Genomic DNA, 69646 nt, shown 5'->3' with positions numbered 1-69646 from the left:
CTGTTCTAGCTAGATCGGGTCTGATTAAAAGCTAAATACATTAAACCGAGTCTGACCTAGTAAAATAAAGAAAATATTTTTAATTTTTAATTGTGTTTTATTTGAAAAACTAGTATTTCAAGATTATTTAATGGAACAATAAAAAAATATTTTATATTAAGTATTATTTATTTTATGATGTAATAACAGTAGTTAAATCTACAATATTTAAATTAAAAACCATCAATATTAATATATATTTTTTAAAATTATTTTATAACTCCAATTTGAAAAGCATTTTTAATCAAACATATTAAACTACTTTTTATTCAACCTCAATTTCAACCACAATTTTAACCAAACATATATAAATACCAAATCAACCTCAACAAAAAATATTTTTTATAAAATAAATTTTTTATGAGTTTCTTGAAAAACATTTATCTTTAATAGTTTTCCTTACTTTTAGCTTTTCTTCTTCTATTTTTAAGAATTTTTCATATTGTATTGTTTCTTCTTTGATTAAGTTATTGATCACCAGAATTTCAGTTTCATCTCTCTTAAAGCAGAATGATTTAAATTATAAATGTTGGCATAGAGAGAACATTCAGGATTCCAACCAGAAAAAGCCTTGCGTCGATGATAATTTTTTGACCAGAAATGAACTCGCCATGGTTAGGGAAAGTGAGGGAGAGGCTATAAGTGATGTTCAACCATGGTGGGTGGAGGTGCAATAACACCAGATCCCATCAATAACCCACTTGGCATGTGGCAACCACACACTGCCACTTTACTCACCACCAGCGCGCGACTGCTCCGATGACTCCTTCGATGCGTGTCTAGCAAATCATGTAGCTCATGATCTCAATAACCCACTTCATTAGGCCATGCATTACATGATCAACTGATGATGAGGGAGATCTAGGCTTAGGATCTTTGAGATTAATTCTTCTCCCTTAACGAGCTAAAACACTGTTATAGGGGACTTCAAGGCTGCTGCAGGTCACCGGTGGCTAGAGAATGAGCTAGCGTAATCATGGGTGAGATCGAAGAGGAGGAGGAGCCAACGCCAATGTTGAAAAATCCAGTGAGAAAAAGCATTGAGTCAAGTTTTTCTAACAATTTTTCGATGAGAAACCAGCCCTTCGTGGCTAGGGAAGGTTAAAGAGAGGTTGGTGATGGATGTTCAACTACGATGGGTGGTGGTGTGGGGAGAAAGAAATTAAAGAGCGTTTTTCTTTTCTTTTTAAATATGATCCCCTGTCCTTTTGGATCTTGTTATATATATATATATAAACAACTAGATAACAATTTATTATATTTTTACCTAATGAAAAGCTTAACATATATATTTTTTGTACAATATATCTCAAGTCCAAAAATGCTATTATTTGGCTAAATTTTTTATTTAATTGTTGGATCGAAACCTAATAAAAAGCTTAACATATATATTTTTGGACAAGCTATCTTCAAGTTCAAAAAATACTATTATTTGACTAAATTTTTTATTTAATTATTAGATAGAGTTTAAAATTTTGGAGAATTAAATCTATTTATGTTCTTTGATTCCTAATCTAGGTATTTCAAAGCTTTATCAAATCTATACCTAGTTGGGTTCATACCTAGTTTTATCCTTATCCTATATGAAGCTTTTCAATAAAATAATTTTTTTTTTTTTTTTTTTAATATAAATGTCCGAATTAATAAGCTTTCAATGACCATGAGATTTATAGGACTCGAACTAGTAACCTCTAGGAAGTAAATCTAGAGTTTAACTAATTAAACTACACCTCTCAAGATTAGATTCTTTAACATGTTTTATTTTATGTGTATATGATTGTATTTTTTAGCTATGTTCTTGGTTATCTAAAATGGAGTTTTTATGTGTAGTTTAAGTATTTGGAATATACTTTAAGCATGATTAAGTTATCCAATAAAGCTAATTGGGTAATGAAAAATAAATGGAGGATAACCCACTCACATTTATTTATTTATTTTATTTTTTATTTTATTTTATTTACTCACATTTTCTTTTTTGAATTTTTTTACATCAATTTTCTCTACGCTCATGATGTTTTCAATTCTCACTTTATTATTGTTTCATTCATTTTTTTCATTGAAAAGAAAAAAAACTAGAAAATCAAAGAAATCATATAAATATTAAAAAATTATTGAAATAAAAAAGATTAAAGATAGGTTACAAAAAGTGCATCAAAATCAGCACCCAAAATTGCAACGGATAATAGGGTTATCTTCTTTTATGCTAAATACCCGTTTGTTTGGTGGTAATGATACACACACGGTTTGAACTCATTTTCTTAAACATGAAAAAAAAAAAGTTTAAATGATAATATTTTTATAAAAATAAAATAAAATATGAGAGTAAAGTGAAACCTTAATTAATTTGATGATATAATATAATAATAAAAATAATAACAATAATAAAAAACACCCCTTAATCTAAGACAAAAACAATTCTAATTCAAGGACATTATAATTATTTTATTGTAAAACTAAAATGAAGAAACCAAAAGTTCACCTGTCCTAAATGTTTTATGTAAGTTTGTTTGGGAGTAGAGTTATATTTGTTTTTTAAAATATTTTTTATGCTGAAATGTATTAAAATTATATATATTTTTTATTTTTAAAAAATTATTTTTAAGATCAATATATTAAAATAATCCAAAATATATAAAAATTAAAATTTTAAAAAAACATGGTTTACATCATATTCTTAAACCGTGTCCAAATATTTTATTTTTTTTGTCTCCAAGGACAAACTAGTTGTTTTACTTTGCAAGTAACAACAAAAGGATTATTATACCCTTGCATTCAATGCCAATTGTTTTATGTTTATAGAGGTAAAATTATAATTTAATTTTACTGTTTAAATCTATAGTGACACAGTAATAAATTTGAATTCCTTTTAGTTTCTTTTGTACTGTAGCAACTTGATTGTCAACCTATTGTTTTTGGAAATACAATAACGACCCTTAGCCAAATATTTTTTTGGGAATTAAATTAAACAATTTAATGTAAAACAAATGAGCTATCTTTTTTTTTTTTTTTTTGAATTCAAGACTCTGGTGCTTTATATAAAAAAAAAACAAAAAAAAAAGTCTTTGGTAAGTTGTTGCTTGGCTCATCCGCTGATGTGGCACAGGTAAATTTCTTACAAGATTCTTGCGCTGAAAAAACCTGCACCAAGTTGAGAAGCCAAGAACACATGTACAGCTAGCTAAAGACTTTATAACTAATTACAGCCTTTGCATATTTCAACTTGTGTAATGTAAATTCAAGACTCATTCATGGCTTCCACATTAAAGCAATCTCCCTACACTATTTCTCAACGAGGAGACGAAACTGAGTTCAATTTGAGAGAGTGGGCATTCAAGGCTCAAACCAGCCGTGAAAACACGAGATCAAGAAGGTTTTCAGGATCATATATCAGAAGTCTTAGAGAAGATGCGAGGTGTTTTAGATCAAACATTACCATTTCCAGCACTGCTTCATCTCCTGGCTACTCCTTTAGAGGTTGCTAGTACTCTTACCCCCCCCCCCCTTTTCTTTTTTATTAATTAGTGCTATCAATTGACTAATCCATCCTATCTTAATATTTTCAGAAGAGATTGACCCTTCAACATACTCATTTACCACTGCTCTTAAAGGTAATTAGTATGCAGTGACAATGCAAATAGTCACGAAGCTTTTTATGGGAGTAATTATTTGCATTATGCGTCACGATTAGTGATTTTGATTGTTGTTTTCTGTTCTTTTTTTATGCAGCATTGCAGGCAAGGTCAGGGGATTATAACAAATGGGAATGCTTGTTACCAGGTGGATTTGCTTTAAATCCCAAATGGAACGAAGCAGAGAAGTATATATGTAATCCACTTTCAGGAGAGGTTCCAATGGAGTGTTTATCAGCTAAAACACTAAGTGGAAGATCGTTATGGAGCTTAACAAACAGAATTACAATGTCTGCACCTCTTGTTTACTCTAATCATTCGCAGCAAATCCATAAAAAGACTACTACTATTGCTACACATGATGATATTGTTAATCATTTTCCAATTAAAGGTTATAATTTGAATACTTGCTGCTGTTTTTTTCTAAAGAAATTGAAGAAAAAAGGTTGTTTTTGAGTTGGTTCAGGATTTTTTGTTTGTAGAAAATACAATGGAGGGCTTGTTGAGTACTAGAGATGTTGGGACTCAAAGTACTCCTCCTGACCTTAGTTCTTCATCAAGCAGTCCTAGTCCAGCTTCAACGCCTTCGATTACAGAGAGAAAGAGATGCGAAATACATGGTGGAGATTCGCCTAATTGTAATTCAAAGTTGAAAGCTGAAGAACAGGTGTGTTTTTCAAGTAATTTCAGTTCACGATACTCATTTATATTCACTATTTCAAGGTTGAAAGCTGAAGAACAGGCAAGTTTTTCTTGCTGAACAGTTTTGTCTCCTTCGCATTTCTGAACATAAGTTTTGACTGCTGCTTTTGTTTTTAGCTGCTATTTCCCCTTCCAGAATCATGATCTTTTTTTTTTATAACTCTGGCTATAAATTTTGATCTTCAGAATTTTAACATTAGTTGTTTCATCTATGATTTTCAGAAACATTTTTCTGGCAGGAAAAGCTCTTTTCCTGCTTTCTTGTTTTTCCATTTAGAGCCTCTTTTGGATGTTCAACACAAGTGAAAAGCAATTCTCAAAGGAGATTATCTACACTACCTTTTCTCCCTCCTTTTGTTCTCTAATCACACTTGCATGAATTCCTCCAGTGTTCTTTAGCGCTCTCTTCTCTTTGTTGTATATGGTGCCACTGAAGATGCTTTTTGAATTCCTTTTTCTTTTTTTTTGTTTCTTTACTTTTGATTCTTTGGGGTTCTCAATGAAAGCAGCATTTCACTGCCTCTTTTCCTTCTTTTTGGACATAATAGCCTGTGTTTCAGGGCTGGATCACAAAATAGTGGTATCATGGGATACAAAAATTCTACATGATTGCTATCATCATTTACAATGAAGACACGCCACTATTGGATCTTGACATTACACTGTTGTGGTAAACTTGTACAAGCAAGTTTGGATAATGTGACACTGACACCTCTTTAGTCTTTGCAATCTTTAGGTATTGTGGTGTGTGAATTGAATGGTACTGGTAAAATAATGACTAATACAGTAATGCTCTTCAGGTGCTCATAGACATGAATTCCATGGTAAATCTCATGTTAATTTTGACAAGTCTATACACATTAGTGGCTAGTTGTTAGAGTTAGAGGGGAGATGCTTAGTATTCAGCCATGGTAGAGGGTTTCTAAGACATTAAGCTTTTGTTATTACACCTGAAGTGAGGTGGGGTGGGGGAGGGGAGGGGGAGCTAGGTTATACAATAGGCAAGAGTTGAGCTCAGACTTGGTGAGTCAAGACTGGAGTGTAACTTTTTTTTTTTTGCCTGGTCTCAGTTAGAGTTAATCAAATCTCAGAGCATTAGATCTCTCCAGGATAATCACATTTGTTATCCTTGTAGGACAATAATTATGGAGAAGTCTTTCTTATTTTAATCCATTATTATACTTGGGCTGCATAACTATCCTTGTTTTGATCCTAGCCGCTAGCCCGCAACACTGTGTATAATACTATAGCATTATTGACGAGTCAAAATACTCAAGTAGGCTGAAGTACTAGATTCTTGTTACTTTTAGAAATAAATTTTTTGATGAAGTAGCTTAATATTTCCAAATTTGGCAAAACCAGATACAAAATCATAATTGAAAAAGGAAAGGCTACCATATAGATGATGACACAATGGTGCATAATATGATGAATGCTCGGGAAGATGCAGGTCCAGGTGAGAGGAACAAGAGGGAAAGAAGAAACGACGAAAAGAGAGAGTAATAAAGAGGAAAAGCAGGAAAAAAATGTTGAGCAAGTGTGGAGGTGCAGCATCAGCAAGCAAGGTGGATGCTTGTCATGGATGAGAAAAAGGCACAGGGAGAAGAGCAAACCAAGAAAGAAGAATATTTTCTTTTTAAACTTTAAGGGCGCTAAAAAGGAGAGCTAGAGATGGTAAAATAGTATATTGGATTGAAGGGGCTTCAAGATTCTCTCTTTGAAGAGATTTTGTACGTGGGAGGTGGGATTAATTGAAGGAAACCATGAATGGACAGAGATGAAAGACTGTCCTACGTTGTTTGTGTTTTTTTCCATGAGTCTTTTGTTGTAGTTAGTGATGTAATGTTTTGTTCCTTGTCTCTGAAAATGGCTGACAGCTTTTGGGTTCACGTGAACTCCTCTGTTTACGGCTTTAGAATGGAAAGATTCTTCTTTCTCCTCCACACACATAGAACTCACCAATTAATAATTCATGGGAAGAATTTTACCCTACACCTGTTTGAAGATGAATAGATATATGATTGATGAAGGAACATCGAGAAAAAATGAAAATGAGATGTCATTCATTTCGTGTCTGCTCTTGTTTTTATTACAATTATGCAGCTATACACCATATACAACTCAAAAAGTCCTCTGATGGGATATTTTTAAGATTTTTTTTTGTCTCGGAACATAAGAGACATAAAAGAGGCATATTTATCAATATTTTCTATTTTTGAAGTGCAAAACCAAACACGTTTCTATGTATAGGTTTAAAAACCCTAGTGTTTAACATCCTACATCTTATATTAGTAGTTAAAATCAATGAATAAATCCTTTAACACAAGAAAAGAGAGTTCTAACACTCTCTATCGTCCTAAATCTGTGTCTGAGATTCTCTAAACTAGTGGAAGACTTGCTGTGATTTGTTTATGTTACAGCTGCCTTGTTCTTTCTTAGTAGTTTAATATTGCTTTAAAAATGACTTAATTGCTAGAATATGCATCAGGCCAATTCATAATCATTGCCAATACATAGATAATCTTGTTTGCTCAATGCAACTTGATTTTCTTCAGAAAAATTGTCATGCAAGTCATACATTGCAATCTCATTTGACTCTTTCTGAAAACACTTGCGCAAAAGCTTCAGTATACATTGCATTTATTTCTGCTTTTTTCGCAGAAAGAAAAGGAGTTAGCAAGCAAGAGGTACACTAAAGAACATTGTTTTTCTTGTGTTCTCTTCAAGTAGGTGAAACCATAACTAACAATACATCGGTAGAGGTGGGTGACGAGTTCGCACTGAATGTAGGGGGGTACCATATGGTGAAAACCCTGTTAGGTTTGCACATTGCTTACAGAACAGATTTGTGTAAAACGAAATACTTCTGGCTTTCATTTGAGGTTATATGTAGCATGTATATATTTCTCCAAGATGTTATGGTTTACAAAAAAAAGAAAAAAAAAAAAATAGTGACAAGCTAAATCTAAACATCGTTACACAAAATTTTCACAAGGGAGTATATGAAAATGAAGAAAAGACCAAGCAGATAGCAGAGCGAGATGATACCACGAAGCACTTCATGAAGGTGATGCGTTGGCGTTTAAGTTGGAAATAAGTCGAACTTCGTATAGATTGTTTTCTCCTTTCCCTGCAAATCATTATTGATTAGCATCACTCCGCAATTCACTACATAAAGAATTCCAAGCTGTTCCTTGCCTTTGAAAGCTTTCCAAAAGCATATGTTTACACCAAAGCATTTAAATGTAGCTCTTACCAATTTCAGCTGTGATATCTGGTCCAAAGAATGAAGTGAATTTTCCCTGAAAACATTATTTGAGATTAAAGAATCAGCATGCCATTATTCATTAATCTCTTCTGAAATTAACGATATAAATGCAATTGCAAGGTGGAATTCAAAACAACCAAGAACTCTTACACAAGCTTTATAATAATTTTTTTATATATATAAATTTTACCAAACACTAAAATGCTTAACTTCCAATGAACCTCGTGCAATTTTTACCTGTCTTTTTTCAAAGTCTGACAACTGCAAAGCCTTCGCCTCGAAGACCAGGACTAGACAGTATTTACCATCCTCTGTGACCTGCGACAAAGTCAACAAAGAGTCTCATTCACATATCCGAACAGTATTTAGGAAGCAAGGTTTGGTTCAATTGGTTTCAAGGTATAGTTCTCCATAATCATTTTAGTTACAGAATCAGTCAGAGAGAAGGGGAACAAAAGGGCTATTTTTATTTTTTAAAAAGGAAGTCATGTGTCCACCTATCAGAAAAAACCTAGCAGCATGGTGAAACAGACATCAAAATTTCAGGGTTCTAAGCAATTCAACATCTCTTGACTAATAAATTATGCTTGTAGATGACCAATTAAAAGAATCTGGTGAACCATCACATAAGTTCCATTCCAATTATATATGACCCCAAGAAGTTGCAGCCAATGACAGTGTCAATCAGAAAGTTCTTGTAGGATGCGATAATCAGCATGTTTTGCAGCCAATGACAGTGTCAATCAGAAAGTTCTTGTAGGATACAATAATCAGTATGTTCTGTTTTTAGAGTTTAATATGTATTGAAGGAACATACTTCTTCACGGATCATCTGCAGAATAGGTGCATTCCGCCTCGGAATTCCTCCACCCTGAAATTCAAGGCAAAGCACATGATGATGAAGTTACAAGAACATGAATAATATAAATTATCTCCTTTTTAAATAAATGCACCAAATACACAAAATGCCAGATCATATACCGGAATTCATATTCTCAGATGTAAGAGAAGTTCCTTTTCTATTCTTGGAGAAGAATTTGGTTTCACTTTGTCATCAATTAAATAGACTATATAAAAGGGTACATCAACCAAACAAATTCAAGCAATAGTTTGTCAAGTGACCAGAAACTGTCCTTGAGCTAATGTATCTTGGTCAATGTTAAAGTTCACACACCACATGGCCTTCTGAAACAAATGCTCGGTTTGTGATGACTGATCCCAAAAATTAATAAAGAAAAAATCCGGTAATCATTGGTTCCTGTCCCCTGTTCACAAGTATAAGAAAGGAAATCTCTGGGTCGTGGGCCTTGGGCTTTCTCTAACACCTTTCTTCCCCTCCCTTTGCTGTACTTGCTTTGAGGGCTTCGTGTAGCTGATTTTGGTGACTCAGGACCAGAGTCACTCACAATAGAAGGCTCCTGTTCCTCCTAAATTTAAATTGCATTGATTTATCCTAAAGATTTCATTTCAATTGGAATTTGGTTATTCACCATGTACGTTCTCTTCCCTAAGATGAGGTTTTAGGAATATTCATGATCGCAAAAACCAGGAAGAGATTTTTCAAATGCATTAATTATCAAACATCAGATAGACATTTTTTCCTCTAAAATTTTATATATACACAGGCAGGATTAAAAAAGAAGTGTGAGCAGTAGAACCTAAGATGCCTTATTGCCTTGAATATACACTGCAGAACATGTAAGCATAAGAAAGTATGTAAGCAGGGACTTTAAAACAAAATTAATCCTGTTTCATTGATCAAGAAGATAATCCAGAAAACATGCACCAGATACTATTAAATAATAGTCATTTGCAGCATACCAGACCATACTGGAAAATTCGTTTCAATGCCTCATCCAAATGCTGCTCGTCTCCATATCGATATCTTATAACATCATTCCTGACCTGATTAAAGAGAAAAAAAAAAAGAAATAATTCCAGATGCCGCCCTATATTCAAAATGTGAAAGAGTATCATAGTTGTGCAAGCATTATCATAGTATAGACTACATCTCGTAAAGGTGTCTGCAGTCAGTATAAGAACAGGCTATTTTATGGAAGAGCAATGTAAAACACTATAAGGTTTTGCATCATTGCATAAAACAACTACATAGCACAGTGTTATTACAGGAAGAAACTTCACAATGAAGATTATATTATCCAACAATATATTACAAGCCTGAAAGGGATGCCATGTTAAATTTTTAACTCTCTAGAGCATAATATAGTGATGCACATTAATCCTGAATTTTAGAGATGCTAAAATAATGGCAAGGAACGAGTAATGAAGCGAGCCTAGGTGGTAAAGACAAATCTAAGTTTAAGTATCTTTTCCTATTTCACTGACATGCTTTTAATTTAGGACTTCGAAATTGGTCCAGCATTAAGCAAAAGTTGTCCCTGTTTACCTTAACCACATACCAGGTCGAATAGAATTGCAATTGTGAATAAAGTCAAATATATGACTCCAATGGAAACTAACTGGCTAAGAAAGATTTGTTGAAGAAAGCTAATATTCACCCTCACCCTAGTATGAGAAGACTAAGTCTGGATGAGATGTCCAATCATATTATCAGATTTCCTAAGCTAAGTCCCTAGAGTTAGGAGTTTAATGAGGAGAAATCTTAGAATAAATAAGAAAAAGAGATAATTGAAATTAATTTCCGACATTCTGTGTCCGGATGCTGAAAATACCTGTTTAAGGATTGGAGTGGCACATTTTTCTCTTGACATCTCAGCATTGGAATAAGTCAAGCATGGCACTGGCTTCAGTTCTGCATACTGCACAGCAGTAAAAGGATACCACTTAAATAAACCGTATATGTCATTTAATTCAAGCACTCCATTATGGTTTTTAAAGCCATCCTTTGAAAGCAAATCTAAGGAACCATCTGTAACCAGACACACATGGGCAGATAATAACTTAAGGAAACAGGTTATGCAAAACAAACACGAATAACTAATATGTTTCAAGAGGCGTGCATTATTCTTCATGTTTGCTACCTTAATCTCCAAATGATCTCCAATAAAAAAGTTAAAAATACAGAATAAATAGTCTATGACATGAGTATCATAAAATCCCAGTCATAATGAAAAGGAAACTTTTACCTTGAGAGCCATACCAATTATTGCGAGAGGGAAGCCATATGTTAGCATTATCGCCGACCATTCAGATCCTGGAAGGATGTTAAAGTAAGCCCCAAAACCATACCTGTAAATCAAGCACAAATCATGGTCAGCAGTCACTTTAGATTACTTAGGTACAATCAAAGGGAAAAAAACTCACGACAGGAGCGAAATCCCAAATCCCAGTCCAATAACACCAAATGAGACCTGCAAACAATAGAAAACACTATAATTTCGTTAATCAGAACATATAGATGAGGACACCAGGTTTACTAAAACTTATGCAGTAAACAGGCTTGCATCAAGTCTTCGCCAAAGCATATTCAGATAAGTGATTAGACTAAAGAAGAGGAGGGGAATGTTTGGCTAGTAGTTATCACTGGGAGTTTGCCAACAAAACTACAATGCACAATAAATGGCTCCTCCAAAAACAAACTCTGCATCCCATTAACCTTGAAACTATGGAAGACAGTTTCATCACTGATCTGATCAACAGAGAGCAACATAAGTGACAAAAGAAGTCAGTGTGTTAGCATCTAAGAATCTAACCCAAAAGCTTACCAGTGCTTATCCTTAAAATATGGCATCACACAACACCTTTGATCACCAATTAACAAAACTACAGTTTACATACTTTACAATTACAACAAATGAGTGTAGCCCAATCGCCGTCATTTAGAGTGTAATGAACAACAAAATACAACAGTTGGAATAAGAATTAGTCAACAAGCACTTAACAAATACTCTTTTTGCAATTGCAAATGATAATACTCATATCACCTTGGACTTAAACCCCATAAAGGTAAGAAAACTGGTCGTGCCTATCAACAGTATTTGTAATTTCTAGGCCTGAAGGAGTAAGCATTCTACAACGCCTCCTTATCTCTTCACAAATCTCATTTACAATCCAAAGTAATGATAGTCGATTTTATTCTCTGGAAGTTGCCTTCCAATGACGGATACCACAATTGCAAAATTGACTCTAAAAACCCCAACATATAGTGCCTAAAAACCATCATTTATCAGCATTTTATTTTCTTATACAGTTTTCATAGAAACAAGTTTCTAGTGTTGGTAACCCTATTACTTTAAATTGATAAAATTGGCAAACCACAGCAATAAATTACTAAAAAACAAGAACAACTTCAAATCCATAGCACCTAAACCGAATCCCTTGACGCCAATGTGTTCTTTAGTTAATAAAAAGCCAATTAATTATGCAAATATTATCATAAACAACGGTAAAAAGCTCAAGTTTAGAAAAAAATAGCACAATGGGTCTATTTCACTTAAATTTTTACAACGAATTTAATGAAGGAAATCAATTCTACACAAATTAAAACCAGACAAAAAAAAAAAAAACACAGAAGCATAAAGAGTAATACCTTAGCAAGAGAGAACTCATCATCAGTGACAATAGTTTTGGAAGCAGTTGTAGTAGAAGACGGAGAGGCCTGACTTGAATCAGCAGCTTTGGTTAAAAACACAAGCTTAACCCTGTGGGGTTGTTTAGGACTCAATTTTGGTGGTGAAAAAGAATGTGCAGAGAGAAAGCAGCAACCTTTGTTGTTATTGTTCTTGTTATTACTAAACCTTCCAAATTGGACATCATAGTTGAAAATGGCTGTTCTTATTGTTGCTGTTGCAGCTGGTGATGATATTATTGCTGTCATTGGGTACTGATCGATTGATTTTATTAGTTTGTTTCTAACTCTAAAAATTACAGGACCTTTTCTTCTGTTTCTTTCTTCGACTACGCGGCATGTATATATCTGTTTTATTTTGGGGAGAGAAAGAATGAGAGGTTACAGTTTGATGATCCCAAAACTGAAAAGCCAAGTTTCAACCGCCTAATCTATTGTTACGTGGCACCATTCCTTTCTCTACTTTCTTTTTATCCAAAAAGAAAAAAGAAAAAAAAGAGAGGCTACCCTCAGACAACCTCGAACTTCATTATACACACACTAGAAACATGACACGTGCAATACGCTGTGGGTCAATTTTTTATATAAAAAATATTTTAAAAAATTAAAATTTAAAAGTATTAGATTTTTCTATAAAATTATACATAAAAGCATTGAGTCTATTTGTTATTCATGATCCAAAAATTATATTTATAATAATAATAATAATATTAAACTTACATGACCCAAATTTAAGTGAGTTTTGTTACAACATCAAACCCGGAGCCTTTGATATGAGTATGGTTGCAAGATTTTGTTATAAAAGTGTGATAATTAAAAAGAAAAAAAAAATAATATTACAGAATGAAATTAAAAAAAAAAGATTAATTGGAAAGAAAAAAACAATAAAACAAAGCATTATTTCGATGAATAGTGCTTTGCTAGGAGAGGTACAGTAAAATCCCCTCATGAGACCACAATAATTTAATGACCAATATACAAAACAAATTATAAAGTTTAATTCTTAATCAAATCGATATTAAAAACATGAAATCAAAAGAAAAAAGCTACTTAAAAAAAGAAAAGAAAAATCTTAATCAACTGATTTAACCCGTCAAACTTGGGATTCGTGTCATAAAATTGGAAGAAAAAAAATTGATGTCTTTTAGTTATAGTTAATTACAATATTTAAAGATGAAATTGAAAAAAAAAAACTAATAAAGAAAAAGAAAAAAAATATGAATCAACTGAGTTAGCCCACCAAATCAGGTTAACCTATCAAACCTAAGATTCGTGTCATGAAAGTGTAATAACTAAATAGAAAAAAAATTAACATTAATAAACAAAAATGAACAAAAAAAAGACTAATTAAAAAGAACAAAAACAAAGGAAAAAAAAACCTACAGGAAGAAAAAAAAACTAATGAAGAAAAAGAAAAAGAAAATCTGAATTAACTTGGTTAACCCATCAAATCAGGTTAATTCATCATTCCTGGATTTGTGTCATGAAAGTTTGATAACTAAATAAAAAAAAATTAATATTAACAAACTAAATTTTTAAAAAATAATTAAAAAGAAAAAAAAAAAGCAAGAAGCAAAAAAAAAAATACTAAGCAAAAAAAAATATTAATTAAAAAAAAGCCTTCGTGAACAAAAAAACTAATGAAGAAAAAAAAAAAATCTGAATTGACTGGGTTAACCTTTCAAACCAAGTTAACCCGTCAAATCTAGGATTCGTGTCATGAAAGTTTGATAACTTAACAGGAAAAAAAAAAATTTATGGGTTAACCCAAAATAGCTAGGTTAACGCGTCAAACCCGAAACTCATGTAATGAAAGTTTGATAACTAAATAGAAAAAAAAAATATTCATTAAAAAAACAAAAAAACAAAACAGTTTAAAAAAAAAACAAAAAAAAGGGGGAAAAAACAGCTTAAAAAAACAAAGCAAAAAAAAAAGAAGATAGCTAAGCATTTCACTATGGACTACATTCGAAAAAATTAATTAAAAAGAAAAACGAAAAAAATAATCTTGGTTAATCCATCAGACCCAAAACCTGTATCATGAAAATTTGATAACTAAAAATAAAAAAGTTTAACATTAACAAAAAAAATTTAAAAAAACATTAATTAAAAAAAAAAAGAAAAAAGAAAAAAAAAGCTTGAAAAACAAAGGTCAAAAGTTTTTTTTAAAAAAAACTCAGCGTTTCACTATGAATTTGCATAGTGAAACCCAGAGCAGTTTTAGCTAATGTTATAATATAATATATCCAACACAACATTTTGGTTATAAGAGTTAGTTGTGTTGGTGTTCTTGTTAGTTACAGTCAGTGTCACGTATTGGCCTAGAATAAAGGATAGTAGTATCATCTAGAAGAACAGCTCATGATATGTTACAGAATTTTGCAGAACGAATATTATGGAAATTACAATGAATTAAGACTCTTTACCTTCTTCTTCTTCTTTTTTCTTGCTTGCATACTCGCTGCCATTCTGTCGCAAATTTACTAATTGTTTTTCTTCTCAAATAAAACTTCCGGATACTTTCCAAGTAGGTTCTATCTAAATCTAGATCATTACGTGTAGTATCTGTCACATGTGTATAGCGTCGCGATGAAATATAGTATTTGGAAAATATAGGGAGATAAGGAATTCTTGTCTTTTATCAGTGAAAAATAAAATGGGAGTCGCCACCTAGTATTTTGGTTACTAGGAACCCTAACTGGTCTCAGAGATCGGGTACGAGGACTGGTTGCATAAAGAGAAGGTATTAGCACCCCAAATACGTCTTACCTAATGTAAGCTACATTGTTTGATTATCTGATAAAAAGCTAAGATGTTATCCTATTCTAATTGTTGGTCTGTTTATGGTTCAAGAAAAGTCCTCCTCAATAAGAAGGTCCTTAACTTATCGGGTAAAATCGTAACCGTTCTAACGTCTATATATATATATATAAAACTATATTTTTAATATCAGAAATATGTTTTACGTATAAATTCATAATCTCAAATACTACAAGAAGACAAGAAATTTTTTTTTAGAATTTTTGAAATATTGGCCCAGTTCTCGTGGTTCTAACAAACTTGTTGTTAAAGCTAAAGTGCATGCTAATACATATATTTTTGAAATTTCTTTTGTTGTAGGAAAATATGGTGTGATGATTTTTTTTTATTTTTTATTTTATTTTGGAGAGACTAGGCCGTATGTATTAAAACAAAAATATTTTTTTTATTTTATATTTTTTGATATCTTAACGAAAATCAGATATTTTAATACTGAATTTGTATCTTTACGGTATAAAAATACAAACCAATATTAAGCAATTTTGATAAAAATATGCAAGAAAATCAACAATATTTTTTCATATGGGCCAGACCCGGCCCATACAGCAGGGTTGCATATTTCTAAGCCAGAACCCGTCTGGGCCAGAAAAGGAAAAAACGAACAATGCTGGGCCATAATCAACCTGGCCCAGAAATATAACTGACCGAGGGGGGGAATTATCCCCCCCTCCCCCTCCTCTTGCATGTAGAGAGGAAAAACAACCAAAACGCAAACAGTGAGGGGGAAGAAGAGTTACCTAGTGCGGAGGAGGCGGTGCGTTGCTGGTCTGTCAGCTTCGCTGGCGGTGCTGCGGAGGAGGTTGGTTTGGCAGTGGTGTTTGTTGTGGCTGCTTTTCCTCCTCCTTGCTGTTTCGGTGTTGCTTCTTCTCTTTTGTTTCCTTTGCTCCCTCTGTCAACAATGTTCTTCTTTCTCTGTAGCAGCTTCGTGGAGATGCTGATGGTGGCGGCCTGGGGAGTGGCTTGGACGATGGTCGGCCCTTCTTCCTCTTCTTCTCTGTGTTTTTTTTTTCCAGCTCTGTTCTCCTCTGTTTTTGTTTCCTCCTTTTGCTTTTCACGGGGCTGTTGTCGACTGGGAGGGCAGTGGCAGGTGGTGGCAGTGGAAAGGAAGCTGACGATGCCTCACGGTGGTTATAAAGGTGGCGGTGGCTGGAAGCCCGATGACAGCAACTGGTTTTTCTTCTTCCCCATGTAGAGGCGCAAGTCTGCCTTTTCTTCAATGGTGCTGCAACGGGGAGGGTGAAGATGGTGAGCTGAAAAATGACGATCCTTGGCAGTGTTGGTGTGCTTGTATTTCCCTCCCTCTGTTTCAAAGATTCTTCGTCTTCCTTCAGTTCTCCTCTTGTTCAAAAATTCCCCCCCTGTTCTCCTTTCTTTCTTTCTCCTGGCTCTCGCTCAAAATAAAAAAAATTGCACCTCCCGTCCACTAAAAAAAAAAAGCCTATTAGCAACTAACAAGTCCGTTGTAGATAATATTAAAATATGTTGCTGATAAAACACAGTAACAGAATTAGCAACGGATAATTTCATATGCAAATAATAGATGCTAATTTTTTAGCAACGGATTATCCATTGCTGATTTTTTAGTAACATATTATCCGTTTGCTAAAATTCGATTGCTGATTATATAAATCAGCAACGGATATTACGTTGCTGATCCATTGCTAATCAGCAATGAAAACTTTGTTGCTGATTCGTTGCTGATTTGTCCAAATTTTTTAAATTATTTTTCCCATCTATTGAATTTTTTTTTAATTATTTGTGGATATTTAAAAAATTATAGATAAATATATAAAGAACATAAATTAATACTAGAAATTATTTTATAAAAAAATAACAATGCAAATAAAAAGAAATTTTATAATAAATTTCTAAATCTCATTAAACTTACATCAAAATGGATAAGTCACAATTTAATAAATATATTCTATCATAAAGGTGGTGATTGGGGTGGTGGTGGAAATAAACCAAAACAATGCTGACCATCATAAGGTGGGATCAGTATATGGTGGTTAAGGCCTAGGTCGATATACTGCATTAAACGGGAGATACATAGGTGTCGTCATCTGTGGAGGCACATGTGACGGCATAGATGAACATAGGTGTCGACATACCTTGGTCCATATTTGATGCCCAAGCTCGGTATCCCATATTACTAAGAAATTTTTTGATTGAAGTCATCTCCTATTGTAATGATAAAATATGACCATCTCTTTCCTTTATTTGCTCTTTCAATTCCTGAATTGATGAGCTAGAAGGTGTTGACTCCATCGTATAGGATTGTGATGAAGCACTCGTACTAACCATGGATTTTGGCATACCAGGTGCACCATATATTCTACCCTTTGTATCTCCTCCTATAGCCACACACCAACCTTCTCCATCAAATGAAAGATGATTTTCCCGATCAACTCCATATCTTGAAATCATATCTTTTTTGTAATTCTCCTATAATACAATTAAATATAATAATAAATTCATTTAAATTTTAAATAATATTAAATTACATTAAAAAAAAATACTTACAACAACTTTTTTAGACTTCTTATCTATGAATGTTTCAGGTTGCTTGGCACTCTGATGCAACACCGAAAACACATCATCCCATAGAGGTTCTTTTCTCCTGCTTTTTCTTGCTATCAACAAACAAAAAATATTAGAAAATATAAATATAAAAATTTGAAGTCCATTATAACAAATATAAATAATCCTCACCATGCTAGCTCGATATGATGCAAATGACACCATACTTTCAGAATGAGTGCTTAATTTACCATTTTGTTTCAGTTAGTCGATTATTTCTTACAGATTTTGATCTCTTTGAAATTCTAGGGTGAACCAAATTTATTTAATCATTTGATTCCAATCGTCATTGTGTATCAAAACTAGAGCTTTATTAATGCAATCCATAATATTTGTGGTATTTCTGTTAGACATAGCTCTTTTACGAGCTCGTGTTAACTGCTGGTTCAAAGCAATTCTAGTCTTATTTTCCCAAATCTTACGAATAATTGGTTCATCATCCTCAGAAATTTTTTTTTTCTATATAAAAAAAAAATAAACAAAGCTCAACATAGTTGTTAACTAGCCTATATAATTAAAATCACACAATCAGAAGTAAAAAAGATGAACAAAAAATATTGATAAAATAAAAACTTCTTAACTACATCATAAAATGTACTTTAATGTCTTATATTCTAATTATTATAATATCTTTTTGGTATATACCTTACCATTTCTTAATATATTCCTAAAATAGAATTAATTTGTCTTAAATCATAGTAACATGACATGTTCTAACCTAATTGAAGTCGTTAGAGATGCAAAAACAATTATATATTAATTTATGTATTCAATCAATAAAAAACTATTCTTTACATTAACTGTATCTAAGAGGTTCATATTTCATTTTGGTCTTCACTTCCATAAAAAAAACTATTTTTTACTACAGTAATAATCCTTGCATCTAAGATATGTTGTGCATAGAAAAAAAAAATGTAACATCCTCAAATATAATATCATGAAATCTCAAACATTTGCTTACTAATGTCAATTATTGAATGATATGTCTAAAATTATGGAAATTTTTTTACAAAAATTTCAGCAGAGTCTCCTCTATTTTTATTGGTACCAAGTTATCGATAACACTTCTATTACATGTCATTACAACTTTCATCTTGATCCAATCATCCTGGATCATATCCTATCCATCAAACAATCTCTCAATACATATATTTATTAATATATTCAAGTCTCATAATATTAATTAATAAGTCAACATAATTATGTCTAAAATAAAAATGTATAATCTCATACCTTAAACTCTTTAAAGAGTTCATCCTTATAAGTTGAATCAACATTTTCCTAATTGTGCCATGGTCCTTTAAAATTTGATCTCAAAATAAGTCCGATCTCACGCCCACACGATGAGTTATTGAAGCTTAAAAAAAATGACAAAAATTCATTAAATTAATAAAGCTTAAAAATTAATTATAAAACACAATAACGTTATAAATTTCAACTTACTCTGTTGTTCCATATAAATGAAGCTCTCTTTTTTTGGTAATGGGATCCTTATGTGTGTCAAAACCCTTCTTTTAAACTCGTTGCTCATGATGCATTGGAGAAGATGTTGAACCATGGATTGAAGGGATGTCATATCGATCCTTTGAATCTCTAACATTACAATCATCTCCCTCATCACCTAATCCTCTTGCATTAACATCATCTCCCTCATCTTCATCATTATCACCATCTACTCTTTCATACTGTTCTCCTCCATCTTCCTCAACTCTCTCATCTCCCCTAACATCCTTGCCCCTCCAATCATAATAATCCCCATAAACATTATATCCCCTAAAAGTATATGGGTGATATTGAGGGAAACCTTCTTGAGTTTGAAGTAAATCTTGAAAGCAAAAACCCTCGTACGATTGATAATCATCCCTCTACCCATAATCTTGCCGAGTAGGATTATAGCAATCATGTAACTCATGATGAAAAGGTTGATGAGAAATGGATGCTTGGCTATTCGGCCCAAATGAAGGGCCATTTGATCTAGATGAAGTGGTCTTATTACTCCTGGAAGCTAATATAGAACCACGTCGAGGCATGCTAGATACTTGAAATAGAATAAAAAATTAACATCAATAAACAACATTATAGAATAAATATAAATGAATTATTTTTAATTATTGAATATGAACTAATTAATACAATAAAAAAAAATAAAAATGAACAAAATAATTATTTTTAATTAATACCATTAATACAAACATAACTTACATCATTTAAAAATAAGCCCAAATACAATAAATAAAAATAAATTTTACAATATATCATCATCATGTTGCTCATAATTATCATCACTCATAGCCACATCATCATCATCATAATCACCATTAACATCATCATCAAATTCTTCATCTGAAGCCCTTTCAATTTCTACCGAATTTGCCTGTAACTGAAGGAAATCACAATGGTTGATTCCGGACAAATATGACCATCCTAACAACGGTTTTTGTAACTAGTAATTTATACCAATAGTTAGGATTACATCTTTTTGCATGCTCTGTTTTGCAACATTTTTACTAGTTACCGCAAAGAAAGCAATAGTTTTGCAACAGTAGTTAGCCTACTTTCCACAACATTTTTCATGCTCTATGTTGCATGATCTGTTCAACAATAATCTCAACCCCCCTTTCTCAGTATATATTTTTTTTATACCCCACCCAGTTAATAAATTTAAAATAAAATACATTACATTAATAATTAAAAATATTAGGATGTGATAAAAGCTATATTTAACAAATAATTTGCAAAAAATCAAACAAAATTATTATTCTCATCAACAAAATTAGTTAATAAAATAAAATACATTATCTCTAAATTACAAATAAAATCTCTCAAATCTGGGCTTCTAATAATACCTGTTTTAATTTGTTATACCGTTTGCAAGTGGAATAGTGGATTCTTGGGAGCAACACAATTCTTTGCAAATGGGAGCACACCATAAGACAGTTCTTTGCAAGTGGGAGCACACCACTGATCATTGCCAAGTGGGTTCTTGAGAGCACACCACAGGAGAAGTTAAAGAAAGCAAAAGTGGGGTTATTGAAAAGGGATGTTTTGGAATTACATGTTCTGGACAATAATTCAAGAGAAAGTGACAGAGGAGGGGTGGGTTTCTACAAAAGGAAGAAAGGGATAAATCGATTGGGTTAGGTTATATACCGTGTGGGGTGTTTTTTTTTTTTTAATATATATATATATATATATATATATTATATATATATATATATATATATATATATATATATAAGTTAAATTTTGTTCTTCTCTTTATCAGCATAGTCATTGTAAACTGTGACATTGTATTATTTAGATGGTAGAGCCTTATATTGGCATCAGAACTACGATAGAAGCTTGAGAGTGTTCGTTTAATATATGCATTATAGTCAATTGGTTGGTTACACGTACTATTATTATAAAGTTGTTACAATTATGAGATTTTTATGACATCAAAAAATTATTTCTAAAATTTTCCTAGTTGATGCTATATTAAATACTAGATATTCATTAGAGCTGTAAATATTAGTACATTTTATGTTTTTTTCCTTATGAAATGAAGCAGTTGTTCTTATAAGTTAAGATATAAGGGATACCTAGAACTAATATGTATGTGCTTGTCATAAGACATGTACACTAAATTGACCTGTATGAGAATTCCATATGGAGAGATCACTTATGTATATGGAAAGGTTCACATAACTGTTGTGTAAATGATCCTTAGACTTGAGATCATTAAATTATCATATATAGCGAATAATATGTTTTGATCCTGTTACATGTTATCTTAATCGAGGTAACGTAGGGGCATATATTGGGTATAACATGAACTATATAAAGGTATTTTGGTGATTAAGAGATGATTCATCACCCTAGGTGAATTAAGAGTAATATTCCATCTATTATCAAATATTATTGATTGAGAAGTCCCAAACCAAGGTGGAATGAGATTTGAAAAGAGTTTCAAACCTTATTTAAACGATCAATGACTATTATGTAGAGAACAACTTGAACATCAATATATATATATATATATATATATATATATATATATATATATATATATAAATGTTACGTGCATTGCTGAGAAAAGAAAATGCAAGAGAAAGGGGCTAGGTTTCAATTAATTCAAAAAGAATGATTGTTGCCCTTCTTTCAACATATGGTTGAAACACAACATTTCATTAAGCAATATCCAACACAACATTTTGGTTCCAAGAATTTGTTGTGTTAGCTTCCTTGTTAGCTACTATCAGTGCCACATATTTGACTAGAATAAAGGTTAGTATTGTCATCTCGAAGAACAACTCATGATATGTATCATGTAAATGTCATTTTGTTGGTTTAGATTGTGAATCTTTTCATGGTTGATAAAAAAATAACTTGGCTAAGATAGAAGTTTATCAAAATTAGTTAGCATTATCTTTTATATAATCATTTGATTAATTTATATTATTTAAGAGATAAATTCAAATAAAGTAGAAAAAGTTATTTAAAAATAACTTTATCAGTGTTTATGTAAAACACATTAGTACTCTGTTACCAACGTGACAAACTAGGAAACTTGAAGATCTTTATCCTTATCACATAAAGCATGTAGATAATGAAGGTTAAGTATGAAGAAAGGTGTACGTCATTTGCTTCAGACGAGAGTTTCAGAACATAAAAGTATCAATTACATTGAAGCAAGTGTGCCAACTAGTTAAAGAGATTACACAGAGTTTCACAGCATATACTCTTGACACACGAGGAATGTGTAGGAAATTCTCAAGGAGAATTGATCCCTGAAGAGTTGGAGAGCCTACAAACTCCTAGGCTCTATGTGAACTATTAGCAACTAGAGGTTTCAGTTAAGATGACAACAATTTAAAGATTGTTAGATGTACTAGCAAGCTACTGTGGTAGGAGACATAACATGGTTTACTATTTCATCAAGTAAGGTAGTATAGGTACAAAGGTTTGTGTTCATAGATATTTTTGTCATAATCGTTCAAACTAGGGGAAAAAATTGTTTATCCTGAGTTTGGCCACCCCGAAGGGTTTTTTTGTTTTTTGTTTTTAACTTTTGAAGAGTTCTTCAAAAGGTTTTCTCTTCATAACCAAATACCTTATGTATTTAAGTGTTATGCATTCTTTATTTATTTGGTTACAGATCATTATTTGCAAAGTGTTATCAAATCATTTGTTAACAGGTGATAAAGAGGAAAAAAGGACTTTTAAGTGGTATTAGAGCAAGTTCACTTTATAGGAGTGAGATTTTTTTATATTATTATTGAAGATGTCAACACTAAATTTACCATCACAATTCAATGGTAAGAACCATGCCTACTAGAAGGTTAGAATAAGAGCTTTTCTCAAATCACTAGATGTGAAAGTATGGCACTAAGTAAAGCTAGGGTGGATTAAACCTGAAACTACTTTTGCATAATGGAATAAGATGATGTTGCTAATTATAATTGGAATAACAAAGGTCTGAACACTATATTTATAATGGTTTCTCTTGATGAGTTTCAAAGAATATCTATGTGTGAAATAGTTAAGTAAGCTTGAGATATTCTTAAAGTTACTAATGAGAAAACTAAATCAGTGAAAATTACAAATGTTAACCTCAAAGTTAGAGGAAATTAGAATGCTAGAAGATGAATCTTTTGATGAGTTTTATGCTAAACTTAATGACATTGTGATTCTTGGTTCAATCTTAGAGATAAAGTGGAGGACATATGAATTGTAAGGAAACCCTCAGATATATACCTAAGAGATTTCGACCAAAGGTAATAGCCATTAAAGAAAGTAAGGATCTTGATACTATACATGTTAAAGAACTTGTAGGTTACTTACAAATATATGAATCTACATTGCCTCATCAAAGAAAAGGTAAGTCCATTGTACTTAAATCTTTTAGGGAAAAACATGATCATTTTTATGATAATGATCTTAATAATGAAAATATAGCTCTCATAGCTAAGAAATTCAGAAAATTCATGTTTTAAAAGAAGAAAATTGATAAAGGCAAAAAGGTAAATGATTTTGTCAAAATAAATGAATTGAAAAATGAAAGTAAAATTAAGACTGAATCTAGAATAAGAGTTAAGTGTTTTGAATGTTTAGGATATGGTCACTTGAGAAGTGAATTTCCTAATTTCTACCTTGATTGCCTTGAGATGTCACAAGACAACACTAGATGATCTTGATCTTTAGCATCAATGCTTATCAATTTTAGAGATTTGTTAAAAATTTATATAAAAAAAGTTGTACGAGGACTACCAAATATGCAAATAGTCAAGACAATGGTGTCTGGAGCATGTCAAAAAGTAAAACAAACTAAAGCCTCGTTTGTTTCATTGAAAGTGGTTTTCTGAAATACACTTTCCAAACTTTATTGCATTTATTTGCCATTAGAAAAATTAGTCAACAAAAAACACTTTCTAGTAAAAAAAAATTTGGTTTGGTTTCCAGAAAAGTGTTTTCCTTTTATTTTAGGCGAAAAACACTTTCCATAATTTGTGAAAAATTTAGAAATATCATATTATTTGTTGATTATATCAAATTTAGTCATCAAATTTTTTATTGCTATATATTTTATTTTGATTTTTTTTTTAATTTTATCTCTTAAATTTTGATTTTTATATTAACTTTGGTTCTTATTTTTATGATTGTTAGTTGCTTTACTCTTATAATTTTTTTAATTGAAAATTTTTATTTATCGAATTTGATCCTCATTCTTTTGATTGCTATTTATTTTATTTGAAATAATTTATGAAATTATAATTATAATTATTTTAATTTCATCATCTTTCAACTTTTTTATCTGCTAGATTTGATCTCCATTATTTTGATTGTTATTTATTTTATTTGAGATAATTTATGAATTTAGATTTTTTTTTCAATTTCATTCTCATTCAACTTTTTAATTTGTAAGATTTGTTCCATATTATTTTAATAAACTTGAAAAAAAAATAAAACGTTAATAAATTATTTTCCAACTCATTTTCCATGAAGTAATCAAACATTAGAAAATATTTTTCAATTTATTTTTCATGACACTATCAAATATAAAAAAATAATTCACTTTTTACGAATCTACCTTCCAAGAAACCACTTTTTTTTTTAAAAAAAAAAAAACTATTTTCTAGTAAGCTCAACACAAAAAGATTGCTAACATTTTGATATCAAGACTACTTGAATTATTGCATATGGATCTAATTAATGGGTCTAACTCAAACCAAGAGTTTTGGTGAAAAAAAGTACATCATGTTTATTGTAGATAATTATTCAAGATATACTCGGGCTATAATATTAGAAGATAAATCTGAATTTTTTGATCTTGTAATAAACTATTCAGAAAATTATAAACATAAACAGATGTTTCTATCTCTAGAATTCGTAGTCATCATGAAAAAGAATTTGAAAATACTAATTTTTTACTTTTTTATAATAAACAAGCTAAACATTAAGAATTTTCTGCTCCTTATCACTCCTTAAAAAAAGCGTGTAGCTGAGAGGATGAATAAAGCTGTAAAAAGAAAAGAAAAGTGAAGCATCCCTGGAGTAATATTCGTTAGAGAGTTCGGCCATAATTGGCCATTGCTACACTTATTCCAGTTTTTCAATAATTTGATGGCATAAATGTGGTCATCTTATATGCTCATGTGCTCTTCCAAAGCATTGGTTATAAAGATAATGCTTCGCTTTCCTCCGCTGTCGGTACACATTAAATGCTAAGGAAATTTGGAAGAGACGTGACAGGGATTGTTGTGGCGTGTCTTTGCTTCTTTGTTGCTGCCTTCACATATCATGGAGATAACTGGGATGCTTGGTGCCAAGTGAAGTGTTTCCAATAGAATTCTGTTCTGCGGGGCAAAGCGTCACTGTTTTTGGTTGACATTTTGCTTACGCTCTTGATTGACCAACTGTTTTTTTTCCCATGCTCTGCCTCAGGAAATTTGGCTTGTTCATCTTCTATGCATGTTCTGTGGCTATTATGACTTCGTTGAATTCTTCCTGCCTGAAACAAAGAACATACCAATTGAAGGGATGTGTGAAGTGTGTATGCAACACTGGTTTTGGAGGAAATCCATCCCTGAAGATGATCACCGAGCTTTGGATCTCGTGGTTTTGGATCATCTTTTAGCTAATTTTCTCTCTTCTTGCTAGTAGTTTTTATTTTTCGCTTCTATTTAATAATTAGGTTCGTAGACTTCTTGCGATCGAGGAATGGTTTTATTGTCCAGAGTACAACCACTACTCATCAATTGTCTAGATAGTTGTGATAGACAGCGTTTTGTTGATGCTACTCAATGGCGGATCATGCTCTGGACTTGCGACGTCCAGTGAATCCTAGAGCCTGAAGTAAGCCTTGGGCAACATTTGAAGAACAGTAGATTACTTGAGACTGATAGTAACTTACATAACATGTTGAAAAAACAATTTACATAGTAACTGGAAATCTTAAATAAAAATCCTTTTTCATTCAACAGCAAAGAAGAGAAATGGAAGCCAAGTTAAGAATCCAGGTCGATTCTCCTGCAAGCCAAGTATTCGCGAATGGATCCTCATATCTTGGATTTTACTTGCTGAATGAGCTCTCTTCTGAGGATTTTTCCTGAAGCTGATTTAGGTACAGTATTTATGAAAGTCACCTTCCGCAATCTTTTGAAAGGTGCAACCTGCAAAACAGAGAAAGGGGTCGATGGTGAGCTGAACAAAGTGTCGGCCACGGCTTACTTGTCACAGAAAAAAATAAAAATGCATTCCATGCACAGAGTGCAGATTTGTAAGTATTTCCACTTCAGAGAAGATAATCGATTGTAAGTCACAGGAAAAAAACTTACTCAAACATCACATGCAAATTAAAGAAAAAAGATGTTTGTTTTTGAACGAGCAACAGCAACAGAGCTACTGGACTGACAATTATGGAGGACTCAGCAAAGATTTGAGAACTAGATGGCATGAATTTATTTTAGAAATCAGAATCTAACAGTTAGAATAGTGATATTACTACATTACTATGTATTCCCTAATCTTTGATAGCTGTGAAGAGCAAGTTCCCCTAAGTTTTCTGCAATCCAATGGAATTCAGAATTCATAGTTCCAAAGAGGAGATAGAAGTTGAATCAAACCGAACTGTACTCTACTAAATGACTTATGATTCTCAAGAAAGCACACTACTTTCCATAATCTACCACTTACCTGATCAGCAATAAATTTCTGAACATCTACTTCTGTCAGCGCGCTATTGGGTGAGCGCACAACATATGCAACTGGGACCTCACCAGCTTCAGCATCAGGATATCTACAGCGAGCAAGAGATGCAAATAATCAGCAACATGTACATTAAAGTAGTTTTCACGAGTCCTTGTGTTCAACTTACGGGATGACAACAGCATCCAAAATTTGAGGATGAGAAACTAGCAGCCCTTCCAGTTCTGCAGGTGCAACCTTGTGAAATCGATCAAGAAAATGTCAAAGTGCGTGAGCAATGTTGCAATGTATTTCTTCAGGCAATAAACAATTTTACAAATATTTAGGAATTTCCTTTAATAGAGAGTACCTGAAAACCTTTATACTTGATGAGCTCTTTAATCCGATCGACCACAAAAATTTGTCCATCATCATCAAAATATCCAAGATCTCCAGTATGGACCCAACCCTTTTTATCTATGGTATCTTTTGTGGCTTGCGGATTATTGAAGTAACCTGCCAATGGATTGCACAAACATGGCGGCTTTAGTTAAATGGATATTTGAGATGTTATTCCGTCAAGATAATCTAATTTTAATCCAAGCTAGTCATCTCATTATTTTTCCTAGATGGACAGGATTTTGTTTCTGTTCTAACACAGCCATTTGCGAAAGAACTGAAAGCTTCTCGTTGAATCAGGCTAGATGGCATCTTACCTCTCATCATATTGGGTCCCCTAACCCATATTTCCCCTAGCTGGTTAGGAGGGAGAGGCTTTAGAGTTTCCACACTGACTATCTGGGCCTCAATTCCAGCAGCAAGCATTCCAGCAGAGCCAGAATGTCGAACACCTAGTCTCGAATCCTCCACTGATACAATGCCACAAGTTTCAGTCATGCCATAGCCCTAAAACCACAGAGAACATCTTGATTCAGAAAGAAGAAATTCTTTTCTTTTCTCCCAAATCAAAAGGAAATGATTGCAGTGCATAAACGTGAACTTCGAAACATTTCATATTTTCTTAAACTTGAATTATGATTTTCTTAAGCATTAAAACCAGCCATATCAACTACCTGAGAAATTATAGTATCAGGCATATTCTTGGCACATTCCTTCATCAAATCTTTTCCCAGGGGGGCAGCACCAGAACCAATATTTCTCAACGAAGAAAGGTCATACTTCTTAACCACATCCTGTTTAGCCAAAGCAAGCACCACTGGAGGCACAACCCACATATGGGTCACTCTGTGCTTCTCAATATTCTTCAAAACCATCTCAAATTCAAACTTTCCCATTGACACAACAGCATTTCCCATTTGTAGCTGTGAGTAAGTGATCACAGCCAATCCAAACACATGAAACATGGGCAAGAAACAAAGGAAAACATGGTTCATCTCACCTGCCGTTACTTGATCCATAGTGACCATTAAAGAAGCAGCAATGAAATTCCCATGTGTCAAAATCACTCCTTTACTAACCCCTGTAGTCCCTGACGAATACAAAAGCGTAGATATATCACTTTGCTTCACATTACTCGACGGAAATTGAGAATTAGATCCTCCTAACCCAACCAAAGAATCGAAACTTGTGATTCTAGAACCTGACTCCAACGGCAAAGACACTCGTTTGGGTCCTAAAAAGACAGCAGGCAAATTGAAACCTTTGACTTTGTCCCACAATTCAGGGACTGTAATAATCAACTTGGGATTAGAATCTTTAATCTGTTTCGAAAGTTCTGAGGTTGTATAAAGAGGATTTGCAGTTGTTGCAATAGCACCAGTGGAAGTGATAGCCAAGAAACAGATAGGGAATTGGTAAGAATTGGGAGCAAAGATAAGAACAACATCATTTTTAGTGATGCCCAGGTTGAGTAATCCATGGGCGACCTTGATGACAATGGATTTGAGCTCTGAAAAAGATAAGGTTATAGACAAATCCGCATCAATAAGAGCCGGTTTATGAGGGTAAGAATTGGAGTTTCTAAAAAGAAACGAGACCAAAGAAAGGTTAGGATCCTTAGGAAGGACAAGCTTTGGTCTTAGTGACCTGTAAATACCATCACGACCATAACCAGATTTCTCCATTGCAGATTGATTGAGAGACAAAAGAAAGGAAAAAGAAATAGCGGGTTTTGTTTATGATTGAAATTTGTGGCTGCGGGAGTGCACAATCTGCTTGCTATAAAGTCAAATAGGAACTCAAATAAGGAACTGATAAATGGGATCTTGTTCCATATTTGGTTATCAGTTCCTTATTTGGTTTTGTTTACTAAATTAGCTGTCAAGGATAAGACAAGAATGATTTGTGGAGCAGAGATTGGAGTGGAGGATAAGGAAAAGACAATGGAGGAAAGAGAGACAGAGAGAGCAGACAGAAGAACCAGAAGGGCTTGACCGAAGTTCTGGTTAAAAAACACAAAAGAAAGATCAAAGACGTGTAAATGCTGAATTTGAATGACCACCATTTTCATGACATTTGGCGGTTCGATAACTTTTGCATTGATCATAGGCAAAAGGCCTCCCTGGACAAAAGGAGATAAGTCGTGCTGTCAAGAAACTTCTTTAGAGTCCTCTTATTATAATTTTAAAAATATTATTTTATAAAAATAATTTAAAATAAGTTTGATAATTATATATATTTGATTAAAATTGTTATTTTAATTAAGATTGAATAAAATGTAATTTAATGTATTTGATTAAAATAATATTTTTTAAATTGAGGTTATAAAATAATTAAAAAATATATATATTAATATTGATGGTTTTTAATTTAAATATTGTAGATTTAAATCATGAAATATTTTTACTGTTATTACATCATGAAATAAATAATATTTATATCAAATATTTTTTATTATTCTATTAAATTATCTACAATTTCACTACGTACGAAATTCATCCAACAAGAATTAAATATTGTAGACAAAAAATGATGTTTCATATAAGCAAAAACTTTCCTTGGATATGAGTATAGCATCGTGGAGACAAAAGCAGATCATACAAGGGTAGGTGGCTAATGGGGTCAAGAACAATGCTTCTTTATGTTTTTATTTCGACTCTTTTTCTCAATTTATTTCGACCGTAGAATATAAATTCTGTTTTATAAGTACTGTCTAAAGTATAAAAAAATTAATTTGATGCGTGTAAATTTATCCGAGATACCATAAATATATATATAAGAAAAACTTAGTTTATAAGATCGGGATGGTGTAATAATTCAAAAGGTAGCATCAATTTCTAAAGATAGTTACAAAGTACTTTGAAAAACTGGAAGCAACATTTAAGGCCTTTTATTTCTCTGCCTCACGAGAAGTGGAAGTCACCATCAATTCGATGACTTATGACTTTCCGGTTTGGAATCGTGATATAGGCTGTGATTTAAATTATTTTTCGTTTAAAATATATAAAAATAATTTTTTTTATTTTTAAAAAGTTATTTTTGATATCGCATGAAAATAATCTATAAACACTAAAAACTTAAATTTTAAACAAAAAAAAATTTAAAACTTTTAGGTTGTGTTTGTTTTCTACTAACTTTTATTTTTGTGGTGAAACAAACATAGAAAGGTGTTTGGTAACAAATCAAATTATGTTTTATGCTGTGAAGCCTACTAAAAAATTGAATTTGGAAAACAGTTTTTGTACATCAGTTTTATATGTTTTTTTAACTATATTTTATAAATGTTTTTTTTATTATATATAAACTTTAATTATAATTTTTACCAAACAATTATTAATGATGTAGATTGAAGCCTTTAAAGTCAGTAGTGTCACCTGCAACTAGCCTTTTATTTCTCTGTCTGATGAGAAGTGGAAGTCTAATTGGAATTGTGATAGCAATTGTGGTTCAAAATTTTTTTTATTTAAAAATATATAAAAATGATATTTTTTTATTTTTTAAAAAAATTATTTTTGATATAGTACATGAAAACAATCCAGAAACACTAAAAAAAAAATTTAAGCAAAAAAAGTTTCATATTTGTGAGGTTAAGTGTGTTTTGTGCTAGTTTTTGTATTTATGGTGAAATAAATACAATAAAATATTTGATAATAAATCAAATTGTATTTTATGTCGTATAACTCATTAAAAAATTGAGATTAAATGACTTTTTTTCTGCCGCAGTTTTACACTTTTTTGTTTTTTTACTGTAACTGTGTTTTACAAGTATTAATGATGTAGGTCGAAGCCTTTAAAATCAGTAATGTCACCTGCAACTACCCTTATTTATGTTCCTCTCTTATCATCTTGCATTTGATTGTTTTATTTTTTGGAATTTTCAGCTGGTTTGCGAGTTGATCAATACTATTTTTTTAATAGTTTTAAAAACACATTTTCACAGCAATTTAATGTATTAAAAAATTTTAATATATTTTTTAAATATTCATCTGATTTTTTTTTAAAATAAAAAAAATATACTTCTTAACCACCTTTGAGATGAATTTATCTTATCTATGGGTTAGCATTTCTATTCTTTTTTTTTTTTGGTAAAGAGTGCCGTCTTTATTTATTGCAGCTTGCAAAATCCAATATCGTTGCCTGACGGTGTACATAAAACTTCCCTACCGGTAGCATCTAACCCTCCATGCTTCAAACTGTCTTTTTTCCCGGTGGATATCGAAACTAGTAGCCTAAAATAAAATCCCATTGTTTATTTATCGAAATATAATTCATTACTTTTTCTTTACTGTTTTCTATATTCACAAAAATATATAATTGAGGAAAAGATTTAGATACATAATTTGATTGATTTGTAATAATTAAATAATTGAAAAAAAAATATTTTATTCAGTTGATCAAGAAATTGAATAAATATATTAAAATAATATATTTTTTTTATTTTCAAAAAATATTTTTTAATATTAACACATCAAAATAATCTCAAAAAACCAAAAATATATTAATTTAAAGTAAAAAAAAAATTTTAAAAACATTTTTTAAAACTTAAAAACAAAGAATTGAGGTTAACTGGAGTTTTGTCAAATTTTAATTTTTTTTCTTGTTTTATTTTTTAACTATTTTAATATATTAATATTAAAAATAAATAAATAATAATAAAATATTATTTTAATATATTTCTAAATAAAAATATTTTAAAAACCAAATACAATCATTATCTTAAATACCTCTTCCTTAATATTTTAATAAATGCATATTAATTATCGATAATTATATATCTCATTTCTTGTTAATTTGATTTTTATCCATAATAATACCATTATTGTACTACAAAAATTATTAATGATCAGCGTGATATGTTAATCTCAAAAATAATTTTTAAAAAATAAAAGAAAATATTATTAACATGCTTTTTTAAGTGAAAAACACTTTGAAAAGCAACATCAACCACACTTCCAATCACACTCCTAAACACTCTCTGAAAATCAAAGTGTTTTGGTTTTGTTTTTTATCATCACTATTAAAGCTGTCAAATAGTTGTTTTTGTCATCTTAGAATTAGTTTTGTTTTCTTTAAAAGCTGCTTAGATCATTATTATTGAAACTGTCCACACCTCCATTTTCATTGAATATATATATATAAACAAAAATATTAATACCATCCATGGTTTTCAGCGGCTCGATCAATTCCAGATTTTATCCTTATATGTGTTGATTGTTATTCTTATTATAATAAAACATGATTAATTATTAAATCTGAATTTTTAATATGAGTTAATATGTATTTTTGAATTGACTTTTGAATTAATAATTTTTTATTTGATTAATATCATAAGTTGAATCTTGAGATATAAATTTGTTTGTTTGATTATGATTATATAAATTTATAATATCCATGTTAAAAAATAATGTTAATTTTTATATATATCTAATTTGAACTCTAGTTGATTGGTAAAGCACCAATCTGTGTGGAGTCATTAACAAATTTCCTAGATCCACGTTTCCTACTTTTTCTTTTTTTATTTCGCTGTCAGGTAATTATACCACAAGTTCTAATTGAATGTAGATATTGTCGGGTACTCATCGCTGGAAACTTGGAGTTTAAGATGCAATAGGAGAAAACAAACACTTGGCTTTCAATGTTTGTTTTTTTAATATTTTTTAAAAATAAATTAAAAAGCATATCCGAAATCTCTTAGTTGGTTCCTATTTAAGATTCCTATATGAAGGATTATTTGTTTGAAAATACAGCGTAATTAAGATATCTTCCTAATAAAATTAAGGCAATTTAAACTTTAATATCCCCCAACATTTTCCTGAGAAGTCCACATTACACGAGCTAATGTTTAATTAAATAGAAAAAAACTAGTAGAAAGAAAATAAAGAAAAGAAGCTAATTAAAAGATGATATTCCTAGACCATGTCGACATCCGAAGCTCGGCGATCATCATCTTCAGGCGTGAATCTCCTCCAATACCGATGTTGCTTCCACACCTTAGACACCTCTTCAATGGTGATGTTCATCGTCTCAGGCAAAAAGAAAAAGATGAAGGTACTCATGATTGCCACGAAGATTGCAAAAAAGATGAACAAACCAAATTTGAAGTGGCAAAGCATTGCGAGGAAAAGCTGAGCTATGAAGAAAGTGAATAGCATGTTGACTGCCACGGTGATGCTTTGCCCGGCTGATCGGATTTCTAACGGAAATATTTCACTCGGAACCTGCACATGTAACATTAATTTACATAAGATATATATCCAAGTAGTAGTAGTAGTATATGTAAACCAAACTACACAAGCGAACAATTTTATCTCCAGGCTACAGACAATTCTTAATTACCTGAAATACAAACATTACAGCTCCACCTGAAAGAAACGGAGATCTTCTTCCAGACTTATCACTGCCATAGATTGAAACACCGGTGGCAAGAATGTTAACAGCGCCGGTGATAACCGTGGATAAGAGGGAAGCATTCCTTTCAAAACCAATACTCTGGAGGAGGACAGGAGCGTAGAACATGACCACATTCATCCCAGTAAGTTGTTGGAGAAACGGAATAGCTACAGCCATGGTCAGTTGCGGCCGATACTGTCTCTTTAAGGATTCTAGTCCAGGGATGCTCCACTTGCTTAGCTGCCTCGCTGGCCGTGACTAAATCTTGAAACTCAGATTCAATTTCCTTGTCGTTAAGGCCACGTATCTTTCTAAGTATTTCTCGAGCTTTTTCATCTTTGCCTTGCTCTAACAGCGAGTTTGGAGTGTCATCCAGTTCAAGTGCTGAAAGGCAGCAGGAATGGTCGCTCCGCCCAAGCTGTAACGCTATGCTTGGTTTCCGGCAATCTTAGGTGTCAAGTAATTGACAAGATTAGCTATGAAAATGGAAATAGTGATTGCGAGTTGGAACACAATGTTGAAAGCACCACGATGTTTTTGAGGAGCCATCTCGGAGACATAGAGCGGCACTACAGACTGATCGATGTCAAAAAAAAAATTTACAGTTAATTTAGCTTATAGCTAGAATGCATGATATATAGAGCTCCGATGAAAAACATGATGGCACCAAAGAGCATTCATCTTTTTATTATAGATAGAAGGGCTGATTACCTGAGTTGAAAAACCAACTCCAACACCTAAGAGAATGCGACCGGCGATGAGCATTGAGAGGTCCACAGCGCCGGCATTGAGAGCAGCTCCGATGAAAAATATGATGCCGCCAACGCCAAGGAGCATTGTTCTTTTCCGACCCCACGTCCTTGTGATATAAGAAGCTCCAAAAGATGAAATTAATGCAGCCAGGTATAATGAAGATGTGAACAAGGTTAGCCCCATATCGTTAAACTTGCAATATTGATTAGTGGATGTATCTAATGCTTCCTTACGATAAACATCTGGGAAAAAATTATTCAAAAAGGGAGCCATGGACGTCACACCACCCGAGATACCAAGGTCGTATCCGAAAATCAATCCTCCCATGGCTCCTAGCACACAAGCATTTACCACATGCCGAGTGACCTTTCCGGGATAGTTTTTAACATCACCGGATCAAACAAAACCACCGGCACCCATTATTTGATAGCAAAGTAAGCAGTAAGCAAAACTATTGTGTTAGTGATAATGAATTTTGAGAAGGTCGTAGCTATTACCTTGTATTTATAGTGGTTAGAATCTACCATTATATTACAAGGAATTAAATGATCTCATTTTGGATTCGGGTTTGGATTAAACAATGACATCAGCTTGTTGGTCCTTTGAAGAGATGAATTCAACTTGAATTTCTTGTTTAGCAACTTGATCACGGAAAAAGTGATAGTCAATTTTAACATTTGTGTACAAGCGTGAAACACTATTTTAACAAATAAGAAAGTTGCCCCTAAATTACCAAACCATAACATAATCATAAAGGAAGATGGAAGCCAAAGTTCTGAAAATAAAGAGCGAATCCACATGATTTTAGCAGTACCATCAACCAAGGCCTTGTAACCTCCATAGAAGACCTAGCAACAGTGTGTTGCTCCGCTAATTTCCATGAAATAGGGGTGGAACCAATATACACAAGATAATCACTTGTCAATTTTTTATCATTAATATTGTCAGTCCAATCAGTATTAGTGAAACCATAAAGAGACAAGGAGGAATCCCGAGTAATGTGCAGACCATAGGAAGCTATAGCCTAAAGGCAACGCATGATGCTAACAGCAGTCCAATGATCCTCAATAAGGGCATGCATAAACTGACACCTTATTGACTGCATAACAAATCTCAGGTCTTGTAAAAGTAAGATAGTGCAGAGCCCCAACAATCTGTCCATATTATGTAGGATCAGAGTGAGGAGTGTTGGGTATGATGTCCAACTTAGACGAGGTAGACAAATGAGTATCAACTGGTTTACAAGAAGTCATGTTGGATAATATCAAGAGCATAAAAAATTATAATCCAATATATTTTTTTGTTTTAAGTGCCTTTGTTATTCATAAAAGTTAAAAAATACTTAATTTATTAAAAATTTACAAAAATGGGTTTTTGAAAGGGTACTAGGATAAAAATGTAAAACCTGAGAATAACTCTACAAAAAAAAAATGAAGATGGTTAAATGTGTGGAGAAAAATCAAATAAATTAAATTGTTAAGGAGGGTTTTAAAAAAGAAGAAAAGTGTTATAACCAAATTGTAAAAAGAAAGGAAAGAATGGGTTAAAGTATAATTAAAAGAAAATGGGACTATAAATACTTTATTCTCTCCTCCATGTGGTCGGCTACACAAGGAGAGGGAGGATTTTAGATTCTTCCTCCACCAAAATTGAGAGGAAAACACCAACTTGTTAGAACTATACAAACTTTAGATTACTAAGTATAGAGAACACTCTTTGATAAAGGAATTAACAAGGAAACAAGTGAATAAATTATGAGGGAAAGAAGAGGAGAGGGTCGGTTGCATGCATGGAAGGAGAAGCTAAAAATCTTCAACTAAATTTGAGTTGAAATCCAAATTTTCTCAAGGTAAGGACCCTAAACCTAATTGTGAAAAACAATTTGAAATTTGAATAGGAATTGTACATTAATTTCAGAATTTATAAATTAGGGTTTTTAAGTGAAATTGAAGGAATTGCAGAATTTGTTAGAATGAGGTTAACTAAATTATTATAATTTGTTTTGAACATAAAATCATGCAAACAATTACAAAAAAAAAAAAAAATCAATAACTACGGGACGTGAGTGGGCCGGCCATGTGAGAATTGAATAGGAGGAAAAGAAATTATATATTTGTACTTGATAAACCTTGTGATATGTGAAATAATGTGAACAATGAGTAAATGAGGCAAATCATGACATGGAAAAGAAAAGTGGGCCTTTAGTCTCTTTAGGCCAAGTTCGGCCAAGACCAAATTGAAGGGAGGGAAGAAGAGTTTTGGCATGTTATATGTTAATGATGCATGAATTAGGTGTGGTATGAAGTTTACTAATAAGGAACTACATGAAAACTTGATAATAAAAAACTTCATGAATCAAATGTGTGTTTTATATGAGATAGAAACAAAATTTATTAGCCACTGGTATAGCTTATGGTTTGGCTTAGGAGGAGTCACAAAATATAGAAAAAACATAGGAATGGTTATCTTAAGAGAAAAAGGAAAATAGGGATAATGGAAAGTTCATAAAAAACCCATCGATGAAAATTGGACAGATTCATCACCTTGATTCTATAGAGAATTCGGGCCTAAAAATGATAAATTTTAGAGATGTTAACTTTCCAACGAATCCAACCTCGCTTACTTTGGAGCTCTAAAACTCCAAATATAGATAAATATATGAGGAGAGATCGAGTTGTCACCTCTGCTAGCAGGTTTGACCAATTGGCAAAATGGGGAAACTCCAAAAATGATAATAAACTTGAGGAATTGACTTAGCAAAAGACTCGGAAAAAACATAGAGACTATCTTTACTCTAACCATAAAGGAACAATACCTTGGTGTTGAGATCTTTAATATAAAACACAAATGGGTGAAAATCAAAATAAACATTATTATCAAGACAATTTCTGAACAGAAAGTAATGGTTTTTGAATATGTGGTACATGAAGAACATTAGATAAAGTAAAGGTATGTTTTGGTGTATGTAACTTAGTATGTGTAATATTAGATATGGAAATGTCTTCACCATCATCAACATGCAAGTGATCATTATCAAGATATAATACGGAGTCAGATTTGCAAGATCAAGTGTGATATGTTGATTCACACCAGTGTTAGGAAACTAATCAATAGATTTATTAAGTAAACATTGTTGAGCGCAAGATTGGCATTAGGTTGTTGTCCATAACTTTAAAGTTAAAAACAATGAAGAGCTGAATGATGAAAGGTTTGGCACAGCTAACACTTGACATTAGACTACTATGAAGAGCCATTATTCTGTCAGTTTTACTAGTAATTACCCAACCTCTAATCATTATTTAAAGACCTGGTAATTACCCAACCTCCAGTCATTGTTTAAAAACCCATTAAAACCTTATATTGTGGTCCTATTGTTTGAAAGAGAATGGTTAACTGAATAGACTACTTACATTTATTGAAAGAGAAGAAAGTAATACACTTAGAATATGTTGGTCCTATTGTTTCCAATAAAGAAAAGAATTATTAACCTAAAAAGAAGAATTATCAGCAACAACCACATGAGAAGGACACATCAAAGAGCCATCAAAAAAGGGAAAAACACCTTGTCCAAGAAGATACGGCTTCATCTGCATTCGTCAATAAAGATAATTTGTGTTTTTAAGCTTCAAAGAAATAACTTGATGAGTATTGGAGAGGGAAACAATGCTTTCCATTGATGCCTCCAGTGTGGCAAGAGTCACAACAACAGGGGAAGGTTGCACAGTAGTAGCAAGGGAAAATTCCAAAGCAGAGGGGGAAGAAAAGGTATAAGGATTCACGAAAACAACAAGGGAAAATTCCAAAGCAGAGGGGGAAGAAGTATGCACTGTAAGCTGAGATGACTTGGAAATTTTCTAAACACAAGCTCCACCCTTCATGGATTCTTCTCAACCTTTTAGAAAACTTTCTAAATATAGGTTCACACTCCCTAGGTTTCTCCATTTATTAGAAAAATTTTCCAAGTATGGAATCCTATATGGTTTCACCTCACCCACTTAGGAAACTTTTTAAGTATGGATCCTTCATGATTTACCTCTACATACTTTAAAAAAAATATATCAAACATGGTGTATCCCCTGCACACAGGCTCTTAGATATATTAATTGAAGTTTTCACTACATTTCTCATACAAAATAAAATTGACAAACTCCTCATACCAGGTATTTTTACAAGTATTTGCATATAAATATCACAAAGATTTGAGGAACTACTAATCAACCCAAATTTAATAGGAAAAAAAAAACCCTATAAAACTCAACTTCTCTTAAGCTTAGTTGTGTTTTGGATCCTACTATCCTAAAATCCATTAGTTGTATAAAAGTTCTCTGAGAGCTCACCCTAAATTTAATAGCCCAAAAAGAAAACCCATAAAACCCAACTTCCCAAATTTAATAACCCTTAGGCTTAGCTGTGTTTTGGACCCTACTATCCCAAAGCTCATTAGTTGTATAAAAATTCTTTAAGAGCCCACCATATTTTCATTGTTTTTAATATTGTGTAAAAGATAATGTATAAAAATCTTTTAAAAGTCCACCATATTTCTATTCTATATTCTATATTAATACATGTATTATAAATATTTTCTCTTATTAATACATATGTTAGTGGTATTTTTTCTTTTTAATACTATTAGGACAATATTACTCTTTAACCCCTTATCTCCATAAAAAGACTCATAGATTGTAAATAGATCATAAATCATTTAAACAAAAGATTTGAAATGTCCTTTTTGTATTGCATATATATTTACAAAATATTTCTCTATAATATTATTACATTTTCTTTCAAAAAAATCATTGACTTGATCATTGAAAGATCCATAAATTCACTAAAGATCTTTTGCGAGTATCAGGCACCTGCCTCTAGCCACCTTAGCTAGAAAAAATAGATCAAATTGTCAGAATCAAAAAATTAACTAATTATCCAAGACATAAACTTAGCCCCAAACTACTTGAAATTTTTGAAACATCACCAGAAAAACCATAACCCATGACATGGAAATTGAACTCTTCCCGTAAGTAAAATGGAAAAGTGAATACCATCTCAATTACCATCCAGTAATTTATAAAATTATCCAGTGTTAATGTTCTCTGAGTTGGTCTTGCATTGTCTCGTAATACAAAATCAGACTTTTAGACATCATGTCAAATCTATTTAGATTCAAGTCTCTGCCATTTCACGATCGCCAAAGTATGTCGACCTCCGCAACCAACAAGTTTAGCAATCCAGTGTCCCTCATCTCCATTGTCACGAAGTTTTTTAGGAGGCGGGATGTCTATTGGCACTACCATTGGTTGACCTGTAGTCACCTTCCTCCCATATCCAAGCCGTCCATGGTCACCTCGACCAAACTGCCAGAAAATCCGGTCAGCATATATTACTACTCAATAGTAAAACAAGTCGTTTGCTGAGAAAGTAGTAAAAGATGCAAATATTTGTGTACCTATGTACGTGTGTTTAAGTGTCCATGCAGGCAAAGATTAGTGAGAGAGAGAGAGAGAGAGAGAGAGAGAATAAATATGACATATCATGCCATTGCCATTGGAATAAAAAGAGCTGATTATACTTACGGAAAACATCTGCCCGTCACGTGTCAACGCAACTGAATGAGTCCCGCCACAAGATACCTGGATTACAAATAAAAACCAGTTCAATCTTGAACCATGGGAGGATATTACACTGGTTAACCATAGCAAGCTAAAAAATACCAATTCAATTCTCTCTCTTTTACAATCAATTACAATAATGAGCATTGTAACAACAAACTAAAATTTGAGCTTCAAATGTAGGGCAACACTAGAAATTATATTAAAAAAAACAAAAGGCTTGCAAGTCCTCATCAAACAGTTCCCAGAGTTCCTAAAGCTCCTAGCAAGGGTTGAGGGAACCTACTGTCAAATCTGAGTAATTGCTCTTCAATGATTAAGTATTACTATTAACAATATACTATGACCACTGAAATTAATGCATCCAAATCCAGAGATAGTTGGCCGAATGTGTGAGCATGTAATCCAGTCATGTACTTCAGGGAAATGGTTCCACCATTAACTTCAGTTCCAAGTTGAGTTAGAAGTTTAAGCAAAATTCACCAAATTCTCAACATCCTCCCGAAAAGACCTTATATCATTTACTATATTAGGGCCACAAAAGATGAGCTTAATTGTTCAATATCAACGAGCATTCTCAGGAAACATATCATGCATATTCTGTAGAACTTAGTAGTGTACAATCCTATGCACACATGACAAACAAAAGGAATTGCAAGTTTGGGTTGCCAAGGCCAAAAATTTGTGTTATATAGAAACCGTAAATAAGAATTTCCGAGAGTTCCCAAAAGCATATGTTGATGATACCTGAATAATGTCCTCCCCTGCTAAAAGATTAACCTTTTGGGGGACCATTTTACTGCTCTTGTCATTATCTCCAAATCCCATTCTTCCGTGTTCACCTCTTCCCCAACCATACACCTGCAATAGAAGACAGGTATTAAGCAAAAAATTATTTTCAGCCCAAATGATAAAGACAAACAAAACCAGATCGGGTGACATATGTAGCATATGCAACAAGGAAGGTAACAAAATCAGAAGGAAGCTAGGTTTAAGTTTTGTTGGTATGACTTGCAAATTAATGTAGTCAGGCTTGTAGACACAGGTGGTTCTGAGTATTTAGATGATGATCTAACATTATTAGATAGGAATCTGGCCTAGACAAACTATGTAAATGGCCTAGCAGATACTTTTATGAACTAGCGGGATAGGTATCCAAGAAAAGATTTGGAACGGTCAGATCTGATTAGCTCCTTAAAACTATGATAATGAGAGATTTGTCCGTTACATCGGGCTTAAATTTTTAAGGTGATTCTATAGGCAATTTCTATAGGACAACCACTGCGTCACTAAACAGACAGTCAGATCTTTCATAATTGTGTTTTGTGCATGACAATTTTTATTATTTTTCCTATGTTTTTTCAAATTCTATGTACTTTTATGAACTAGCGGGATAGGTATCCAAGAAAAGATTTGGAACGGTCAGATCTGATTAGCTCCTTAAAACTATGATAATGAGAGATTTGTCCGTTACATCGGGCTTAAATTTTTAAGGTGATTCTATAGGCAATTTCTATAGGACAACCACTGCGTCACTAAACAGACAGTCAGATCTTTCATAATTGTGTTTTGTGCATGACAATTTTTATTATTTTTCCTATTTTTTTCAAATTCTATGTTTAAATTCAGATTATTTTTTGTTTATTTCCTTTATGTTTTAAGATTCCTAGCTATTTTCTAGTTAAGGTAGGGTTTTCAGACCTATTTAAAGATCTTGTAAACCTCTTAAGGAGGCAACCATCATATGCTTTAATTTTCAAAGGATAAATTTGTGAATTCAAGGTTTACATCTAAAACCCTCTTCATTCATTAAGTATCTGATATCTTTTTCTTGTGATTTCGTGTTGTTACTGTCCTACATAGTTTCTACCTGTATTAATCGGTATCAAAGTCTAACGGTCCCAGGTTTTATATTACTTGTTGTGTGCTGCAATTTCATGGATAATTGTTTGCTTATTGTGTTCCACTAAACAACTATGGTAGAAAGAAGTTGTGGAGTGGGGCATGTCTAAGGGGAGGATGAGGAGGCTCCCCTTCGAGGAGAAACATCCAAGAGCTCATCATGGAAACATATCGCATAATTGACTCGTAGAATAGAAGAGAAAGAGCAACGTGAACAGACCCAGGAGAGTGATCATGGGACCTTGGCTAGTACTTAAAACCTAAAGGCACAAACAAAAAAGACAACCTCACGATAAGGAAGAGGTCAAGTTTGGGGATTTCAGGTTTCACATCAAAATCTCTATGTTTATTGGAACCTTACATGCAAACAAGTTTATAGACTGGTTGAACAAAGTTGAGAGGATTTTTAAGTATAAGGAGGTTCCTAAGTAGATGCGAGTTAAATTAATCACAATAAAATTGAAAGGTCAGGCATCTACCTGGTGGGAACAGTTGAAGAAGATGCAGGAGAGGCAAGGAAAATTGAAAATCAATGACTAGGATAAAATGAAGAAAAAGAAGATGGAGCAGTTCCTTCCTTTCAGTTATTCTCAAACCCTATACCAGAGGCTTCACACGCTAAGATAATGAGGTAAGTTTTGCAATAATTACACTAATGATTTCTCACAGTTAATAGCTTGGAATCTAGCAGCAACAGAAGAGCAGTTAGTTGCAAGGTATGTAAGTGGTCTCAAGTAGTCTATACATCAGGTACTATGTCTCCAGTCTTTATTAATAGTTTATGAAGCTTATCAAAGTGCCTTGACAGTAGAGAATCAGCAGACTGCTAGGAGTATGAGTAGAAGTTCCCAAGTAGATTAGAATAATATAGGTGGGCATATCAATAATCAAAAGGCTACCACCACACAGCCTAGGCCAGCTCAACAAAATCAATAGGCATTGGGTCAAGGTTTTGGTTTCAGAATTCATTGTTTCGGATGTTGTGAACTTGAGCATCGGGCTAGCAAGTATAGTAAAGCATAGTCGCCCACGAAAAAAAAATTGGAATAGCCAAGTCTGGTTAGCTCCTTAAGATTATGATAACAAGAGATCCAACTACTGGATCGAACTCAAATTTTTACAAGTGATTCTACGAGCAATTTTCCCTAAGGTGGCCACTATGTTGCAGAAAAGACCATCAGATCTTTCAGAGTCATGTTTTAAGCACCAATGCTCCTAACATGGCACTTTTTTTTTTTTTTCCTATGTTTTCTTCAGATTCTATGTTTTAATTCGGGTTTTTTGTTTACTTCCTTTATGTTTTCAGATTCCTAGTTGTTTCCTAGTTAAGATAGGGTTTTCTTACCTATTTAAATGTCTTGTAAATCTTTTAAGAAGGCAGTTACGAAATGCTTTAATTTTTAGATAATAAAGTTGTGAATTCAGGATTCACATCTGCAACCCTCTTCACTCATTATGAAGTTTTCTTGCAATTTCATGTTGTTACTATCCTATGTAGCTTCTGCCTGCTCACAAATTAATTTAAGTTGTTTTTATCTTTTGACTCAAGAAAAATTATAAATATGGTTGATTAAAAATAACTTCTGACTTTCATCAAAAATCGTTACAAATTGAGTCAAGATTTTGCTTTAAAATTTTTAAACTTCTAACTTGTACCACCTCCCTTCATCAAAAAAAAGTTGCTTTGTGTTAATTTTTGTCAAACATCTTCACTTATTTTTTTCATAAGCTATTTAAGAAATATAGCTTTTGAATTATGGCTCAAAATCAAAAATCATTTTCCACAAGTCCTGTCAAGCGGAGCCTTATTCACAAAGCAATGGATACAGTTCCTATACTGAGAGTAAGGATGCGTCTCTTATTTATAATCAGCAAGATCCAATTCAAGCATCATGAAAAAGTCAGAGAAGAGAAAGGGGTTACATATGGCAAGAAAGCCAATAGCTAAAAGCAAACTCTTTAACCTAAGATACAAGCCTTTTGAAGATTGATACAAGTGGATTTTCTGATCCTAAGCTAGGAAAGCTCTGCCACACAAAGTAGCTTTTGACTTTGAGTCATAATGCAGAAGTTGTTTTTCATAGACAGCTTACGACAAAAATAAAGTTAAAATGACTTTAAGACAGAAGTATGTTTGTTAAGACTTGAAAGCAACTCTTTTGAGGAAGAGATGCAATATAGCATAAGTTAAATATTAAAAAATCTGACTTTTGATTAAATCACAATTTTGACTTGGATTTGTAACTAACTTTTGATTTAAGTCAAAATATGATTCTATCCAAATATACTGTGAGAGTCAAAAATCAAGAAAAACAACTTGAATCAATTTGCAAAAATCATACCAAACATAACCCACATGAATAAAACATAAGCTCAAGATGAAAGTACAGAACTGAATGAACTTCTCTGCTATATACAATGTTGCACCTGAACAGGTTATAATAATGACAAGCATGCGGTCAACCTAATTAAAGAAACTTTTAGACATCAAAGAGCATATTTACCTCCCCATCATCAGTCAATGCAGTAGAATGCCATCCACCAGCAGCAATATCAACCTAGACATACACTCAGGCTATTATAGATATGAAACTGAAATCAAGCACAAAATGTCTAAGAAATTAACAAGAAAGAAAACAGCTCATTCCATATCACCAATCTCAGTGCACAACAGCGTAAGCCTTTATTAGAAGTCAACAAGTTTAAAGTGCAGATTCTCTGCATCACTGAGTAACACGAGTCTTCACTCCTTTTATAAGCTTTCATGTTTGCACTGCGCTAAATTGAACTATTGTACCTTGATCATGCCAAGGCACTACAAATGGGGCACTCTCAGACTGGACGATGGCAGTGTTTTCATAGAAAGGTTCCAAACAACCAATTATAAGAAATGATATATTTTCAAAGGATTTATTCAGGTAATCTGGGAAGAAGAATTTTCAAAAATAAACTTGAATGAGGAACCCATTCATCAATAAATCCTAACACTTCAGATGAGATCTTTTGAGAAACTGTATTGTGCAACTAATGATGCCTAATGAAATGGAATAAAAATAGAAGTCAAACAGAAAGGGACTTAAGGATGTAATACAAACCAAATTGAGATCAGAAAGTCCTTGGACAAGAATAGGTTGTGATCTTGGCTGAGTATCTCCAGTTCCGAGCTGTCCATATTCATTATTACCCCACGCCCATAAAGTTCCATCTTCTTGAAGAGCTAAATTATGAAATGCCCCAACAGCAATGAGCCTCACTCTTTCAAGACCTTGTACCCGCACAGGGACGGATATCTGCTTTCTGAAAATATGAAAAGCTGCAAGTTGTTAAAACAGCAATAATATGAGGACGCAGCAAGCTATCAATACAAGCACACTTCAAAAGCATGTAGCAAGGACCAGAAACAGGGATATGTAAAAACATAATTGACGATTAAGTCAAGGAAACTGTACATGTCTCCAGGAGGCCATGGTTGACCCCAGGTCCATACATGCCCTTCAAGTGTGAGAACCACAGAGTGAGTACCCCCAGCAGCTACCTAAAATATTAGCAATTAGAGATGACATATCAGCAATTAGAACAGACAGAAAAGCAATTGAGGGTCAAGACATGTCATTTAACATATAAGTACAATCACAAGCAGCCGCAGGAGGAAATTACATACTATTAATAGACTTAATAAATGCCTTGAAAAATAAGCATGCACAGTTAACCATCCTCTTCTACAATATCATTTGGAGAGCAAATAAAAACCCACACAAGGAAAAGGGGATGAAATTAAATACAAATAGTAGATTCCTGAGTATTCATTTGTACATAACAACCAAGGAGGCAATCCGAAACCATATTCATATTTCATACAGCTTGGGAGGTGCTAGGGAAGATATTGAAAGGGATTCCTTAAAATAATTCAACTCCTGCACTCTATAATGATTGATAGAAAAGAAAATCACCTGGCGAACTACAAGGTTTGATGCACAGCGTTGGGGGATGACTATATCCCTTCTCAAAGGCCTCACAGTGTCATTTTTCCTCTCAGGTTCTTCACCACACTGGCCATATTCATTCCCACCTACATTGTTAAAAATATATCATACTTTTAAATTCATTAGTTCTTCCACTTATATATGAACATTGAGTAAACAAACTACATTCATGAGAAAGAAGGAAGAAAAAAGTATGAACATGAATTTTCATTCATACAAAAAAACAAAATCATTGTATTTTCTGCAACTTTTTTCTTTCATGCAGCAATTAACCAAACCAAGCAATGCTATTCAGATACAGGGAAAAAACCTCTTTGTTATCTCAATGATTCATTCTTATACGCAGACAATAATATGATTAATTCAAGAAAAAAACTAAAAGGGGATCATTGCATACCCCAAGAATAAGCACGTCCTTGATCATCAACAGCCAAACAATGCCAGCCACCAATAGCCGCCTAAAAATCAAGAAACCCAAAAACAAAATATTAGAACAAAATGATTGACACACAGACTTAGACACACGCGAACCATTGCATAACAAATGAGAAGCATAATCATCATGGTTTCCAAAAAAAAAAATAACCAAAGAAAAAATATTACCTGAACAATGTTGACATTAGCAAGAGCCTTGACCTGGCTTGGAATGTTCTCCGTTTTGGTCTCTGGTGGATGTCCTAATGTCCCTCTTTGGTTCCAACCCCAAGTAAACAACTAGCAATATCAATCAAAAAATTTTTTTTTTTCAAAAAACCCATTAACATTAACACCAACATATTGTAAACCAAAAAAAAAATGCTGCATGCATAAACAAAAGTGTCCTCAACAATTCATTCAAGTTGAGCTTCTTTTTTTTATTCTTGACTCAGTCCAAATCAATAACAAGTCAATAAATCTAATCAAGTTATTTAATTACTTTAATCCAAATAAATTTCAGGTTTATTTCACTAAAAAAAAATCAACTACTTTAATCATCAGCTACTTAAAGGACTTAAAATTAAAAACTTTAGTATAAGTCAAAAGGCTGAACTTTCAATCATTATTTTTTTACTAGACGCTAATAAGACAAACTTAAATCAAATTTTTACCATTGATATCAAACAAACTATTCAGTGCATACTAGTATTCTAGCTAAAGCCAGAGAAGGGTAAGAAAAATAAAAACCTTGCCATCATCACAAATGGCAAGAGAGTTGCGACTTCCAGCAACAACAGAGCGAACTTTGTAAGGCTCGAGAGCTTTGACAACGCAAACCCATTCTTTGTCTTCGTTGTTCCCTATCCCTAGTTGGCCATCCTCGCCCGATCCCCTGTTTCATATATTCAAACAAACAAAATGATTTTACTTGTACACGTGTTTTATACTGTTAAAAGTCAGAGAGGATGCTTACCAGGCAATCACAGAGGACTCGGTTGCCATTGGAGAGAAAGCGACAAAGAAATAAGTACGGGGGCGTATTTATAAAGAGGAGGTTTTTTAAAGGGTTTTTGGGGTTAGTGGTGGCAGTGGGAATTTTTCCTTTTTCCCTGCCTATCGTCTTGTTTATGTGAGGTGAATTGGATTCGGACAGTGGTCTAAAAAGCTTTAGCCAGAATCGTAGCTTAGTGGAAATGGACAACCTTGAGGTTCCTTTTTTGCGGATTTGTAGGCTTAATTTACTTGTCATTTTACAACACGATTTTAAGATGCCAACCATTGTAACATCATCTATAACCCTACTTGATCTGGTAATGGATTTCCCATGTTTTTAAAAATGTTTTTTCATCAAATAAAAAATTAATCCATTTCAAAGCACAACGAAGAAATCCAAAAAATTAATCCATTTCAAGCCATGGCGAGGCTCTACTCTCTACTTGTCTTTTTCCCTTTCAGTAAAGTACTTCACAATGACACGTACAAATTGCTCGTCCACTTGGCATTCCCTGGAAGTCCAACTTGGTCTAGTTGAATAAACGCCTATACATTCAACTTTAATCATCCACAGTTAGACACCATCGGAGCTAGTTTACTTTCGAGGGAATATGCTTGATGTTCTGATGACCTAAAAGGAGGGAAACTGATTCGGGAACTTCTATAATTCCTGTTATGTTCTACTACAACCACCTAAAAGTATTACTGATAAACCAAACAGGGTTTTGAATGCTAAAAATTCGAAACCAGTAGTTTCGTCACTGATGTAATATATCATATAGCAGAGCCACAAGGAACACCAAACTCAGAATTGGAAGATAAAAATCTGGTAAAAACATCAACCCAGATTGTAGGCATCAATACTAACAACTTGATAATCTGTTGGTACATTTCAATCCCAAGTACTGTGGCACGGCACTCAAGATTATCAAATTCATTAATAAATCCAACTAGAACAACCCACAGGCGTCTGTAAATTTCACAAGATAGAAGTACAGAGTGCATATATCCTATGAACTGAACTTCATCACTGCGGCCCCTCTCCCCCCGATTCACGTTTTGAAGCTTCCTTGATCTCGTCCCCGGCGTCATCCTAAAATTGGAACAATGAACACATCAAGCATAACCAGAATAATATAAACTAAAAGCCTTTGAAAGTTACAAGCAGTTGCTCATGCATAAGCAACATCAGGTCAAAACCACCCAAGACCATTTCTAATATCATAATCTGCTTAGGTCTCTCATAAGATGCCCTATAACTTCAAACAATGATGAATTGTGATATATATATATATATATATATATATATAAAGGTCCTAAACAAGCCAACATAAATTGGCGACCATAACATAATTTGCCTTTGAACTTAAGAGAACGTTGTCAACCCTGTCCACTCAGGTAGTGATTGTTGCAAGTTCCAAATGCAAAGCACATTGCGTTTTTAAAAATATGCAACGCACAACTGGGTTATTCTGCACATATGGTTCCTAAACAGGATTTAATGATTCAGTAATTAGAAGCGAGAATGGTTAGAAAGCTTCAGGGGTCAGCCAACCCTCAACAAACACATGTACATAAATGCATGCTTACACAGATGTGCAAATGGGTGCGCACGTGTGCAACCTTGGGGAAAGAATATGAGAGAGAGAGAAAGAGAGAGAGACCGTGATATCAGAGGTCCAGAGTGTCAGATTATCTCGGAGAAGTTGCATGATCAATGTGCTGTCCTTGTAAGACTCTTCACCCAATGTATCCAGCTCGGAAATAGCCTCGTCAAAAGCCTGCCCAAATATAGTACATTTTAGTGATGTCAAAAGGACCAAGAAATTGGTCAGTGATTGGTATGCAATTAAAGATATCGACACTAAGGACTGAATAGATCAACTTATGTTTAAGGAAACATGGCTTATCAACTAGGTTTTATATTAATACAGAACAAATTGAGTATAAAAGAATGAGTGTACTAGTATGAAACAATTACAAAGCAAACTGATTTCACTAAATTGTAATATTATTTAGTAAAGTGAAGAGGGGACAAAAAAAGATATCTCAATGAATGTACATCAATGAAACATGAAAACCCTATGGACCAATACATAGTTACATTCTGGGGAGAGACCAAATGCACTGGCCTCAATGCTTCACAAACTAACCAAACCAAGTTTGAGCAAACAATTTACTTAACATTATTGACCCAACAACTATTAAAGCACTCAATACTGTTAGCTTCCACAAGTTAATAGCTAGGATCCAATTCCATGCCAGTTATAAAATTTACTAATTAAAACCAATGAGAGGAATGGAGAGCCAGAAATATGCTCCCAAAAGCAAAGAAAAACACCAATCACTTCCTTTTACTCAAAATAATAATGAAAAGAAAATAGAAGAACATGCTTTTCACAACTTGCCTATAAACATAGAGGCAAAACATGCTAAATGCTATTGTATGCTAGGAAATACCTGCTTGGCAAGACTGCAAGCACGATCAGGCGAGTTAAGGATCTCATAGTAGAAGACAGAGAAGTTAAGAGCAAGCCCCAGCCTTATTGGGTGAGTAGGAGCCAGTTCAGTAAGTGCAATATCCTGCAACAAGCAAAACAAAAGCAAACTAAGCAGAGAAATAATAGTTGCACATATAAAGCTAAATAGCACAAACAACAATGACAATAACAATTCAAATTTATAAAAATTGGCAACATGCTGGCACAAAAAGGGCCCACCTGAGCAGACTTGTAAGCCAACAAAGTGCTCTCAGCAGCTTCCTTCCTCTCAGCCCCCGTCTTAAACTCAGCGAGATACCTATGGTAATCACCCTTCATCTTGAGGTAAAATACCTTGGACTCAGCAGATGAGGCAGAGGGAATAAGATGCGACTCAAGGAGGTTCAAGATTCCATCACAGATCTTGCTGAGCTCAGCTTCAATTTTGCCCCTGTACTCCTTGATGATTGTGACATGATCTTCATTTCCTCTGCTCTCTTCCTTCTGCTCAATGGAAGATATGATCCTCCAAGAAGCCCTCCTAGCTCCAATGACATTTTTGTAGGCTACGGAGAGCAAGTTCCTTTCCTCCACAGTTAGCTCCTCCGAATCAACTGTCTTTGCAACTTTCTCCATAAACTCCACCATTTCTTCATAACGTTCAGCCTGTTCGGCCAACTTGGCCATGTAAACATTCTCTTCACGTGATGATTCAGTTAGCGACATTTTTATATCAAACTAAAAGTTACTTCTGCAAGGAAGTTCCAAACACATGTATCATTAGAATGAGCTGGACAATATCAAACTCAAAGGGCTACATTTAATTACATAACTAGCTTGCACAGATTCATAAATTAACTCTTCCATCGACCACTCAATAACATGTCTCCATCTATTGATTCTTAACTTTTTCATCCCTAAGTTATTAATGATTTACAAAAATTGCAGACCTTTTGCAAGCTTTAGAGCGTGTTTGGCAATGTGGTAGCGGTTGCTTTTCAAATAGTTTTTCGTGCCGAAATACATGTCAATGATGTTTTTTCATTTTTTAAAAATCATTTTTGACATCAGCACATCAAAATGATCCAAAAAGTACAAACCGCACTTAATTTTAACAAAAAAAAAATATTTCAAAATTTTGCAAAACGCAGGTAGAAACGCAGCCCCAAACGGGCTCAGAATGAAATCCCTCAAGCTTGAAACAAGTCAGCTAGAGCCTAGAGACGCTAAGAAAGTTGAAATAACACAAGATCTCAACAACCCCCAAAAAAGAATGGCAAGAATTATCCTTCAAAGATCTTTACAACATTAACAAAATCACAGCCCTGGATCAAGTTATGAAATCTGATTTCTTCAAGTCATTTAGAAAGTCGTTATTGTTTTTACAACAAAAAAATTAATCCCAAAACCGACCATCTAGAAATGAATGTCCACTCTCCAATTAATAATAAATCAAACTCTAATTCCTTAATTTCTCCAACATTTTCTCGTTAATAAAACAGATCAGATGCACACACGTAAATGGAAACGGCAAAACCACACCTTAGCATACAAAAAGTTTCATCTTGTAACAATTTCACTTGGAAATTCAGACGCTTGGCCCCTTAATTAAAAGCCCGAATCCAAGCTACCGATTCCATTACTTTCAAAAATACTCTTCGGCAAATCGTAACAATCAATTCTGACCTCATATGCTTTGCTATCTCTAAAATAAAATTAAAAACAAAAAATCTCCTGTATTTAGCGAAACCAATCAGTTAAGCGTCATAACACATTAAGATAAAACAAAAGACACCAAAACCAACATTTCCTACACTTTCTCAGCATCCAAACAAGCCACACAAAAAATAAAAAGCACGTAAATCTCAGCAGATCGAATAAAAAACACACACGAAATAAATCCAAACAAATCACAAATAACATAAATCCCCAAAATTAAAACCACAGATCTAACCCTAAAAACAAAAAAAAAATGGAGGAGAAGATTAACGCTACCTTGAAAAGAGAATCTGCAGACACGGGTCTCTCTCTGTGCTTGAAATGGAGGGGAAGAAACTGCGAGGGAGGGGTATTTTGGGCTTGTTAAAAAGACTGCGAGGGAGGGGTAGTTTGGGGTTAAAAAAAGAGAGGTCATGAGGTTAGGGGTCCAATGAGAAAGTGACAAGTATTGGGTGGCGGAGATTTCGTGGGAGTTCGTATTTTTCTTTTCGGATTTATTATTTTTGGGAAGGACACTCTAGCTTTGACCGTCAACGGAGATGGTCTGAACGAGTGATCCTCTGTGTGCGTGTGTAGTCGGAAGGCTAAAAAGTCTAAAGAGAAAGCAGCCTTAATTTATTAATGATTCGACGGTCTGTGTGTGGTGGGCCCGAGTTTCTTTTCCTTTTCTTTAGGTTGGTTATCACTTCAAGGAAAATTGGGACTTGGAATTTTGAAATTTTAGGCTTTGCCTTTGCCTTTGCCTAATCAATTATTATCCTGTCAATTCTCTTCTTCCCATTATGCTTCTTACGTCTTTTTAAAAGCCAACTTGAATTATAGGTTGCACAGTCGATCTCAATCCACTTTAAAAAAAAAAATATATATATATATATATATATATTAAAAAAATTTTAAAATAATAATGTTTTTCTAAGAATAATTAAAAAAAAAAACAATGGATTAATAGTAAAGTCATTGCAAGTCTGTTTGGAGTGTGGTTGTGATTATTTTTTAAAATATTTTTCATTCAGAAATATATTAAAATAATACATTTTTATTTTTCAAAAATCATTTCTGATATATACTTGCTTTTTAACTTAATCAATTTTTTTTTTGTTATTTTATATTTATATTATTCTAGATCTTGGATTTGTTAGGTTTGAATCAACTCAATTATTGTCTAAATTTAAAAAAATAATTGATTTATACTTCCCATAATTAAAAATAAATTGGTCAAGTATTTATACTTTTTATAGTAAATAATAATAGGAGGAGGTTTCTTGGTATGCGATGAGTTATGACTCATCTTGAGATGCATTTGGTGAAAAGTAATCACTTGTAAATAAATGAAATTAAATAATTATTTGAAACTAAAAAAATTCTTTGTATGAATACTATAAAATTCCATAGTCATCAGCGTGCTAATCATTCATTGGCAAGGCCTTATCATAATGCCAACAAAGAGTTGCATCATCTATGAATCATTTCGTTTACTTCATTAAAAAGTTTAGGTTCTAAGTCATGGTGTTATAACTTCTTCAGATGATGACCCGAAATTCAATGACCTAAAATTCAAGTTATTTGATGTTTTGATAATAGTTAATTAAATGTTCATCTATGTAATCTAGAAAATTTATAATTAATAATAGAAGTCCTCGCACCAGCAACACTGTTTCTTTTGATGAGATTTAGGAATTCTCTGATAATAAAATCAGTAACTTTAAATGGATATTGTAATAAATAAAAGAAATAGATTAAAAATCCAAGAATGGTAGTGATTGTTTTTGTTTTTATATGATAAAAGATTAAAGGGTTAAGGTATGAATGCCTAGAGAATAAGAAGTGTGAACCTATTACCTAGATAATTCATGGATATTTATAATCCATGAACTTGTCATTTTGATAAAGTGGAGTAATTAGAGGGTCATTTGGCGCTAATGATATTAATAAGAGATAAAAATCTCTTATATTTTATTAATGAGGGGAAAACATTCCTTACATATCATTAATAAGATGAAAATAATGTCTGTAAAACCTAAGATAAATTATAGATAATATAATAGAAATTATGGTGTGATAAAATAAAATAAGAAAAAGAATAGAATAAATGGGGAAAGCATTGTTAAGAAAAAAGAAAACTTTATGGTTGAATACGTATATATTTTAACAAAATCATAAATGGTCTAGTTATCTTAAGAAACTGTTAGACCAATTTAAGAAAATAGTCAACATGCTTCTCAAAACAATTAGATCATTTTGGCTATTGTCTTCGTTATAACCCGACGGTGTGCAACAAGAAAAAAATATATTTTCATTTTTTTTCCTTCCTTTCACCTCGAAGGGCTAGAGAGTAAGGTCTATAAGTAAAAAGATAAGGTTTTAAGAGAAAGAAAGAGAAAGAAACACATCAATACTAGAAATTCTAAAAGATAAAAAAGATGGGAGATTAAATTTGAGAGAGAAAGTGAAGAAATAAAAGGAAGAAATAGTAGCTTTGGAAATTTTCAACTTGTTGATTTTTGAAATATATTTTGTAACCAGGTAAGATGTTTAGAACTCCTTTCTGTCAATTTTAACAAGATTTAGTTGATTTTGAGCAAATTTTAGAAAAATTGAATTAGGATTTTTTAGATGGAATTTGAGGAAAAGTAAATTTCTTAGAAATTGATTTCTAGAAATTTTGTAAACAGTTACAGAAGTGAATTCATGGAAGAATGATGAAGAAAATTGATAATTAAGGAAGGCCTATAACGACGACCATAAAGAGAACAAAAGGGATAAATTATGCATTTATGATATCAACTATTAATTGTGTTATAAATGAGTGTAGGATTATGCGAATAATGATTTTTATTGAGTTGAATTAATGAAATATTGAGTAATTAAATGGTTGGGTTTGGAAGGAAGAAATTGTAAATTGTATTGAATTGTATAAAATTGAATATAGATTGAATGATGAACTATTTTGTTATGTTTGATTTGTGTTAAGTAACATGTTAGATAAATAGGTAACACTTGGATTAATTGAAGAATTGAGAATTAAATTGCTTGAAATAAGACTAGAATTGAATATGAAAAATGTGTTTGGTAATGATGATGCAAGCAAGGCCACATGAGTTGTGCTAGTAGGGACTATTATGTGTCAATCAGCAGCAAGTAGGTGTCATGTAGCTTGACTTTTTATTTTGCACATTTTCATTCAATTTATGAATTCCTTAATATATGTGAGATAAAGGAGTTTGATTAAATAATGAAATAAGGCCTCCTAAAGAAAATGTTGTAATTGATTTGGTATTCCGATAAAGGAATTGCCATATGATAGGCATTTTCGTTGAAGGAATTGTTGTATGGTGTGGAATTCTATTGAAAAAATTATCGTGTAGCATGGAATTTTGTTGAAGAAATTGTCGTATGATGTAGAATTTCATTGAAGGATTTTTCATGTAGCATGGAATTCCATTAAAGAAATTGTTATAATGAATAGCTTTCAAAAAGGAAAGTCAAATTGTAGGTTCTCCAATATAAATTGCTAAATTTAAATTGAAAATATTAGATGGTTGGTATATTGTAACATGGAAATGGAGTATTAATTACATGTAAAGGGTATTATGTTTAATAATTACATTTATATGATGAAGTACCAAAATGAAGTTACTTAGTTTAAATGGTGGAGATTAATTATGAAGCATTCATGATTATTTTGTGTCAGTAATTTAGGTACAACTCAAGATTGGCATGAATAATTATTTTATTGTCTTTGTGTTGGTTTAGATTTCATATTAGAGATATATTTATATTATTCATTTTGGTTATTTATACTTGTAAATGACAAATTCATAGACTATTAAAATACGTAATCATAACTAATATTGAATGGTTTTAAAGTATGAACATTTTGCAAATATGTATGATATGATATTTATCGGAAATCTTTCCATAAATATTATGTAATGCATATATAAACTTCATATTATTATAATGTAAAGATTAAGTTGTAATCATGAACTCTTTGTCATTGTGACAAGTAACGTAGTTGTTCATTGATTATTATGTTTTTCCGAAAATGTGATAAAGCACCATCATTAATGATTATTGTGGGAACAATCTAATTGAATGGATCTTAAATGGATTGAATAATGATTGAGATATGATATCGACATTAGGAAAATGGAGCTTTCAAACAGAACTTTGTCGAAATTTCAGTTGAGATAAAAAAAAAAAAAACTTTTCCTTGTTTTTTCATAAACCATAATGTAATATTAAACTTGAAATTGTTTGAAATTTTAGGGATGTTATATGGTAGACCTTTGGAAAACCTTTTATACATCTATAGATGTAGGGTGATAATTATTTCTGACATGGACAAATCATGTTAATAGGCTAAAGACAAAAACCCTATGGTCCTTATATGAATCTTTAACGATCTTCAGACCAATTAGGTTTGGCGCATAGCCAAGCCTAAGGGAGATATTTTGTCTTAGATTTAACACATGATCGAACTCAAGTATGAAGGGTATAACGACTTATCAAACTCACATTTACTTGGGCTAAGCACATGGTTGAACCTAAGTATATTGGGTCTAACAATTTTCCATACCCATGTTGATTTGAGCTTAGCATAAAGTTGGGCCCAAGTATATTAGGTTTGGCAACTCATTCGATTCATGTTTAGTTTGGCCCAACATATGATTGGACATAAGTATATTGAGTTTGACAACTTATTAGATACATGTTACCTTGAGCTTAACACATGGACGCACCCAAGCATACTGGGTCTTGAAACTTGTTAAACCCACACCGACTCGATTTCAGCTCTTGGTTTAACCCAAGTAAATTGGATCTAGCAACTTGTCAAACTCACTTAGCCTTAGGCTCAACATATAGCTGAACCCAAGTATATTAAGTCTGGCAACTTGTTAGACCCATACTAACTTGAGCTTGGCAAATGGATTAACTAAGTATATTAGGTTTAGCAACTCGCCAGACTTCTAGTTATAGAGAAAAGATGAAAGTTCTTCTAGTTATAATGAAAATGCTTTGAAGCATAACACTTCGTTTTGAGTACATGGTAGCAACTATTAAAGAACCAAAAGATTTGAGTGAGATGTCAATTGATGAATTACAAGGTTTATCAGCAACTCATGAACATCACTTGAATTCAAAAAAGTTTATAAAATTTAAAAAAGTCTACAGTATCCATTAAAGATGCATTGCAATCTCAATTGAATATGATGACAAATGAGGAAGTTTGAAACATGATTAAGCATAAACAATATGGTCAAGGTAGTAGAGATAGAGGTGGAAGAAATAACAATTTTGATCAATGTCAAGGTTACAATGGAAAAACAAAAAATAAAGGTGAAGGAGATTCAAATCAGTATCACAAGTCTCAAATACAATGCCATAAATACCAGAAATATGATCACTATAGGAAAAATTATAAATCTCATATTCAATGTCATCACTGCAAAAGGTTTGATCAATATTAGTATCAGTGCCAACTTAAAAACTCAAATAATAGAAATGTCCATGCCAAAAAACTAATAAAGACGCTTTTGAGATTTTGTTTTTGACAAGCTATAATATAGAAAAAGAGGAAGAGGTGTCTTTAATGATGTATTGTCATATGAACAAGAAAAATGAGAATGACGAATTTGAAACCAAGTGAGAGTTGATTAATAAAGTAAAAGAAAAGTTAAGAAAGAAAGTCGAACATGTAGCTAAGAAGACAAGTTATTTCTAGGTTACTCAAAGATGAGGTTGATTGCATTAAAATATATAAGAAGGTAATACAAGATCAACATAAGTAAGATGTTGAGTCACTTAATTGTGAATGTGAAGATTTCATAGAACAAAATGGAGTAAGAATGTTTTAATGGTTCAATGGGATTCAAAAGAAACAAACAAACATCTTGTTGGACAAAGAGATGCGAAAAAGGGAAATGAAGAGCAGTATTGATAAAAGGCTTAAAGAGATAGAAAGTTATTTAGGAGATAAAAAGAAAGTCTTTAAGCTAAAAAAGGGAAGTGAGCTTAACATATTGTGCTTCTCTTAAAGAAAGAATAGAAAAAAAAGTTTGAACAAGTTGTTTTAGAAAATAAGAAACTTAATGATGAGAAAAAAAGAGTCATATGAGAAATTTACCATAATTAGTAGATGATCAAATCCCATTAATAACATCAGTAAATAATGATCAATGATCACGTATTAAAAAAAAAAAAAAAAGCCTATATGGATACATGTTAGAAAGGAAACTAGAATTGATCAATCGAGTGGTTGTTGTTTTAACTACCAAGGCAAAGTATATTGAGTTGGAAGTGGTGCTACCCAAACTATGTGGTCGAGAAGAATGCTTAGTGAGTCGCAACATTATCAAAACAAGCCAATAAAAATCTTTTATGACAATAAATATGCTATTGCATTAACAAAGTATCAAGTGTTTCATGGTCGCAGCGAACATATTGGCATCAAATGCATTAATTACATTCATGATTTGGTGAAAGATAAAGAAAATCATGGTTGAGTTTTGTTTGTGATCAAAGTTGATGATATTTTCAAAAAGTCTCTTAAAGCTCTTTAAGAAGACGAAGGTCATGAAGAAATTTGAAGAACTTGGTTTAAGGGAGGTGTTAAAGAAACATTGATAAAGTCAGCATCATCAATCCCAGTTAACATACCAGAAACCTTCACCGAGAGATACTAAAACATAATGTGACTTCTACTATTGTAACACAAATCCTAAAGAATGGATGTCATGCCACTGCACTAACTGACTTCACTACCAAAAAGGAAATTTTCCTTTCCAGTCCAGATCAAAAGGCTAAAAGAGTTGACATAACATAGATGCAGAGCATTGAAGAGAGAAATGGATGCTTCGGCAACTATGGGGTTTCTATCAACTTAAAGCTGATGCAGTAGTCTTGATCTTTCCAGTCCCTATAATTCCTTGGTGATATTGGCGTTCTGAAAGGAGATGGAGAATCAAGATTGAATTCCCAAGATTGATCTTTAAGGAGCTGCTCGACCGTGGCTTCCAGTTGCGAGGGCCTAGGGGGACTCTGAGCATTAAATAGAAACCAGTATTTTGTTTAGATAATTCATTAAAGAAAAGTTAGTTTATGAAACCAGAAAGAAAGACCCGAATGATCTTTCCAGAAAGGGAAATAAGCAAAGTGACCTTCATTGTAATTGATGCCAGCGGTGAACATGGAGTTGCCAACTGCTTGGAAAAATCTGGACAAAACAATAAAAGTGAATTGAATTTTACAAGGAAAGATTCTGCAGTGATTATAAGCAGAAGAATGTTAAGTTCCCATTACCATCTTTTAGTCCAATTGATTGCAGAAACTCATTGATGTCCATAGCTCTTGTCTGTGCTTTGATGCATTCCTGATGATTGTGCAGAAACTTTTCCTCTACAATTGCACTGGTTTGATCTGGTTCCTCTGTCAAGACAGTTAGCTTCTTTGCATTGAAACTCTGCTTTTTTGTCTCAGGCTTCCTTGAATTAGAAATGTCGGAAAGTGGTTTTCTGCCAGCTGTTTGCCATTTCCCTGGTGCTTTGGAGATACTTTTCATCTTGCTTGCGTCATGTGGAATTCGAGAGGCAACAGCCTTCATTGAATTTGACAAATCACCGAGAGGTGTCCGTCTACTCACTAGTGATGCCATTCGTGCTATAAATGAGTTCAAAGAAATATTCTGCAAAAGCATTGGAACTGGTTAAAACCCCAGATAAACCATGTAAAATAAGGAAAGGATGACCGAATTATACCATAAATTCAGTTTCAAAAAGTAACTAAGAAAAAAAGTTACCCCCAAGAGCACAAACCCCACACGAAGCAAGTCAGACCAAACCAGCTAAACTCTAGGACAAATACTCCCATAAAATTTCCTGAAATTCTTAGAATCTCCATAACTCTACCAAGCATGGTATATGTAAATCATTGTAACTGAATAATCAATAAGATAAAACATACACTACTTGTCAAGAAGATGGACGAATTCGTGAAACCAATTCAACATCTGGTGTAACAGTAGCGTTGATCACAAATCATACTTTCGTTATTTTGAATCCTCTATCAAACAGAATAGCATGAAATAGGAGATCATGCGATCTACTAGAGATTTGGGATTACACATCTAGCAACAACAATGAGTATTAATACAAGCGAAAATGAAAGTAGATTGTGAAAGCAAGATTTTCCAAAATCTAAAGACAAGAACAAGCAATCTATTCAAGGAAGGGAATAAAAAAAAAATAGAATCAAACCTTGTTAAAAGTTTAGAAGTAGCAATCTGTCAAATATTTGTTGAAACTGATTATCCTCTGATTCCCTTTCAAATATTTGTTAAAACTGATTAGTCTCTACAAACAGATTAATCACAGTAAAACATAATAGAATACAAGACCCGTCAGCTTAAAAGACTCATTGTCCCGGCCCCATGTTTAAAATACAGATATTATGCTGCAAATAAAATTAAGTGCACCAAGCAACCCTAAACCAGATCACTAGATTTTTACATAACAATAGAAAAATCAGCAGAATCACATGTATTCATGATACAAGATCGATCATATACACATTGCACGCATACGGAGAAGAAGAAAGTTGTTTGTTCGCTGAGAAAACATAGAAGATTTACTTCTAAGAAAACAGAGAATTAAAATCTCTACTTCACACACAAATAAAAAATCATAGAGAACAAATTTAGACCGGATTATAAAAACATGCAGCGAATCTAATAACTTGAACAATTCGAGAATAACTAGAGCATCAATACCAAGAAAGTATTCATTTAAGAGGATAGGGTAAAAAACAACTAGGATTTTTCGAATGTAAATACAAGAAAACAAAATCGATTTCAAGAATTTAAAACGCAATTCAAAGTATTAGAAAGTGAAATTAGATCTGAGAAACTTACTTTGAGGCCACTGATCGATGATAGGCTTTTGATCTCTGATTGTTTTTGTTTTAAATGCGCAGAGAGATTTTTTTTCAGAGAGAGAGGGGCTGTGTGTGAAAAGGAAGGGGAGGGAGGGAGATGACCGTTGCTTTTATAGCGAGAGGGTTCTTTAATTTCGAAGAAAAATATGACCGTTGGAAAGACGAGTTTTGGTTTCTGCTGCTTCGTACTAAACGTCAGCGTTTTCGATTGATTAAATTAAGTCACAACGGTAAACCCTTTGTTTGCAAAGATTTTATTTATTTATTTTTTATCATGGAATAATGCGACTTTATTAAACACAAAAAAATGCAAAATACAAAATATTTTCAAAACATTGTTTATCTATCTATAAATATCAATCTGGAGCATCAAAACGGATAATCTAATATTTTCTGTTGAGGATTTTTAAAAAATAAAATTATTGATGCAGAAAAACCTCAATTTCCTGTATTTTTTTTCTTGTTTTTAAAATAAAAAAATAATAATAAAACAATGATATTTTAAATAAAATTTTAATTTCTTTCAAAATTTAGCTAACCCTATTTATTTAAAGCACAATAAAAAATACGCTAAAAATTACCCCAATCCAATCTAGGGGTCGACTAGGCTGGGTTTCGATGCACCTATAACCATTATAACCAGCCAAAAGAGCAGCAAAACCCACGAAGCCGTCGAAGAGAGCATGTCAGGTCAAGCAACTAACAGCATGTTTAGCAACAATTGTTTTTCATACCAAAACACCTATTAATGATTTTTTTTTTATTTTTTAAAAATTATTTTTAATATCACACATTAAAACATTAAAACGATTCATATTAAATTTTTTTTAAAAAAAAAAAATTCAAATTTGTTAGGAAAGAAAGTCTGTGATCCCCAGGAACATCCAAATGCCTTGAGATTCCATTGCTATACTCCACTATATTTCCGATTCCAATTCAAGTGCCAAACAGCTCCTCGAAATACTTAGCATGATGCCGCCACTTGCCCCTTAATAGAATCAGGCAGGCACATAGCACGCAAAGGACCACAAATAGCATACAGACCTTACAAAAATTGAAACTCTCAACTTGAAATGAAATTTCTGATCAATGGGTACAAAAAAATGAATGCTTGCTAACATGGACGATAAGCATACCGCTAACAAAGTAATAGTTCATTCTCCATCAAAATTCCATGAGATGAATGGAGATTCCCTCTAACACAAATCCTACAAACACAACCATCCTCCATTGCATTATGGCACAGGGGGTTTTGTTACACATCCAGTCAGCACAACATCCTCATCACGAGGCAAAAATTTTAAAAAATAAGATAAAAATGCAGGAGCATATCAATTTGGCTTCCTCATATTCCGCCCAGCGCGAATGACTTCATCCACCAGTAGCAATTGTGATGTGATCACAGGCCTGGAAAATTACAGCAGCATGATTATAACTAGGTTAGGCATGTTAAGAGTTCAAACCTGAAAGAACTTCAACAGGTTTCTCTAGTTTAATCATTTAGGGGAAGTTTGGAAAAAGTATTTCTTTATATGTACATTTATGTAGTATAACAAAAGCTGGAACGAGGGAAGAGAGATAGGGAGAGAGAGAAAAGGACAGATTCCAAAGCTAGGAGTTCATGTGTACCCTGAGTTTATGAGTTGGCGCTTGACAGAGTAGTTGTCGAAGATACCCTCCACCTGAGGATCGAGGGGCCCACCTGTTTGGAGGTTTATTCCTACAATGTTATCCCTGTCGTGCTCTCCCTGAATAAACATGCAAGAAAAGCTTAAATCAGTTTCTTTTCTTGTGTCTTTTGCTCCCCCAGAAAAAAAAGGATGATGGATGGATTCCACTGATGGTTACCGTGAGAGCAACAATCTCATCTTGAGTGTCTAACCCAGAATTCTCAGCCAGAGTTTTGGGCACCACGAGAAGGGCATCAGCAAAAGCTTCAACACCTAGCTGAGCACGCTGTTCCACATTTGCAAACACCAGTTTAAAATTAACCAGGGGATAGGAATAATTACTCAAATATAGAAAACAGGCAGGCATTTACCCCTTTAACTGTTTTCTTTACTTCATTGATCAGGTGTTTTCTGGCAGCAAGTTCAAAAGCTCCTGCTCCCTGAAGAAAATAAATGACATCATTTGAGTGGGAAAGAAATTTCAGCACTAAATCAAGTCATCAACAAATAGTTGCTTATTTGCAGAGTTATATGCTACGAATTACAACAGAAAACGTGTCAATACTCTATATCTCACCTAATCCCAAGAGGCCAATCTCAACTTTCAAGTCAATTATTTTCATCCTACAATCAAATACATTGATGACCACAGCTCCACCATACACAAATTTCATTCTAATCACCATTCATGCAAATTAGATTTTAAGTTTATTTGATTGAAACCACTCTTGGTCCATAATAATGTTGGTTTTTGATTGTGTCTAAACTGCCGGTGCATACAAGAAACAGCTTTTTCCTGAAGCACACTTCACTTGAGCAGAAACATAACTTGCATATATATGAACCACATTTTAGATGTAGCACAGAACTTCCAAAGCCACCATCAAAGGCCACAAGCACGCCTTACATACATCAATATGCAACAATTTAATCAAGCATGATTGCACATACAAATCTCATAGATTTCTGCATGCAGAACTTACAAGTACCACAGCTTCATCTTCAATAGTATTTTTGACTGCTCTCAAGCCATCACGGACAGCATCCTTTATTTGGGCAATTGTATGGTCATTAGGTCCTGTAACAATAAAAAAGTCGAGTGACAATTCGCCCCTGCTAAATTACAAAATTGCAAGATGAATATACATTTCATGCTTGAACATAAAAGAGCACATACTTCAACCTGATGGCTAAATGGCCTAAAAGAAGCAATTAAAACAAACAAGAAAAAAATCATCTGATAGCATTTAGAACAAATATAAAAGAAAATCATAAACATTTATACAAGTTTGCTGAGGATGTATACACGCTTCTATACCTTTTATTAAGATAGTGCAAGAATGGGGGTTTTTAACATTTTCAACAAATGTATACTTCTCTTCACCAAGGACATGCTCATAAACCAGTCCAGCCCAACCAAGGCAGTCAGGAGTTAAACTATCAACAGAATTCAAAGCCTCTCCTCCACATGCTAAAACCAGGCGTTCCATATTTCTCCTCTTTGCTCTTCGAAGGGCAATTATCTGTAAAACATAAGAAAGCAGATCAGCCCCATTTTAAATAACAACATCAGGGCAAGCAGGTAGACTAACCAGATTTCAAAATAGCAATGGTCATCGTACATATATCATCAGGTACCATTTAAAAAGGAATCAAATCCAAGGCAAGGCATTCAAAAAGCCAAGTCTTGCTTGTAACCATCCAAAACTAGAGCCAAATACAGTGGCAGGTATTCTAGCCATATTTATAATCTAAAACTATAATGAAAAACCATTTCAAGTCTCCATTCCTGCATCCATAATTTCACAAAATCAAGAGAATTACAGAAGTAGCAAGTGGTTCTTCTTGTACCTCCATCAACTTAAGCCTTCTTGCTTATTTGCTTTTAATAATTATTTCATTGAGCATATGGCATGATTTCATGAAATTAAAAATAAAACATGAGGTGGAAGGCTTCCAAAATGTGCAACCAATTGTTATCACAAACAATCATTAACTTGTGAAATCTGTATCCTACTAAAGCTGATTATGAGATTCAAGATCAATCTAACATGGTGTTAGCTTATTAAAACTTTTTTTATAATTAAGGGCGTGTTTGTTACAGGGTTGAGAAAAGAGGATGTATTGTCACAAAAGCAATTGGTAAAGGTATAACAATGTTTGGTAGGAGCTTCACAAACAAGCTTACAGTAGATCCAATGGAAATTACATGAAGAAAAAATAAAACAATATGTTTCATAAGGTGCAAGTAAACAGTTAAAGATAGAAAATGTGGTTTATAAATTTGAGGAAGAACAAAGGCAGAAAGACAAACCCAGCCACCATCCACCCTAGTTAAAAGCCTTTTCCTTCTTGTCCCAAGGTTTATAATTACACCCTCTTGGAGGGTAGCTAATAATCCCTGAATCATCCCCCCTCTCATAATATTTCCAACAAACAAAATTGATCATTGTAGTAACATTTAATCCCTACTCATGCCATACACCATAAGAGAAAACAGAATGAAAGACAACACCCAATACTAACACATAAACATGATTGCAGCAAGCTGGAGATTATTGCATCAAGTAGCTAATTATTGCTCGCATTCAATCACTAGGGAACAGAATATAATTGTTCCATTACTTACCCCTGCTCGTGCAAGAAGGTCCAATGATGGAGGATCAATTCCCTTTTGATTAATAACCACAAAATTGTTGTCTGTACCAGAACAAACCTGGAAGACCAAAAGTACAAGCAACACTTCAGAGACCAACATGTTGGCGGGGTCAGTAACATGAACATAAAATGCATTGAATGTGGAACTTAACCTTATCTTTTAGTTCAATAATTTTTCTAACTCTTTCATCAACCTGGCGCCTTTCAGCTGCAACCATTGCCTCCCTCTGCTCTGCATTTGAGTAGAAAAATCCTGCATTTATTTCACTGTGGAAAAAAAAAATATTAGCTTCCAATGAACTGAAACAGACCACAGCTCTATCTACAGAGTTCTTGATATCTCATATTCAACATCAATTCCCATCAAATTCAAGTTGACAAGATGAATACCTTTTCTCGTATTCCAAAGAGACGTTGCATGTCAAGATAAAACAGTTTTCTGCCCGTCTTTTCATATCCGGATGCCTAGAACCATGGTCAAGAACAAGACCTTCAACCTGGAAGACAGAACACGTAAATACTGGGACAAAACATTTTTAGAAAAGTAGAGAAGTTATCTTCAAAAGACAAAAATCAGTGTTGTCAAAGGCAGAAGGTGCTAAAAGGTGCCAAGCCTGTAAAATGCTCGAGGCGCTCGCCTAAATGAACCAGGGCGATATGCTGTGTGTGTCTTCCCAATTAAGATTAGATCATTAGAAAATCAAAAGAAAACATAAAATACCATAACACGGTCATATAAAGTTATAATTCACCCTTAAAACAAAATAAGATAATTTAAAGTAGTAAGTAGCCAAATAGATTAAAAAACAAAATTAATATCATCATCATTATTCGTTAATCTTCAAAAACATCTTCATCCATGCTTTCCTCTCCTTCACTTGAATCCTCCACACCCTCCATTTCATGATTATAATTGAAATACTCATCTCTCAAGCCATACTGAACTTGTTTAGAAAAAATTAAAGTATTACTTGTACAGATGTGTTGTTCTCTGACTCCCATTGTTGAAAAAAAAAGTTTGGCTGGTGTTTCTCTTCTAAGTATCCTTCATTCTCTGTTTGTCTCCCACTTTAATGATTTATTTTAATTTTTTTTACCCTAATCTTTGTTTTTTACAACAATACCCCTAAGTTGTTTTTTGTGGTACATTAAAAAAATGGACAAATAGGTCAAAACATAAATCATTTTAAAAGAAAAAAAAACCAACAGAAAAGGAAGAACTTCAAGCAAGCGCTAGCCTTAGCGCCTTGCACCCACTCACAAGGCGCTCGACTAGGCAGCACCTCATTGAAATCCAACACCTAAGGCTAATAAAGGCGTTGGGGCCTTGCCTCACATGGAGGTGACAAAAATTATATCAAAGTCGAAATAAAAAAATGAACAATAACTAAAAGTTGTCCAAGCTACACCTGGGAGCTTTCGAACAAAAACCAATCATCAATATCCTGGAAAGTTGACCTAATCCAACGTAACAGCATTGAGAAAAATCTCACAAGTAGCATTATTTTACTGAATGAAGGTTGAATAATGAAAAAGAGCAGTGCATTCCATCTAATTTCAATGCTAAACACATCTCATTCAAAAACAAATGATTCTGTTTCACATGGAAGGGTTTTTGAAGATCTGTGGCCCTCAAAATCTTGAAGGACCTCTATTCAATATGATTTAAATACTCAACCATCATTGGTGAATACCCTCTTGTGCCAAAACAAAAACTAAAGTTATAAAGAACCTAACTAGATAAATTAACTTGAGAAAACCATTTGAAACATTCACTCTTGAAGCCTAACTAAATCAGACAATCAGGAAATTGGGAGCTGTAAAACAATTAACACATCCCAGGTGAAAATATTCCACAGGAATCCAGATTAAATGAAAAAATATTAACTTACAAGCCTTGTGTCAACATCAAATTTATGACGCATGTGCATAATCTCCACCATAAATAGATCAATGGCTTCCTCAGGCTTTCGAATACAGAGCACCTGTACAAACAAGTAAATCACAGTCAATGCAAAAATCGAAGCTGTCAAAATCTGACTTAAACATCTTCTTTTCCAACAGCCTCAAGATATATCAACACCACTGGCTACACTCACCGAATTAACAACTATGTCAGTTAATTGATCAGCCAAAGCTTCATATAGCTGCACAAGAGAATAAGGTCAACTTTAAATAATATCCAAACAGGTTATAAAACAAAGAGTAAACTGATGAATAGACCTTACCTTTGTCCTTATTGTTGTTCTTGCAACCATTTTTAGAATTTCCCTGTCGGGTTCATCACCCATCACCACTGGTGTCTTAAATTTTTCAAGAAATTGGAGAGTAGCTCTTTTGGCAATCTCAAAACCATCAACCAAGACACGTGGATGCATCCCTTAAGAAAAAATAAACACCCATGAATAAAATGAATAAAATATAAAGGTTACCTCAGATAACCAATAAAAATACCATATGAGAATGTAGTAGATTTTCTGAAATGAAACTCGGGACTAAGAACCAAGCATCCCTATTCCAAAACCTAGAAGGCATAATTGAAAGAACAACAAGATACAACTATTTTTACCATCAGAGAAAGTATAACAGCAGAATGAAGATGTGCCTTGATGATAAATTCTAGTGCAATAAATTAATTAATCATAGCAAAATTTAACTATTCCAAGGTCAAATACACAAAAACTTGCAAATTTCTATTCTTGCCTCTGCAACACGCAAACAGAACACAGATGCAACCCTTGAACAACGCCAACTTGTTTGAACTTTAAGGCATTAGAATCTAACACCTTTCACTACCCTGTCTTGTCAGAACATGTCTTTCTTTATTTAGGGCTCTAAACATTTTAAAAAATAAATTATTCAAGAATAGAAGGGACAAGCAAGCATAAAATGAGAAATAACAGAAACATCAAAATTATAGAACTCAAGAGAATCATAATATATAGCTTCGCTAACCTTCATCAATGTACCGTTCAGATTGCTTCATAAGCTCTCCAATAAAGATCACAGTAGATGTCGTACCATCTCCACTTATATCATCTTGGGCAACAGCTGTCCTTGCAATCATAATCGCAGTAGGGCTTTGAATTTGCTGCAACCATAAAAGAAATTCAAGCAATTTTTTAACAAAAAACCCACCAATAGACACCCATTGTTTATTTAAAACCTCAAATAGCATACCCATTGTCTTTTTAGATCTAACTCAACATTTAGAATCTAAAGTTGCTTCAAGTTGCTCCTAGAGCTCATTTCTTAGGGAAGACTCACTTTAAAAGAAAAAAAAAAAAAAGCATAAAACCCTAACTCTGCCTTTAATAACAAAAAATCCAGATCCAGAAAACCAAAGAAAAAAAAACAAACCATTTCTTTCAAAAGAGTGTTTCCATCTTTTGTGAGTTTTATATCTCCAGCACCACCAACAAGCCTAAAAAACACAAAAACACAAAGTAATTAAATCGCAGAAACACAAAACAAATTACAACAAGAGAAAAAACAAAACAGAAGACGAAAAAGCGAAAAAGTTACATCTTGATGGTGCCTTTGGGGCCGAGATTGGATTTGAGAACATCTTGTAAGCCTTTAGCGGCATTGATGTTCATGTGAAGCGCCGCCGATTTGTTGAGAACCTCCGCATTAGGGTTTAATACTCTTAGAGACATTTTTCTCTTTCAAAATAAAAGAGAGGGAGAGGGAGAGTACGTAAGTTTGCTGTCGTTCGGAGTTTTAATGGAACTGTAGAGAGGAACTGTCTCTGTGTGTGTGTAATGTGTTGATTGGGGTTTTAGGGCTTTCTGGAAGTTCAAGCGAGGCACAAGCGCGCACAAAAAGTTAGGGTTAATGAGCTCGGGGTCCTTATATTACTGATTTAATGTCAAGAACGTCCCTCATCTTTAAAGCATCTTAATCCAGCTCAAGCTGACATGAAGTACGATCTGATTTTATAATTAGAACTACTGCAAAACAAATTATAATATGGTAAAAACATTTAAATTTTCAGAGCTCCGACTGTTGAGTTCATTTGGGGGCAAGCAGGAATGATAATTAGGAAGGCCCTTTCCTTTTCCTTAGTTTTTTAATTAATTTCCTTTTCCTTTGTGGATGTCAAAATTTAGTGAATTTACATTTTATTTCTATGTTAGAGACACTGAACTTGGATGGTTTGACACTTCTATTTGTACATTGGCATATGCTTGGTGCAAAGCATGAAATGAAATTTGCCTAGTTAACTGAGTCGAGTCGCTAAAATACTATTTGCAGAGCGAAACTGCATTTCTCTTTTATATTATTTTATTTATTAGTTTACCAAACTACGTGGCAGTTTTAGGCCGAGATTATGGAGGTCTTATGGCAAATGAATGTGTATCCTGACGTGATTATTGGTACTACACATATACAAAGAAAATAGTCAAGTCAAATTACTTTAGACCTCGTGTCAAAAAAAAATTAGAAGAAATATCTAGAATTTATGACATCTACGATAGTTTCAAGAGGCGGTCACAATCTGCATCCAAGATCATAAATAAAAAAATTCATGGTTTCATAAGCAAGCATAACGACTAATCACTTCTTTTCTTTAACAATGAAAAGTGCCTCTATGACTTTGTTTTGTTAAGTATTTTTCTTCAAATATTAGTGATTATTTGAGAATATTTTTTATTAATAATTAATTTGACAGGCTACATAGCTTTGGAGTGAATTAATATTAATAGAGTTACATGTACAAACACATATATAAAAGAAGAATAAAAAGAAAAGGAGTAAAACACTTCATGAACAACTAAGTAGAGACTTTTGTTATAAGTAAACTTTGAAAGGTTTTGAATATTTTTGGGATTGATGTTTTTTTTTTGTCAATAGCTATGACTTGTATATTTTTAGGCAACATATAATACTGGCATGCATGCGAAACACAAAGAAAATCTTTTTAACCCATCCAGAATATAATCTAAAGTTATGGTTGAAGCTACTAATAGACCTTATAGGAATCAAGTTT

General features: G+C 33.0%; 7 protein-coding genes and 1 pseudogene across 14 annotated transcripts; 1 reads left to right on the top strand and 7 right to left on the bottom strand.

Moving 5' to 3' along the window:
• The first annotated feature begins 3141 nt into the window (after positions 1 to 3141).
• On the top strand, positions 3142 to 6259 carry LOC118056000 (uncharacterized). Of its 3 annotated transcripts, none has more exons than XM_035068068.2 (5): positions 3142 to 3513; positions 3603 to 3647; positions 3766 to 4059; positions 4151 to 4335; positions 5821 to 6259. In XM_035068068.2, exons 1-5 carry the CDS (start codon positions 3288 to 3290, stop codon positions 6037 to 6039), a joined length of 969 nt encoding a protein of 322 aa, XP_034923959.1. In that variant the 5' UTR covers positions 3142 to 3287; the 3' UTR covers positions 6040 to 6259. The 3 variants fall into 3 exon arrangements, with proteins under 3 accessions (XP_034923959.1, XP_034923957.1, XP_073264953.1); XM_035068066.2 differs by having other exon boundaries at positions 5815 to 6259; XM_073408852.1 differs by having other exon boundaries at positions 5733 to 5954.
• Positions 6260 to 7215: 956 nt separating this feature from the next.
• LOC118055999 (uncharacterized) lies at positions 7216 to 12585 on the bottom strand. 2 transcript variants are annotated; one of them, XM_035068065.2, is made up of 9 exons: positions 12149 to 12585; positions 10924 to 10970; positions 10746 to 10848; positions 10332 to 10418; positions 9460 to 9543; positions 8456 to 8509; positions 7876 to 7956; positions 7627 to 7672; positions 7216 to 7500 (listed from the first exon to the last, which is right to left on the bottom strand). In XM_035068065.2, the coding sequence occupies exons 1-9, from the start codon at positions 12434 to 12436 to the stop codon at positions 7430 to 7432; spliced, it is 861 nt and encodes a 286-aa protein (XP_034923956.1). In that variant the 5' UTR covers positions 12437 to 12585; the 3' UTR covers positions 7216 to 7429. The 2 variants fall into 2 exon arrangements, with proteins under 2 accessions (XP_034923956.1, XP_073264954.1); XM_073408853.1 differs by having other exon boundaries at positions 10924 to 10989; positions 12149 to 12314.
• Positions 12586 to 25922: 13337 nt separating this feature from the next.
• Positions 25923 to 29205, bottom strand: LOC118055998 (probable CoA ligase CCL7). The gene is made up of 6 exons (XM_035068064.2): positions 27826 to 29205; positions 27469 to 27658; positions 27123 to 27268; positions 26943 to 27010; positions 26762 to 26864; positions 25923 to 26238 (listed from the first exon to the last, which is right to left on the bottom strand). The coding sequence occupies exons 1-6, from the start codon at positions 28834 to 28836 to the stop codon at positions 26125 to 26127; spliced, it is 1632 nt and encodes a 543-aa protein (XP_034923955.1). The 5' UTR covers positions 28837 to 29205; the 3' UTR covers positions 25923 to 26124.
• Positions 29206 to 32954: 3749 nt separating this feature from the next.
• LOC118055997 (sugar transport protein 1-like) lies at positions 32955 to 34714 on the bottom strand (annotated as a pseudogene).
• Positions 34715 to 39313: 4599 nt separating this feature from the next.
• On the bottom strand, positions 39314 to 47476 carry LOC118055995 (ultraviolet-B receptor UVR8). The gene is made up of 11 exons (XM_035068062.2): positions 47176 to 47476; positions 46950 to 47094; positions 46389 to 46499; positions 46183 to 46243; positions 45753 to 45871; positions 45252 to 45337; positions 44898 to 45099; positions 44307 to 44360; positions 40648 to 40761; positions 39865 to 39921; positions 39314 to 39645 (listed from the first exon to the last, which is right to left on the bottom strand). The coding sequence occupies exons 1-11, from the start codon at positions 47202 to 47204 to the stop codon at positions 39445 to 39447; spliced, it is 1179 nt and encodes a 392-aa protein (XP_034923953.1). The 5' UTR covers positions 47205 to 47476; the 3' UTR covers positions 39314 to 39444.
• A 530-nt stretch (positions 47477 to 48006) lies between these two features.
• Positions 48007 to 51830, bottom strand: LOC118055996 (14-3-3-like protein A). 2 transcript variants are annotated; one of them, XM_035068063.2, is made up of 5 exons: positions 51671 to 51829; positions 49916 to 50426; positions 49656 to 49778; positions 48860 to 48976; positions 48007 to 48288 (listed from the first exon to the last, which is right to left on the bottom strand). In XM_035068063.2, exons 2-5 carry the CDS (start codon positions 50399 to 50401, stop codon positions 48223 to 48225), a joined length of 792 nt encoding a protein of 263 aa, XP_034923954.1. In that variant the 5' UTR covers positions 50402 to 50426; positions 51671 to 51829; the 3' UTR covers positions 48007 to 48222. The 2 variants fall into 2 exon arrangements, with proteins under 2 accessions (XP_034923954.1, XP_073264680.1); XM_073408579.1 differs by lacking the exon at positions 48007 to 48288 and having other exon boundaries at positions 48533 to 48976; positions 51671 to 51830.
• Positions 51831 to 58155: 6325 nt separating this feature from the next.
• LOC118055994 (uncharacterized) lies at positions 58156 to 60664 on the bottom strand. Of its 3 annotated transcripts, none has more exons than XM_073408934.1 (5): positions 60303 to 60664; positions 59650 to 59714; positions 58697 to 59078; positions 58560 to 58610; positions 58156 to 58437 (listed from the first exon to the last, which is right to left on the bottom strand). In XM_073408934.1, the coding sequence occupies exons 3-5, from the start codon at positions 59046 to 59048 to the stop codon at positions 58259 to 58261; spliced, it is 582 nt and encodes a 193-aa protein (XP_073265035.1). In that variant the 5' UTR covers positions 59049 to 59078; positions 59650 to 59714; positions 60303 to 60664; the 3' UTR covers positions 58156 to 58258. The 3 variants fall into 3 exon arrangements, with proteins under 3 accessions (XP_073265035.1, XP_073265033.1, XP_073265034.1); XM_073408932.1 differs by having other exon boundaries at positions 58156 to 58435; positions 58555 to 58610; positions 60303 to 60646; XM_073408933.1 differs by lacking the exon at positions 59650 to 59714 and having other exon boundaries at positions 58156 to 58435; positions 58555 to 58610; positions 60303 to 60646.
• Positions 60665 to 61370: 706 nt separating this feature from the next.
• Positions 61371 to 68445, bottom strand: LOC118055992 (T-complex protein 1 subunit zeta 1). 2 transcript variants are annotated; one of them, XM_073408960.1, is made up of 16 exons: positions 68179 to 68242; positions 68014 to 68077; positions 67834 to 67919; positions 67609 to 67744; positions 66882 to 67033; positions 66753 to 66800; positions 66546 to 66638; positions 65044 to 65150; positions 64806 to 64920; positions 64625 to 64711; positions 63314 to 63518; positions 62979 to 63073; positions 62367 to 62435; positions 62174 to 62281; positions 61955 to 62073; positions 61371 to 61732 (listed from the first exon to the last, which is right to left on the bottom strand). In XM_073408960.1, exons 4-16 carry the CDS (start codon positions 67718 to 67720, stop codon positions 61657 to 61659), a joined length of 1386 nt encoding a protein of 461 aa, XP_073265061.1. In that variant the 5' UTR covers positions 67721 to 67744; positions 67834 to 67919; positions 68014 to 68077; positions 68179 to 68242; the 3' UTR covers positions 61371 to 61656. The 2 variants fall into 2 exon arrangements, with proteins under 2 accessions (XP_073265061.1, XP_034923948.1); XM_035068057.2 differs by lacking the exon at positions 67834 to 67919 and having other exon boundaries at positions 68179 to 68445.
• Positions 68446 to 69646: the final 1201 nt, after the last annotated feature.

Source organism: Populus alba, chromosome 4, assembly GCF_005239225.2.
Source record: "Populus alba chromosome 4, ASM523922v2, whole genome shotgun sequence".
In the NCBI taxonomy this organism is placed as follows: domain Eukaryota; kingdom Viridiplantae; phylum Streptophyta; class Magnoliopsida; order Malpighiales; family Salicaceae; genus Populus; species Populus alba.
The sequence above is the reverse complement of the archived record's forward strand: the minus strand, read 5'-3'. Positions and strand labels throughout refer to the sequence as shown.

Bases quoted from the DNA above. Each gene is read 5' to 3' on its own strand.
- LOC118056000 (XM_035068066.2), top strand. From the start codon at position 3,288: ATGGCTTCCACATTAAAGCAATCTCCCTACACTATTTCTCAACGAGGA. The intron at 3,514-3,602 runs GTTGCTAGTACT...TAATATTTTCAG, and splicing joins TCCTGGCTACTCCTTTAGAG to AAGAGATTGACCCTTCAACA. The intron at 3,648-3,765 runs GTAATTAGTATG...TTTTTTATGCAG, and splicing joins ATTTACCACTGCTCTTAAAG to CATTGCAGGCAAGGTCAGGG.
- LOC118055999 (XM_035068065.2), bottom strand. From the start codon at position 12,436: ATGACAGCAATAATATCATCACCAGCTGCAACAGCAACAATAAGAACA. The intron at 10,849-10,923 runs GTGAGTTTTTTT...CTTGATTTACAG, and splicing joins TTTGGGATTTCGCTCCTGTC to GTATGGTTTTGGGGCTTACT. The intron at 10,419-10,745 runs GTAAAAGTTTCC...ACTGCTGTGCAG, and splicing joins TAATTGGTATGGCTCTCAAG to TATGCAGAACTGAAGCCAGT.
- LOC118055998 (XM_035068064.2), bottom strand. From the start codon at position 28,836: ATGGAGAAATCTGGTTATGGTCGTGATGGTATTTACAGGTCACTAAGA. The intron at 26,865-26,942 runs GTAAGTTGAACA...TGCTCGCTGTAG, and splicing joins TTGGATGCTGTTGTCATCCC to ATATCCTGATGCTGAAGCTG. The intron at 26,239-26,761 runs GTAAGTGGTAGA...TCTGTTTTGCAG, and splicing joins AGAAATTTATTGCTGATCAG to GTTGCACCTTTCAAAAGATT.
- LOC118055995 (XM_035068062.2), bottom strand. From the start codon at position 47,204: ATGGCAACCGAGTCCTCTGTGATTGCCTG. The intron at 45,100-45,251 runs GTACAGTTTCCT...TCATATTTTCAG, and splicing joins CCATGGCCTCCTGGAGACAT to AAAGCAGATATCCGTCCCTG. The intron at 44,361-44,897 runs GTTTGTATTACA...GTGTATGTCTAG, and splicing joins GACTTTCTGATCTCAATTTG to GTTGATATTGCTGCTGGTGG.
- LOC118055996 (XM_073408579.1), bottom strand. From the start codon at position 50,401: ATGTCGCTAACTGAATCATCACGTGAAGAGAATGTTTACATGGCCAAG. The intron at 49,779-49,915 runs GTGGGCCCTTTT...TGCTTGTTGCAG, and splicing joins TGGCTTACAAGTCTGCTCAG to GATATTGCACTTACTGAACT. The intron at 48,977-49,655 runs GTATTTCCTAGC...ATATTTGGGCAG, and splicing joins CTTGCAGTCTTGCCAAGCAG to GCTTTTGACGAGGCTATTTC.
- LOC118055994 (XM_073408932.1), bottom strand. From the start codon at position 59,048: ATGGCATCACTAGTGAGTAGACGGACACCTCTCGGTGATTTGTCAAAT. The intron at 58,611-58,696 runs GTAATGGGAACT...TGTTTTGTCCAG, and splicing joins ATCAATTGGACTAAAAGATG to ATTTTTCCAAGCAGTTGGCA. The intron at 58,436-58,554 runs GTCACTTTGCTT...TTTAATGCTCAG, and splicing joins TGGCATCAATTACAATGAAG to AGTCCCCCTAGGCCCTCGCA.
- LOC118055992 (XM_035068057.2), bottom strand. From the start codon at position 68,312: ATGTCTCTAAGAGTATTAAACCCTAATGCGGAGGTTCTCAACAAATCG. The intron at 67,745-68,013 runs GTTTGTTTTTTT...TTATGGTTGCAG, and splicing joins ACACTCTTTTGAAAGAAATG to CAAATTCAAAGCCCTACTGC. The intron at 61,733-61,954 runs GTACACATGAAC...GTAATTTTCCAG, and splicing joins CGCCAACTCATAAACTCAGG to GCCTGTGATCACATCACAAT.